Source organism: Vitis riparia, chromosome 13, assembly GCF_004353265.1.
Source record: "Vitis riparia cultivar Riparia Gloire de Montpellier isolate 1030 chromosome 13, EGFV_Vit.rip_1.0, whole genome shotgun sequence".
In the NCBI taxonomy this organism is placed as follows: domain Eukaryota; kingdom Viridiplantae; phylum Streptophyta; class Magnoliopsida; order Vitales; family Vitaceae; genus Vitis; species Vitis riparia.
Genome location: NC_048443.1, coordinates 4,069,558 through 4,124,810, shown reverse-complemented (window position 1 = coordinate 4,124,810; position 55,253 = coordinate 4,069,558). Strand labels below are relative to the sequence as shown.

The 55,253-nt window shown below is 31.6% G+C and overlaps 5 protein-coding genes and 1 pseudogene across 5 annotated transcripts; all 6 read left to right on the top strand.

The window, feature by feature from the left end:
• The first annotated feature begins 7,867 nt into the window (after positions 1-7,867).
• On the top strand, positions 7,868-10,027 carry LOC117929328 (annotated as a pseudogene).
• Positions 10,028-17,962: 7,935 nt separating this feature from the next.
• Positions 17,963-20,111, top strand: LOC117929340 (sugar transport protein 8-like). Its single transcript, XM_034849627.1, has 4 exons — positions 17,963-18,080; positions 18,342-18,661; positions 18,924-19,550; positions 19,656-20,111. The coding sequence occupies exons 1-4, from the start codon at positions 17,963-17,965 to the stop codon at positions 20,109-20,111; spliced, it is 1,521 nt and encodes a 506-aa protein (XP_034705518.1).
• A 2,443-nt stretch (positions 20,112-22,554) lies between these two features.
• Positions 22,555-23,193, top strand: LOC117927932. Its single transcript, XM_034847663.1, has 2 exons — positions 22,555-22,867; positions 23,180-23,193. Exons 1-2 carry the CDS (start codon positions 22,555-22,557, stop codon positions 23,191-23,193), a joined length of 327 nt encoding a protein of 108 aa, XP_034703554.1.
• A 3,381-nt stretch (positions 23,194-26,574) lies between these two features.
• Positions 26,575-26,913, top strand: LOC117927931 (protein MEN-8-like). The gene has a single exon (XM_034847661.1). The coding sequence runs from the start codon at positions 26,575-26,577 to the stop codon at positions 26,911-26,913; it is 339 nt and encodes a 112-aa protein (XP_034703552.1).
• Positions 26,914-39,825: 12,912 nt separating this feature from the next.
• LOC117927929 lies at positions 39,826-40,316 on the top strand. Its single transcript, XM_034847659.1, has 2 exons — positions 39,826-40,147; positions 40,291-40,316. The coding sequence occupies exons 1-2, from the start codon at positions 39,826-39,828 to the stop codon at positions 40,314-40,316; spliced, it is 348 nt and encodes a 115-aa protein (XP_034703550.1).
• A 1,952-nt stretch (positions 40,317-42,268) lies between these two features.
• On the top strand, positions 42,269-43,129 carry LOC117927581. The gene is made up of 2 exons (XM_034847175.1): positions 42,269-42,581; positions 42,973-43,129. The coding sequence occupies exons 1-2, from the start codon at positions 42,275-42,277 to the stop codon at positions 42,996-42,998; spliced, it is 333 nt and encodes a 110-aa protein (XP_034703066.1). The 5' UTR covers positions 42,269-42,274; the 3' UTR covers positions 42,999-43,129.
• The last annotated feature ends 12,124 nt before the right edge of the window (positions 43,130-55,253 follow it).

Genomic DNA, 55,253 nt, shown 5'->3' with positions numbered 1-55,253 from the left:
AAATAAAATTTTTAAAATATTATAACTTAATGGGCCCACTTTTAGAATAATGATAGGATATAAAGAACTCATTGTTTCCATATACCCACAATCCAAAAAAATCTCGTTCCATATCCTTAACCATAATTTTCTTTTACCTCTTCTCATATTTATAGTTAACCCAAAATTGCTCTTCTCTATTTTGTGGATTCTTAGGTAACCCAAAATCTCTTAGATCTATCATTTTTTTTTTAATTAATGTCAAAATCTTTATTAGCACAATTGATTTTTATTTATTTATTTTATATATTTGTAATGTGTATTGTATAAATAATGTTTTTTATTGACTTGTAGGAAAGTAAAAATTAGGTTTAACATTCCACTATATCTTCTATTTCATTGTAAAACCCATAAACCCCGAAATGAATGAAAATATGAAAAATAAAATAAATGAATGATTTTTTTAATATCCTTTATACTTAGAATAAGGGATTAACATTTTACCATATCAAATTTTCTTTTGATCTTATAAGAAATTTCCTTTAATGAGACTTTTTGTTTGTTTTCTAGGAATATTATAGTATATTGTGATGAGGATATGTATAAGTGATATTTGAAAAATAATTTTTTAGAAAATTATTCTCGAAATTGTCATCTCTCAGAAAAGGAAAAATGAAATAGTTTCCATATCATGTTAGAGTTGGTTTGAAATGTTGGAATTAACAATGATAAATTAATTTTATTTTTCTATTTATTAATGTAAATGAATTGTTTTTTAAAATTTAAATAGGAATGAAAATTTTTATAATAATAAAAATGATCAAATCTTATATTTTGATTTTTTTTATTCTTTTACATGGTATTATGGTTAATATCTCATCTTGTTCTATTCATTTTGTTTTTTCAATTCCTTCCATAAAACCCTTCATTTTTTATTTTTTTAAGAAGATGTTTTATAGTTTTCTTTTGATTTTCTATGAAATTTCCTTTAATCAAACTGTTTGTTTATTTTCTATGTTTATTTTCTAAGAATGTTATAGTATGTTGTGATGAAGATATTGGTTGGTCATATTTTAAAAATAATTTTTGAGAAAATTATTCTCAATATTGTTATCTCTCGCAAAAAGATCCTAAAAATATGTTTTATTTTTACATTCTTTTCTTATTGTTTTTATATGCATTGACCAAATTTTGGAGTAATTTGAGATTGATGATAAAATTTTCCTTAAAAAATGTTAAGAGAAAAATTAGAATGAAAAAGAATTAAAGAATATTTCATAAAAATTATTGATTTTTCAGTCATAACTCCTATTTATTTTTTCTAATTAAAATAATTAATAAAAAATTTGGATATGAAAAATATGCTCAAATAAAAATAATAAAAAATTAAAAACATCAAAGGAAAAGATATTCAATATTTTAAATTTTTTACTTTTAATATTCTTTAGATCAATAAATTATCAAACATTTTTTTCAAAAAAAAAAAAAAGAAGAAAGAAAAATTAAGAAAATGAAGAGTTTTATGGAAGGGATTGGAAAAAATTTTGTAACAAAAGAATTTTATGAAAATTTCCTAACCTTGAAAGGAAAATTTTATCATCAATCTCAAATTACTCCAAAGTTTGGTTAATGCATACAAAAACAATAAGAAAAGAAGACAAAAATAAAACATATTTTAAGAATCCTTTTGATGGAGATGACAATATTGAGAATAATTTTCTCAAAAATTATTTTCTAAATATGACCAACCAATATCTTCATCACAACATACTATAATATTCTTTGAAAATAAACAAAGAGTTTGATTAAAGGAAATTTCATAGAAAATCAAAAGAAAATTATAAAACATCTTCTTCTTCTTCAAAAAAAAAAAGTTTTATGGAAGGAAAATTTATATAATAAAAGGATTTTATAGAAATTTTCTAACCTTGAAAGGGAAATTTCATCATCAATCTCAAATTACTCTAAATTTTGCTCAATGCATATAAAAACAATAAAAAAAAAGGTAAAAAAAAAACATACTTTAAGAATAGAAAAAATATGAATAGAACAAGATGAGATATTAACCATAATACCATGTAAAAGAATTTAAAAAAAAAATCAAAATATAAGATTTGATCATTTTTATAATTATAAAAATTTTCATTCCTATTTAAATTTTTAAAAACAATTCATTTACATTAATAAATAAAAAATAAAATTAATTTCTCATTATTAATTCCAACATTACATGGAAACTATTTCATTTTTCTTTCTGTGGGAGATGACAATATTGAGAATAATTTTCTAAAATATTAATTTTCAAATATCACTGATACATATCCTCATTGCAATATACTATAATATTCCTAAAAAACAAACATAAAGTCCCATTAAAGGAAATTTCTTGTAAGATCAAAAGAAAATTTCATACAGTAAAATGTTTATCCCTCATTCTGAGTATGAAAGATATTAAAAAATCATTCATTTATCTTATTTTTATTCATTTTGGGTTTTATGGACTTAACGATGAAATAGAAGATATGGTGGAATGTTAAACCTAAATTTTACTTTCCTACAACTCAAAAAAAAAAAAAAAATACTATTTACACAATCCACATTACAGATATACCAAATCAATGAATGTAAATCAATTGTGCTAATAAAGATGTTAGTATTAATAAAAAAAAATGAAAATAATAGATCTAAGAAATTTTGGGTTACCTGAGAGTCCACGAAGTAGAGAAAAGTAGTTGTGTGTTAACTGTGGGTGTGAGAAGAGGTAGAAGAAAAATTATGGTTAAGGTTATGGAATGAGATTTTTTTTTGGATTGTGGGTATGTGGAAACAATGAGTTTTTTTTTTTTTTATATATATATACTATCATTATTCTCAAAGTAGGCCCATTAAATTATAATATTTTAAAATTTTTATTTTATATGGTGTCACTTTTCGAAAACTGACACTATAAACTTAAAATTAATATCATCTATCCTGATTGAAAATTTTTACATGATGTGTCACCTTTATGAATTTTAAGTCATATGGTGTCATTATTTTAAAAGTGACACCATGAATTATTTTTGTAGTAGTGGAGGGGGTACAAATTTCAGAAAAAGAATCAAATTTCTTCAATAATACACCCATGACGTTAAGAAAAAGGGAGTGATTGGGCTAGGAAAAAAGACATTAGAGAGTTGTGAGAAAGAAAGCAAAAAGAAAAAAATAAAGAAAAAGAAAAAGGAAACAAAAAGAAAAATCAAGGAGAGGGTGTTTGAAGGAGAAAAAAGAAGGGTTGGCTATTTTATCAACTAGAGGAAGGGATGCACCTTACTTAAAGGCTAGTCAACATGATTTCGGAGGAGTTGTTACAAGTATGGTTGTCGTAAGTTTCTAGTTCATTTTGATTACCATGCATTCCTTTTCTCTCTCTCTCTCTCTCTCTCCTTTTTTTTTTTTTTTTTTTTGCTAATCTTTTGATTCTGTTTGTTATTTAGTGTGGACATTAAGGGTCACAGGAAGGTTTCGCTAAAACTTGTTGTTTGCATGTTTGCTCTATTTTTTTTTTTTCCTTTTTCTTATTTTGATATCTTTGAACTTGATGCGCAAGAATCATGCTTTTGCCGATTGTTTCTTTCACTTGTTTCTGACCATTTGATTAAAACATAAAAGGGACCTGATTTAGTAGTTTGTTTGCTTGCTTAGCACTTCTTGGGTTATACTCTGTTTTCTGTTTTTTTTTTCTCTCTCTATTTGTGGAGGCCATGGGGTCAGAATTTAAAATCCATTAGGGGGATCATGTTATTGCATAGAGTTTGAGGAGACTTAGGGATGTTGGAGAATTTGAGATGGGAGAGGACATCTTTTGGTGAGCATTTTTTTGGAGACGAATAACATTGAGACTTTAGGGAAAAGGGGCTACCAAATAATGAAAGACACGACTTGAGGACTTTGGAGATTAAGATGACTCTCTAGATGATGGCATGGAAGGAAGAAAGGGAGGATCTTAAGGTTTTGACTTATGGCTACATGGAGGTACTTGAGAAGAGCACCAGATTATTGTTAGAAACTTCTAGCACACACCATTAGTAGCCACTTTTTCCACTTAGTGGAGAGCTTAATGAAGAAGAAAACTCATGGTTGAATTGTAGGTTGTTAATGGGGGCTCAAAAGGTTTAATTTAAATGCAAGTTTTTGGCCATGGAGATGAGATGAATTTGTGGCATTAACAATTCAAATATGGTGGCTGCATCATGGAGGATATATGATTGAATAAAGTGAATGCAATATGGAACTTTTGTGGCTGAAAATTTATGGAGAATGAAGCTTAAAGATTGCTGAATTTTATTGGCTACAAGTATGGAATTTCATGATGGAGGCACGACTATGGATGGAGAAAATATATATATATTTTTTATTCGCTGAAAGTTGAGTTCGATTCTTCCAATTATGCTTGCTGAATTTTTTTTTATGGTTCTTAGTGGATTCTTGGAGGCAGAATTTCGGTGGAAAATTAAGGGGAAATTGTGGCTCCATAAATGAAGATTCTTGTGGATGAAAATTAAGGAAGTTGTGGTTGCATAATGGAGAATTCTTGTAATTGTTTAAAGTGGATATAATATGGGAAGTTTAACGGATGAAAGTTGCCGCCACCCAATGGTTCTCTGGTGGCTGAATTTTTTATTGCAAAATCAATGGAAATGCAGCCATGAATTGAGACTACAAGTGGATTATGGCTGCATGCGTGCGTCCATGATTCCATAGCTGAAAATTCAGTGTGGTTCAAGTGGAATTGTGGCCGCATGTGGGCGTGATTCCATGGCTGAAAGTTATTTATAATTCAAGAGGAAAAGTGGTTATATATGTGTGTACTCTAGTTGCTGAAATTTGAAGTGAGTTAATCAATGCACGTGGCTTGAGTTTGGCAACGTGAAGACAACAACAATATCAAAAAAATTTGAGGTAAGTTTCAAAAGTTGTTAATTTTAAATTTTAGTTTTTAGATTCATCCTATTTGACTTATGTGTGGCTTTAGGAATTTATTTGATTCCATGTCATTTTTTCCATATCTTGAGTTTGATAACTTTGATTCTAAATTGGTCCAATTTTAGATCATATTTTTTTCTAGAGTTTACTAGTTTGAGTGAACTCATGTTATCATATTCATATTTTTTTAAAGCTTATTCACTTTAGTTTTGATTCATCATATTTAGTCTGTGTTTTTTTTAAAAAAAAAAAATTTGTTGATTAGTTTTGTTAACCTCACATCATTATTTTCATGTTCTAGGTTCGTTTGGTTTTGGATCCATTGTATTTAGTTTGCATGTTTTCTTGAATTTTAATTGATTAGTTTAGATGATCTCATGTTATTACTTTCATGTTCTAGGCTTGTTAACTTTAATTCGCTATTTATCATATTTTAGTTTACATTTTTTTGGGTTTTGGTAAATTAATCTAATAGATCCCATGATACCAAGTTTACGTGTTTGAGCTCAGTAATTTTTTATTAGATCCTATCTAGTTTACTTGCTTTTGGAATTTTGGTTATTATTTTGATTGATCCCATGATATTTAATTTGTAGTTTGAGTTAAAAAAAATAATTGTTTTGAATCGAATCTTATTTATTTGTTTTAACATTTTTTTATTCAGTAATTCAAATAGAATATTTGTTTGAGTTGTAATCCTTTTAAAATTATCTAATTGGTTTTTTTGGATTGAGTAAAAATCATTTTTTCTTTTAATAAAAATAAATTTCCTTCCATCATCAATGAGGCTTCTTGATTCCAAATGAAAGGTAGCAAAAAAGGTGATCCAAGTTGATTTTCTCTTGTTCTCAAAACTATTTGAAGTTATAAATAAAAAAATGTCTATTTTGTATCAATGTTTTGGATTTATTGATTCACATGGTTCCTTTTGCTTTCCTAAAATCATTTTTCAAAGGAATTTATATCATTTAAAATCTTTTAAAGAAATCCATTCTAGGTTTTTAGGACCAAGATCTCACTTTCTTTTAAAAATATGCAACTTAGTTTTATCCAAGTTGTACTCTTTTTTCTTGGTTTTCCAAAAAAAAAAATTTCTTAACATGTGTTTGAACTTGTGGTCCCAAGCTAATGAGAATACACAAGTTAAACTTATGGATATTGAATGGGGACTTGATGAAACCCTAACATAAAAGAATGTTTTCAAAACTCATCTTTCCTGTCACTTTTGCTATTTGTTGTAATCATAACCATTAATTTTTTCTACAAATTATATACAAGATATATGTGATAATTGATGATGCTACTCTGATAATTTTTGCTATGTTATTTAGACACTAAGCATGCTAGGATTTATTTCTTTTATTATTTATTACTATAATTTTTATCTAATCCTCCATGTCTTATGGAAGCGCATTGTAAGTTATCAATGTTATTCAGGTACGCTTCTTACCTTCACATCTTAATTCCATAAATTATGTTTTGCTTTATGTATTACTTTGAATGTAATTGTCAACATGTTTTGCATATATTTTTCTTATTGCTTGTTTCACTTGCCAGGTATGATTAAGAGACTAGGGTAAAATACAAGTTCCGTGTCTTATTTTTTTAACTAACCATTGATGTCTTTTGATAGCGCATAAGTTGCGGTTCGAGTACTCATACTATCATTTCTTTATGATTGTGCTTTGAATTCTTGTTTGACATGCTAGTAATAGTAGAATTTTGAAATCACCTTACTAATTGCTAGATTTCCCCAAACTAAGCTAGTAGAGACCTCGTTAAGGCTTATAGAGGTGTTATCTCTTTAGTGGTACCTTCCTAATAGGTAACCTGATCCTCAGACCAAGACGTGGGTTTTTTGTAGACAAGTTTTCCAAAAATCAGGGGTCATTTTAGGGGTTTTTTCTTACTTGATTTTCTTTTTAAAAATAAATAAAAGTAAATGGCGACTTCAAGTTTTTACAAAATTAAAATTTTTAACCTTAATCATAAGTAGGTCTCGCCAGTCTAGTGGGGACGCTCATAGAAAATGCGGCTCCACAATTACACTCGCACGGATTTTGAAGAAGAGTTGAAGGCACACACATAGTTTGTAAATGAAAATTGATTATTGGAAGATGAATACAGTGGATAAAAAGGAGTCAATGGTCCTCGTTTTCTTGAAAAGCCTTTTCAATAATTTCAATTATGGTTTTTACGAGTGGGAAATTAGAACTAATCTTAGAAATTGCAAGTAACATCATTGAATGGTTGTAGAAGATGTGAAGCTAAATGGTATTGGATACGGTTGATGTTAATTTATGAAACATGGGTATATATTTTTGTCTGAAAGAAATGTGGATAAACATTTGAGACATTTATAAATCAGTTATTGCCTAACATAAAAATCTAAGTGACCAAAAACAAGAGATTTGGAGTTTTGAATGTCTAAATTTAGAAAGGATGTTTCTCTATTTTTTTTTTTTTTTTTTTTTAACTTTATTGATTGAAAGATGTGTAGGATTTTGGTTGTAGAGGGGAAATTTCTTGAAGTAAAATAAGGGGACTTAAAATTAAAGCATCGACCCATCCAACCTAATATTTTCCACACTCCTTAATTAAATCGCCAACAACCTATTTAAAGAAAAACTACTTTGTAACTTTTATTTTGCCACATAAAGATCTTCAAAATTCTCTCTGGTCCCAACTCACAACTTTCGTGTCAGCATTACCTGTCTAATTTATCCAGAGAGTCTTTTCACAATTTTAGAAAAATCTCAAATTAGTGAAATGCTTGACTATAAAATTCACACTTCTGGATTTGTAATCTCGCTCATTCAATTTTCCCACTCTCTTTGTATCTCTTTGCCGTGAGTTGAACTTCGTGTCTTTTGGTTTTTCCTTTTATGTTGTGTGATTGAGTTTATTATTGAAAAAGGCAAAGATGACAAAGATCGAAAAGGTTGGTAGCTTTGAATCGAAAATCACCGTATATGTGGTAGTTTGTTGGGTTCTAGCGGCCTGTGGAGGTCTGATGTTCGGCTACGACATCGGAATTTCAGGTGCAAAATGCTTGCATGTGTTAAGTAATTCATTATTCCGATTTTATTTTATTTTTATGAGCTTTCTCTTGGTAATCTAAAGCGTGCCTTCGAAGATGATGGTATAATCCAATTCCAATCCTTGGACGTTTCTCAATTTGTCAGCATGATCCTACAATGAATAAGTCGTTCAAACCACTGGATCACAGTAGCGATTTTTAAATCATTGAAGACGTAATCCAGCAGCTTACGTTTAAATCATTGTTGTCATTGGTGTGGCAGGTGGAGTGACGGCCATGGATGACTTCCTCATCAAGTTCTTTCCGGCCGTTTATCAAAGAAAGCTTCGTGCGAAGGAAGACAACTACTGCAAGTATGACAATCAATACCTTCAGCTTTTCACATCTTCACTCTATCTTGCTGCTCTCGTTTCCAGCTTTGCTGCCTCAAAGATGTGCTCCAAATTGGGTCGAAAGCCCACGATTTTCGTGGCATCTGCCTTTTTCTTGTGTGGCAGTCTCTTGAGCGCGGCCGCTCAACGAATTTGGATGATCATCCTTGCCAGGGTTCTTCTAGGTGTTGGGTTGGGTTTGGCAATGAGGTATTAATGTTGCACCAGTTACAACAGTTTTTATCATCATCCTTCTCTTTTTCGCATTAAAATCATCAATTTTTCGGGCACTACTGCTTTAAATTGTCGTAACTTTCGAACCATGAGTCGAAATTACAAACTATTTTTTTTGTTGGATTCATATGGTCGAGATTTTCGGAAACTGACACTATCATCAAGTCCTACGCCTTGCTTTGAAGGTATGAAACACCAGCGTCGACGGCTAATTATAACTAATTACATCAACATCTTGAAAATTTTGTAGGCTGTTCCTCTATTTTTGTCGGAGATTGCACCAGTCCAGCATCGAGGAGCTGTAAACATTCTCTTCCAACTCTTCATTACAATAGGGATTTTGTTCGCAAATTTGGTAAACTATGGCGCGTCCAAGATTCATCCATGGGGATGGAGACTGTCTTTAGGCCTTGCATCCCTTCCGGCTGCCTTCCTATTTGTAGGCTCTGTGGTCATCATTGAAACACCGGCGAGCCTGGTCGAGCGTAATCAAGAATCTCAAGGGCTATCGACGCTTAAGAAGATAAGGGGAGTAGAAGATGTTGATGCGGAGTTTGAACAGATTAAAATGGCTTGCGAGGCAGCACGAGAGGTCAAGGATCCATTCAAGAGACTCATGAAGCGCTCTAGCATGCCCCCACTAATCATTGGCGTTATGATGCAAGTGTTTCAGCAGTTTACGGGGATCAATGCTATCATGTTTTATGCACCGGTTTTGTTTCAGACCGTCGGGTTTAAGAATGACGCATCTTTGTTGTCCTCTGTCATCACCGGACTTGTGAATGTTTTCAGCACGTTGGTCTCGATCTATGGTGTTGACAGGGTCGGGAGGAGGAAACTGCTTCTCCAAGCTTGCGTCCAGATGTTCATAAGCCAGGTGATGTATTGAATTGGCATAACCCTGCTTTTTCTTAAGTTTTCCAAGTAGCCTGTGCACATATTGGTATTGACCGTGGATCATTTGCAATGCTATATGATGCAGACTGCAATTGGAGCAATCCTACTAGTTCATTTGAAAGGTTCGAACTCTCTGGACGAAGGACTAGCAGGGCTTGTGGTGGTGCTAGTGTGTTTGTTTGTTATGTCCTTTGCATGGTCATGGGGTCCTCTTGGTTGGTTGATACCCAGCGAAACTTTTCCTCTGGAGATAAGAACTTCCGGGTTTGCATGTGCAGTGAGCTCCAACATGCTCTTCACCTTCATCATTGCTCAGGCATTCTTGTCGATGATGTGCCACATGCGTGCCTTCATATTTTTCTTCTTTGCTGCTTGGATAGTGGCCATGGGGTTGTTCGTGTTATTCCTTTTGCCCGAGACAAAGAATGTGCCGATTGATGCCATGGTTGAGAGGGTGTGGAAGCAGCACCCGGTCTGGAAGAGATTCATGGATGATTATGATGGTAAAGAAGACGTAAAAAATGTTGGGATGATCATATGACGATTGCACAGAAAAATATTTTCTTTTTCGCCACAAATGTGGGAGGATCGACTACTCCAAATGAAAGTTTTTGTTCTCATGCATGGGTAGAGCCCTTTATCAATCTGAATGTAAATGATTGTATATACAGTGTTGGAACCATCACTACTACAAAAATAATGTATTGTGTCACTTTTTATGGTGTCACTTTTAAAATAATGATATCATATGGCTTAAAATCCATAAAGGTGAGACATCATATAAAAATTTTCAATTAGGATACATAATATTAATTTTAAGTTTATAGTGTTAGTTTTCGAAAAGTGATACCATATATAATAAAAAATTTAAAATATTATAACTTAATGGGCCCACTTTGAGAATAATGATATTATATAAAAAACTTATTGTTTCCATATACCCACAATCCAAAAAAATCTCGTTCTATAACCTTAACCATAATTTTCTTTTACCTCTTCTCATACTCATAGTTAACACAAAATTGTCCTTCCCTATTTCGTGGACTCTTAGGTAACCCAAAATCTCTTAAATCTATCATTTTCATTTTATTTTTTAGTAATTTCAAAATCTTTATTAGCACAATTGATTTATATTCATTTATTTGGTATATCTGTAATGTGGATTGTATAAATAATTTTTTTTTATTGTATTGTAGGAAAGTAAAATTTAAGTTTAACATTCCATCATATCTTTTGTTTCATAGTTAAACCCATAAACCCCAAAATGAATGAAAATAAGATAAATGAATGATTTTTTTTAATATCCTTTATACTTAGAATAAGGGATAAACATTTTACCGTATGAAATTTTCTTTTGATCTTATAAGAAATTTCCTTTAATGAGACTTTTTGTTTGTTTTCAATAAATATTATAGTATATTGTGATGAGGATATGTATAAGTGATATTTGAAAAATAATTTTTTAGAAAATTATTCTTGATATTGTCATCTCTCACAAAAGGAAAAATAAAATAGTTTCCATATCATGTTAGAGTTGGTTTGAAATGTTGGAATTAACAATGATAAATTAAATTTATTTTTTTATTTATTAATGTAAATGAATTGTTTTTAAAAATTTATATAGGAATGAAAAATTTTATAATCATAAAAATGATCAAATCTTATATTTTGATTTTTTTTTTTTTTTAATTCTTTTACATGGTATTATGGTTAATATCTTATCTTGTTCTATTCATATTTTTTCTATTCTTAAATATGTTTTTTGTCTTTTGTTTTTACCTTCTTTCCTTATTGTTTTTATACACATTGACCAAAATTTAGAGTAATTTGAGATTGATGATAAAATTTCCCTTTTAAGGTTAGAAAATTTCTATAAATCCTTTTATTACATAAATTTTTTCAATTCCTTCCATAAAACTCTTCATTTTTTTTTTCTTTTTAAGAAGATGTTTTATAATTTTCTTTTGATTTTCTATGAAATTTCCTTTAATCAAACTATTTGTTTATTTGCTATGTTTATTTTCTAATAATGTTATAGTATGTTGTGATGAAGATATTGGTTGGTCATATTTGGAAAATGATTTTTGAGAAAATTATTTTCAATATTGTTATCTCCCGCAAAATGATTCTAAAAATATGTTTTATTTTTACCTTCTTTTCTTATTGTTTTTATATGCATTGACCAAATTTTGGAGTAATTTGAGATTGATGATAAAATTTTCCTTAAAAAATGTTAAGAGAAAAATTAGAATGAAAAAGAATTAAAGAATATTTCATAAAAATTATTGATTTTTCAGTCATAACTCCTATTTATTTTTTCTAATTAAAATAATTAATAAAAAATTTGGATATGAAAATATGTTCAAATAAAAATAATAAAAAATTAAAAACATCGAAGGAAAAGATATTCAATATTTTAAATTTTTTACTTGTATTATTCTTTAGATTAATAAATTATCAAACATCTTTTTCAAAAAAACAAAAAAGAAAAATGAAGAAAATGAAGAGTTTTATGGAAGGGATTGGAAATTTTTTTACAATGAACGATTTTATGAAAATTTCCTAACCTTGAAAGGAAAATTTCATCATCAATCTTAAATTACTCCAAAGTTTGATCAATGCATATAAAAACAATAAGAAAAGAAGACAAAAATAAAAGTATTTTTAGAATCCTTTTGAGAGAGATGACAATATTGAGAATAATTTTCTCAAAAATTATTTTCCAAATATGATCAACCAATATCTTCATCACAACATACTATAATATTCTTAGAAAATAAACAAACAGTTTGATTAAAGGAAATTTCATAGAAAATCAAAAGAAAATTATAAAAACATCTTCTTCAAATAAAATAAAAAAAGTTTTATGGAAGGAAAATTTATATAATAAAAGGATTTTATAGAAATTTTCTAACCTTGAAAGGGAAATTTCATCATCAATCTCAAATTACTCTAAATTTTGCTCAACACATATAAAAACAATAAAAAAAAGGTAAAAACAAAAAACAAAAAACATACTTTAAAAATAGAAAAAATATGAATAGAACAAGATGAGATATTAACCATAATACCATGTAAAAGAATATAAAAAAAAAATCAAAATATAAGATTTGATCATTTTTATAATTATAAAAATTATCATTCCTATTTAAAATTTTAAAATCAATTCATTTACATTAATAAATAAAAATAAAATTAATTTTTCATTGTTAATTCCAACATTCTAAACCAACTCCAACATTATATGGAAACTATTTCATTTTTACTTTTGTGGGAGATGACAATATTGAGAATAATTTTCTAAAAAATTATTTTTCAAATATCACCGATAGATATCCTCATCACAATATACTATAATATTCCTAAAAAATAAACAGAAAGTCTCATTAAAGGAAATTTCTTGTAAGATCAAAAGAAAATTTTATACTGTAAAATGTTTATCCCTCATTCTGAGTATGAAATATATTAAAAAATCATTCATTTATCTTATTTTCATTCATTTTGGGGTTTATGAACTTAACAATGAAACAGAAGATATTGTGGAATGTTAAACCTAATTTTTACTTTCCTATAACTCAATAAAAAAAAACTATTTACACAATCCACATTACAGATATACCAAATCAATGAATGTAAATCGATAGTGCTAATAAAGATTTTGGTGTTAATAGAAAAAGATGAAAATAATAGATCTAAGAGATTTTGGGTTACCTGAGAGTTCACGAAGTATAAGAGAGCAGTTGTGTGTTAACTATGAGTGTGAGAAGAAGTAGAAGAAAATTATGGTTAGGGTTATGAAATGAGATTTGTTTTGGATTGTGGGTATGTGGAAACAATGAGTTTTTTTTTATATACTATCATTATTCTCAAAGTGGGCCCATTAAGTTATAATATTTTAAAATTTTTATTTTATATGGTGTCACATTTCGAAAACTGACACTGTAAACTTAAAATTAATATCATCTATCCTAACTGAAAATTTTTACATGATGTGTCACCTTTATGAATTTTAAGTCATATGGTGTCATTATTTTAAAAGTGACACCATAAATTATTTTTGTAGTAGTGCAAGGGGTACAAATTTCAGAAAAAGAATAACGCTTTTGCCCACTGTTTCTTTCACTTGTTTTTGGCCATTTGATTAAAACATAAAAAAGGACCTGATTTAGTAGTTTGTTTGCTTGCTCAGCACTTCTTAGGTTATACTTTGTTTTCTATTTTCTGTTTTTGTTTTTCTCTCTCTATTCGTGGAGGCCATGGGGTTAGAATTTAAAATCCATTAGGGAGGACCATGTTATTGCATGGAGTTCGACGAGACTTAGGGATGTTGGAGAATTTGAGATGGGAGAGGACATCTTTTGGTGAGCATTTTTTTTGGAGACGAATAACATTGGGACTTTAGGGAAAAGGGGCTACCAAATAATGAAAGACACGACTTGAGGACTTTGGGGATTAAGATGACTCTCTAGATGATGGCATGGAAGGAAGAAAGGGAGGATCTTAAGGTTTTGACTAATGGCTACGTGGAGGTACTTGAGATGAGTACCAGATTATTGTTAGAAACTTCTAGCACACAACATTAGTAGCCACTTTTTCCACTTAGTGGAGAGCTTAATGAAGAAGAAAACTCATTGTTGAATTGCAGGTTGTTAATGGGGGCTTGAAAGGTTTAATTTAAATGCAAGTTTGTGGCCATGGAGATGAGATGAATTTGTGGCATTAACAATTCAAATATGGTGGCTGCATCATGGAGGATATATGATTGAATAAAGTGAATGCAATATGGAACTTTTGTGGTTGAAAATTTATGGAGAATTAAGTTTAAAGATTGCTGAATTTTATTGGCTGCAAGTAAGGAATTTCATGATGGAGGCACGACTATGGATGCAGAAAATATATATATTTTTTTATTCACTGAAAGTGGAGTTCCATTCTTCCAATTGTGCTTGCTGAATTTTTTATCGTTGTTAGTGGATTCTTGGAGGCAGAATTTCGGTCGAAAATTAAGGGGAAATTGTGGCTCCATAAATGAAGATTCTTGTGGATGAAAATTAAGGAAGTTGTGGTTGCATAATGGAGAATTCTTGTAATTGTTTAAAGTGGATATAATATGGGAAGTTTAATAGATGAAAGTGGCCGCCATCCAATGGTTCTCTGGTGGCTGAATTTTTTATTGCAAAATCAATAGAAATGCAGCCATGAATTGAGACTACAAGTGGATTATGGCTGCATGCATGCGTCCATGATTCCATAGCTGAAAATTCAGTGTGGTTCAAGTGGAATTGTGGCTGCATGTGTGCGTGATTCCATGGCTGAAAGTTATTTATAATTCAAGAGGAAAAGTGGTTATATATGTGTATAATCTAGTTGTTGAATTTAAAGTGAGTTAATCGATGCACATGGCTTGAGTTTGGCAACGTGAAGACAACATCAATTTCAACAAAATTTGAGGTAAGTTTCAAAAGTTGTTAAATTTTAATTTTAGTTTTTAGATTCATCCTATTTGACTTATATGTGGCTTTAGTATTTTATTTGATTTCATTATCATTGATTCCATGTTATTTTGTCCATATATTGAGTTTGTTCACTTTGATTCTTAATTGGTCCAATTTTAGATCATATTTTTTTTAGAGTTTACTAGTTTTAGTGAACTCGTGTTATTATATTCATATTTTTTTAAGCTTATTAACTTTAGTTTTGATTCATCATATTTAGTCTGTGTTTTTTTTTTTTTTTTTTTTAATTTTGTTGATTAGTTTTGTTAAACTCATGTCAATATTTTCATGTTCTAAGTTCGTTTGGTTTTGGATCCATTGTATTTAGTTTGCATGTTTACTAGAATTTTAATTGATTAGTTTAGATGATCTCATGTTATGGCTTTCATGTTCCAGGCTTGTTAACTTTAATTTGCTATTTATCATATTTCAGTTTACAGTTTTTTGGGTTTTCCTAAATTAATCTAATAGATCCCATGATACTAAGTTTATGTGTTCCTCTCTTAGTTTACTTGCTTTTGGAATTTTGGTTATTATTTTGATTGATCCCATGATATTTAATTTGTAGTTTGAGTTAAAAAAAATAATTGTTTTGAATCGAATCTTATTTATTTGTTTTAACATTTTCTTGATTCAATAATTCAAATAGAATATTTGTTTGAGTTGTAATCCTTTTAAAATTATCTAATTGGTTTTTTTGGATTGAGTAAAAATCTTTTTTTCTTTTTGTAAAAATAAATTTCCTTCCATCATCAATGAGGCTCCTTGATTCCAAATGAAAGGTAGCAAAAAAAGTGATCCAAGTTGATTTTCTCTTGTTCTCAAAACCATTTGAAGTTATAAATAAAAAAATGTCCATTTTGTATCAATGTTTTGGATTTATTGATTCACATGGTTCCTTTCGCTTTCCTAAAATCATTTTTCAAAAGAATTTAGATCATTTAAAAACTTTTAAAGAAATCCATTCTAGATTTTTAGGACCAAGATCTCACTTTCTTTTAAAAATATGCAACTTAGTTTTATCCAAGTTGCACTCTTTTTTCTTGGTTTTCCAAAAACTTTTTTTTTTTCTTAACATATGTTTGAACTTGTGGTCCCAAGCTAATGAGAATACACAAGTTAAATTTATGGATATTGAATGGGGACTTGATGGAACCCCAACATAAAAGAATCTTTGCAAAACTCATCTTTGCTGCCATTTTTGCTATTTGTTGTAATCATAACCATTAATTTTCTCTAGAAATTATGTACAAGATGTATGTGATAATTAATGATTCTATATACTCTGATCATTTTTGTTATGCTATTTAGACACCAAGCATGCTAGGATTTATTTCTTTTATTATTTATTACTATAATTTTTATCTAATCCTCCATGTCTTATGGAAGCGCATTATAAGTTATCAATGTTATTTAGGTACGCTTCTTACCTTCACATCTTAATTCCATAAATTATGTTTTGATTTATGTACGATCAGAGTGATTTTTTATTAGATCCTATGTCATTATCATTGATCCCATAAATTATGTTTTGCTTTATGTACGATCGTTATGTATTACTTTGAATGTGATTGTCAACATGTTTAACACATCTTTTTTTTTTATTGTTTGTTTGACTTGCCATGTATGATTAAGAGACTAGGGTAAATTACATGTTTCGTATCTTATTTTTTTAACTAACCATTGATGTCTTATGATAGCGCTTAAGTTGCGTTTTTACTCATACTATTATTTCTTTATGATTGTGCTTTGAATTCTTGTTTGACATGATAGTGATAGTAGAATTTTGAAATCACCTTAGGCCATCTAAGTATCCATGATCAACTTACTAATTGCCAGATTTCCCCCAACTAAGCTAGAAGAGACCTCGTTAGGGCATACAAAGGTGCTACCTCTTTGAAGGTACCTTTTTAATAGGTAACCTGATCTTCGGACCAAGACCTAGGTTTTTTAGAGACAAGTTTTCCAAAAATCAGGGGTCATTTTAGGGGTTTTGTTCTTACTTGATTTCCTTTTTAAAAATAAATAAAAGTAAGTGATGACTTCAAGTTTTTACAAAAATAAAATTTTTAACCTTAATCATAAGCAGGTCTCGCCAGTCTAGTGGGGACGCTCATAGAAAATGCGGCAACGCAATTACACTTGCACAGATTTTGATGAAGAGTTGAAGGCACATACATAGTTTGGAAATGAAAATTGATTATTGGAAGATGAATACGGTGGATAAAAAGGAGTCAATGGTCCTGGTTTTCTTGAAAGGCCTTTTCAATAATTTCAATTATGGTTTTTACAAGTGGGAAATTAGAACTAATCTTAGAAATTGCAAGTAATATCATAGAATGGTTTTGTAGAAGATTTGAAGGTAAATGGTATTGGATAAGGTTGATGTTAATTTATGAAATGTGGATAAACATTCGAGACATTTATAAATCAGTTATTGCCTAACATAAATATCTAAGTGACCAAAAACAAGAGAATTGGAGTTTTGAATGTCTAAATTTGGAAAGGATGTTTCTCTAATTTTTATTTATTTTTACTTCATTGATTGTAAGATGTGTAGGATTTTGGTTGTAGAGGGGAAATTTCTTGAAGTAAAATAAGGGGACTTAAAATTAAAGCATCAACCCATCCAACCTAATATTTTCCACACTCCTTAATTAAATCGCCAACAACCTATTTAAAGAAAAACTACTTTGTAACTTTTATTTTGCCACATAAAGATCTTCAAAATCCCCTCTGGTCCCAACTCACAACTTTCGTGTCGGCATTACCTGTCTAATTTATCCAGAGAGTCTTTTCACAATTTTAGAAAAATCTCAAATTAGTGAAATGCTTGACTATAAAATTCACACTTCTGGATTTGTAATCTCGCTCATTAAATTTTCCCTCTCTTTGTATCTCTTTACCGTGAGTTGAACTTCGTGTCTTTTGGTTTTTCCTTTTATGTGGTGTGATTGAGTTTATTATTGAAAAAGGCAAAGATGACAAAGATCGAAAAGGTTGGTAGCTTTGAATCGAAAATCACCGTTTATGTGGTAGTTTGTTGGGTTCTAGCGGCCTGTGGAGGCCTGATGTTCGGCTACGACATCGGAATTTCAGGTGCAAAATGCTTGCATGTGTTAAGTAATTCATTATTCCGATTTTATTTTATTTTTATGAACTTTCTCTTGGTAATCTAAAGCGTGCCTTCGAAGATGATGGTATAATCCAATTCCAATCCTTGGACGTTTCTCAATTTGTCAGCATGATCCTACAATGAATAAGTCGTTCAAACCACTGGATCACAGTAGCGATTTTTAAATCATTGAAGACGTAATCCAGCAGCTTACGTTTAAATCATTGTTGTCATTGGTGTGGCAGGTGGAGTGACGGCCATGGATGACTTCCTCATCAAGTTCTTTCCGGCCGTTTATCAAAGAAAGCTTCGTGCGAAGGAAGACAACTACTGCAAGTATGACAATCAATACCTTCAGCTTTTCACATCTTCACTCTATCTTGCTGCTCTCGTTTCCAGCTTTGCTGCCTCAAAGATGTGCTCCAAATTGGGTCGAAAGCCCACGATTTTCGTGGCATCTGCCTTTTTCTTGTGTGGCAGTCTCTTGAGCGCGGCCGCTCAACGAATTTGGATGATCATCCTTGCCAGGGTTCTTCTAGGTGTTGGGGTTGGGTTTGGCAATGAGGTATTAATGTTGCACCAGTTACAACAGTTTTTATCATCATCCTTCTCTTTTTCGCATTAAAATCATCAATTTTTCGGGCACTACTGCTTTAAATTGTCGTAACTTTCGAACCATGAGTCGAAATTACAAACTATTTTTTTTGTTGGATTCATATGGTCGAGATTTTCGGTCATCAAGTCCTACGCCTTGCTTTGAAGGTATGAAACACCAGCGTCGACGGCTAATTATAACTAATTACATCAACATCTTGAAAATTTTGTAGGCTGTTCCTCTATTTTTGTCGGAGATTGCACCAGTCCAGCATCGAGGAGCTGTAAACATTCTCTTCCAACTCTTCATTACAATAGGGATTTTGTTCGCAAATTTGGTAAACTATGGCGCGTCCAAGATTCATCCATGGGGATGGAGACTGTCTTTAGGCCTTGCATCCCTTCCGGCTGCCTTCCTATTTGTAGGCTCTGTGGTCATCATTGAAACACCGGCGAGCCTGGTCGAGCGTAATCAAGAATCTCAAGGGCTATCGACGCTTAAGAAGATAAGGGGAGTAGAAGATGTTGATGCGGAGTTTGAACAGATTAAAATGGCTTGCGAGGCAGCACGAGAGGTCAAGGATCCATTCAAGAGACTCATGAAGCGCTCTAGCATGCCCCCACTAATCATTGGCGTTATGATGCAAGTGTTTCAGCAGTTTACGGGGATCAATGCTATCATGTTTTATGCACCGGTTTTGTTTCAGACCGTCGGGTTTAAGAATGACGCATCTTTGTTGTCCTCTGTCATCACCGGACTTGTGAATGTTTTCAGCACGTTGGTCTCGATCTATGGTGTTGACAGGGTCGGGAGGAGGAAACTGCTTCTCCAAGCTTGCGTCCAGATGTTCATAAGTCAGGTGATGTATTGAATTGGCATAACCCTGCTTTTTCTTAACTTTTCCAAGTAGCCTGTTCACATATTGGTATTGACCGTGGATCATTTGCAATGCTATATGATGCAGACTGCAATTGGAGCAATCCTACTTGTTCACTTGAAAGGTTCGAACTCTCTGGACGAAGGACTAGCAGGGCTTGTGGTGGTGCTAGTGTGTTTGTTTGTTATGTCCTTTGCATGGTCATGGGGTCCTCTTGGTTGGTTGATACCCAGCGAAACTTTTCCTCTGGAGATAAGAACTTCCGGGTTTGCATGTGCAGTGAGCTCCAACATGCTCTTCACCTTCATCATTGCTCAGGCATTCTTGTCGATGATGTGCCACATGCGTGCCTTCATATTTTTCTTCTTTGCTGCTTGGATAGTGGTCATGGGGTTGTTCGTGTTATTCCTGTTGCCCGAGACAAAGAATGTGCCGATTGATGCCATGGTTGAGAGGGTGTGGAAGCAGCACCCGGTCTGGAAGAGATTCATGGATGATTATGATGGTAAAGAAGGCGTAAAAAATGTTGGGATGATCATATGATGATGGGATCTGACTTGTGCCACTCTATTTGGCCTCTTTTTGAAGAAGAAAAAATAAAAACTTGTGTGCCGTAACAAGAGGAGATGCAAATCTTCGTGCACTTGGAATAATTTGTGGAGTTGCTCATGCCATCGGCTTAAGTTAAAATGCATTAAGCATAACAGCATCCCCCTTAGCAATAATGTGTTTTGTTATGACAACTAAATGACATGAAGAACATTACTCAGCTTCATCTCCGAATTTGTAATCTTCTATTGGACATTCTAAAATAATCAAGAGAAATTGAAAAATAATGTCAAACCCTTTGACCCAAAATTAAAAATAGAAAGGAAAACAAAAAGGCAAAACCTTTTGTGTTCCTAATTCCGAAGTCCTTTTAAATTAGATTTAACAACAGTTTTTATCATCATCCTTCTCCTTTTCGCATCAAAATCATCAATTTTTCGTGCACTGCTGCTTTAAATTGTCATAACTTTCAAACCGTAAGTCAAAATTATGAACCCTTTTTTTTGGTTGGATTCGTATGGTCGAGTTCAAGCTAACTTTTGGGCTATTTTTGGCATTGTTTCAGGGGTAAAGTTGCATAATATGTTTTGTGAGTTGCTTTCTTCTCTTTTAGTTTTTTTGCAACAAATAGTTCTGCTGAGAATGATGATTCTAGCTATTACGTTGGAAGTAATAGGTTACAAAATGCTTTTTCCTAGGATGTAGCAACCTTGTATGCGTATTTTCTTCCACGGCGTGCTGTAGCAAATAAATCTGAACTAGGTAGAACAGTAGTGGCTCATCAAAGAGCGCAATGAATTGTTTCGGGTGCTAGTGCTGGTTGGTTTGGCTGATGGAAGTGCAGCAGTACAGTACAGGATCAATTACTGACATGAAAGAGCACAAGTCCTAAAATATAGAAACTAAATCAATCACTCCTACTAAAAATATTCTAATTATCTTTTAGAAACCAAATCAAAATCTACTTTTTGGAAACTCCCCAAAATCAAGTTTACTTTCAAACAGACATAAAAATAATGATGTCCTTCTCAAACATCAACATTTATCCTTACATCATCTAAGTGGAGCATGCTTGCCAACATTCTTATCTAAGAGTAACGGAGGTGAATGTTTCTTCCATGTTGAAGAACTTAAGACAAGGCAGTTAAGCATTTCTATTTGACAAGGAGATCAATTTATATACCCAAAATTGGAGAATAAGTATATGCTTGGGTTAGTGAATGACTTGGAAAATCCTCTAAGTTTCACTTTATACGCATGGAAAATTCTTTCTAATGGGATTAATATGAGAGTTATAGATCAACTATTCATTACAAGGATGTAACCTTTTTTGGGACTTCCTTTCCCCTACACCCTCTCATTTTGGTCGTAAAGAGTGGAAACTTAATTCAAAAGCTATAAATCCACATGCCACGGCAAGGGAAACTTTTGGACAAGTTACAAATGGAAGATTCAAAATTTCACTCGTTTTTAGTGTTCATCATTCTTAACAAATATGAGAGTCTAGTATTTATTGGTGGTTATTCCATAGTATCCTTAATATATGATAAGAAATTATCAGGCTGGTGTTAGATAGAAGACAAAGTTGATAATATGGTCTTTCTCATTGCAGACCTTTGTGGATGCAATAAGAAAAACGGTAAGGCTTAATTCATATAGTTTACTGTATTCAAATAAAATTTACTGACCATTATTCATATATATTGACCCTGGCTTTATTTTTCCTAAATATATGCTATATTGAAGCCCCACAAAGAGGTAAATTTTAATTCCATAAAAAAATGTTCTAACATGCATGTTATTCTATTCAACATTTTTGTTCCTCATGGACTTGTTCACAAAATTTTAAGATGTTAGAAACTTGAAAAGTCCTAGACTCCTCCACTTCAAATAATTGCATAGTACATTATTTCTCTTTAATTCCAAGTTTAGAGAGTTCAAAGAGAGCAAATATTCCTAGCTTTTGCATATGGAAGCATATTTAGGAGAGTTTTTACAAAGAGGGAATTGTTCATAATTTTAGATTGAGTGTGAGATTACATTAGCTAAAATTTAGACATCTGTTTGGACAAAACAAGATTGATAATATATGATGCGTCCCCATATTAATTAGGTGACTATCTAACTTAATAAGACATCAAAATGCTATCTCCGAAATAGGAGATTTTCATATGTTCATCTCATCTTTATAGATGGTATAATTTTTTCCCTTCACACAATCTAAAATGCTATTTATCTAGAGAACTATTTAAAGGGTTTCACCTACCCTGCTGACCAAATATTTATCTTCATAATTTTCTTTAGTTGGACACAGAAACTGACTTCAATCCTTCCTAACATACAATGCATACAGTCCCAAAAACCCTATATAAATCCCCATGCAGCTCACAAAAAAAACCACACCATTTGATAGAAAAAACAAACACACATTAGAGAAATGGCAGTTTGCAAGATCGGTTTCTTGACTTGGGTTCTCTTTGTCATTGTTGGAATCTTGATCTCCGGTGGCAACTTTGTGTCCAGCCAAGGTCAATGCGACTTTCAGGCCCTGCAGGTGTGCTGGGATTACGTTAAGAAGGAAGGTGACATGATTCCACCATCTCCAGAATGCTGTAACGCCATCAAGAACTCGGACGTGCAATGCATCTGCCAGCATTTGCCTCCCGCGGTGTGTCCTCTTATTAGCATGAAGAAGGTGGCCTATGTCGCGGAATACTGCAAAAAACCACTTAGCGGACAGAAATGTGGATGTAAGATATATAAATGAAGTTAATATTGAATTCTTTGTTACAAAACACTCTACGGACTTTTTCAACCATACTGTTTCCATATAGAGTTAATTTTATTCATTTCCTTTGAGGTTTTGATTAAATATATTTAATTAAAAATTTGTTATAAAAAACAACAATGCCATTTGGATTTGTATTTTGAATCCACACAATCTCGGGTTCTAAAGTACTTCGATGCATGGATCCATTATATATACACTCAATTTAGAGAATGCGAAATAGGTTTATTTATAAACATAATTTGATTAATGTGTTTGTTGTATGTATTTTCAGCTTGCCCACTCTGAGAAGCTTTGGAGATCCAAGAGAGAGAAGAACTTTTGATGCAGAGCTACTATAGTAAATAAATTTGTGTAGCTTTCACCTTGACCTTGTGGGAGTGAAAAGTTGTCTCTAGTTTCGAAATGTTTTTAATAAAGCTAGATGATATTATAAAGATAGAAAATTCCATTCGCTTTAATCCCAATGAGTGAAAAATATTTTGTAACAGATGATATGATCAAAGCTATAAATGTAGATATTATTATGGTAGGAAAAACTTTTGAATGCTTGTTAGACCTTAGAACTCAATAAAAATAGCATTTTAGAAGAAAATTCTTGTGATATAAATGTACATTGAGTAATATCTTGTCTAATTTATGGTGATAAAGGAAGATTTACAAGTTTTCATTTATCTATCTCATACGTAAGTCTTAAGATATGGTGACTCTTTGAAAATGTTTTCTAAATTTTTTTCTTTTAATTTTTCCCTTGTGAGGTGCACCAAACACCACAACCTAAACAAGTTATAGAAAATAGTAAAGAAAAATGATAAAAACAGCATCATATTTAATCCATAAAAGTATTATTTTTAAATAATTACTTAATTTATAAGATAAGTTTTAATTTCTAACTTGTAAAAATCATAATTGAAATTACTAAAAATATTTCTTAAGGAGATCAAGGCCACTAATCCTTTTTATTTACTATATCCATTTTTCAATAATCCTTTTTCAATTCCAAAATCACACTTTCAACTCTTCTTCAAAGTCAATATGTGTAGGGGTTTTACCTATAAATTCCTAAGATTTGGTCTAATCTCCTTATTTTCATAAAATATAATTGTAAGGTAAAACTATTTGTAAAGGTCTCAAAGACCTAAATGTAACTGTTAAGGAAATAAGAGTGATGATATAGTTATTATTCGACATTGTATAAGAGAGTTAGCTCCTTTTAAATCATGGAAATACTAGTGAGAGGAAAAAAAAAAGAAAGGGATTGAAATTCCATCTTAGGTTTTATGTTGAAAGGTATGAAGAAATATTGAATATAATGAAAATTATCTAAAATATTTTAGAATTCAAATCTCTTATTCTTCAACTTATTTTTTCGATTTTCATTCACTTTTTTCTTTCTTTTTATTGTTTCTTCTTTGCATTCTTTCTCCACTACTTTCCCTTATCAACATATATCTTCTTGCTTTTCAAACTCTAATGTTCCTATTCTAGTTTTTTTTTTTTTTTCTCAACTTGTATGCGCATTTGAACATCTATAAACTCCAATTCGGAAGTCTTTAGGAACTAGGAGTACAAAAGGTTTTTGCTTTTTATATTTATTTATCCTTATTTTTTATTTTTAAAAAATATGATTATATTAAAATAAATATAATTTTAAAATATTGTAATTAATTATTTTTATAAGAACTAAGTTTTTGTTTTATATATATAATTAGGGTAGCACAGGACAAAACAAAGCAATACTCAAACCTATCCTAAACCCTACCTATGATTAAAGGAAAAAAAAAAAAAAACCTCAAACTTGCCTCAAAATCATTTATACTTCTTCTAAACTGATTATATTAGGATAGATACCACAAAAATATTCACTCTATGTTTATCCCCAAAGATAGTTTTTAACATCCCTATGTAATGCCTTTTTAAAATAGCTCTTTTTGTGCTCAATTTTAGGACTGACCCATAAAAAGAATCAAGTTTTTATAAATTGTTTTTGTCCAAAATCCAAAACAAATTGATTTTGGCATTCTCAAGCATAAGATTTTTTTTAATAGAATTTTTATTTTGAGGATGATATCTCATTAACCTATAAGCTAAAAATGAGAAGAAAAATATTTCTCATCACTCGAGAGAAATTTGCTTCCAATTTTTCATTTTTGGAAAGTAGAAATTTCCAAAAATGAATGTGTCACTGGGACTTAGACAGTGTATTAGTAGAAATTAGTTCATTAACATTGAGAATCATTTGAAAACTATAAGTTTATACATCATTATAGTAAGGAATCCTTGGCTTAGCTCTCCCTTAAAAATTTTCAATATAAATAAAGGAAAAAAACTTTAAAAAGTTTTTTCTTTATTAGAAGAGAAATACAACTGTTCACTGTGGAAATCAATGTATGTGGCTTTTACCCTTGTAAACTTTATAAGATAAGGACAGGTTGGGTAGAAAACTAGCGTAGGCCTGTAAGGTAATGGGCATTATAGCCTCTTCGGAGGGGATTTTCATTTTTAAATTTTCCATTTAAAAAATTAAAAGCATTTTCTAATGCTTAGAATTGTTTTTCTTATAAGAATTAAACATCTAATATAATTTTAAAAAGTATTTCTAAAAATCTAAATAATTTGTTTTTATTAGCATTCAAAATTAAACATTTGTAATGCTTGGATGCTTGGACTCACTTATAATATACTTCTAAGGCATTATTAATTAAAGACATTCTTGTTTATGTTTAAATATTAATTGATTCTTCCTAACATTTCTAATAAAAGTACATAGCACTAAAAAAAAAAAAGAAGCACAACATGCTTTTTACCATAAGAACTCTCAAATTGGGACTAAATAGGACTAACACATCTCTCACTCTATTTATAAGTTAATATTAAATTAAATTGTCTCATATTCAGGTTTTATATGTTAATAATAAGCTTTTCATTAAAAAATTTATAAATAAATTTTACTCCTATTTTTAAATTAAAATTTTAAATCATCTAATACTTAGAGTGCGTTTAATAGTTATTTTAGAAAATATTTTTAGTATTTTTAATGCTTGAAAAATAAAATTTTAAATGTTAAAAAAATTATAAACACTTCCTAAAATTACTACCAAACATACTCTTAAAGTGTGTTTGTCAGTGTTTTGACTCAAAGTGTTTTCAGTGGAAATATTTTATTTTGAAGTTTTTTTTTAAGAAAATCACCTATCAAGTATTTATCTAGAAAATACCATAAGTGATTTTTTATCGCTATAAGTGATTTTTTAGATTTTTTTAGAAGTGTTTTCTAAAATTTGCCAAACACCTATTTTTTTGTGCTTAAAAACATTTTTTAAACTAAAAACACTTTCTAAAATCACTATAAAATGTACTCTTATATATTTAGGTTTTCAAATCATCTCAAAATTAATAGTTATAAATAAACCACCAATAATTTGATTTAATGAACTTCAACCATATAATCACATCCGATCATAGACTCTCTTAGTTAAGATTTTTTTTTCAAGACACAAAATATGCAAACTTTCCATCTCCATACTCTATTAAAAAGGTTTTCACCTATCACTCTGACCAGATATCTAACTTAATAATGTCTCAAGGTGTCCCTAAACCCTATATAAACCCCATGCAGCTCACACTAAAATTCCATACCATTTGAGAGAAAAACTAGAGATAACAGAAATGCCAGCTACCAACGTTAGCTACATGACTTGGGTTCTTGTCGCCGCAATGTTATTTTCCGGTAGTGACATTGTCTCCGGCCAATGCCAAGGCAGCATTCAGGACCTAAAGATATGTGTCCCATATTTTCAAAAGAAAGGACCAAAAATTCCTCCATCTCAGGCATGCTGTGATGCTATCAAGGGTGTCGACATTCTATGCGTTTGCCACCACCTGCCTCCGGATATCGGCGAGCTGATCAGCATTGAAAAGGTGGTCTTTGTCTTACAAGTCTGCAGAGAACCTCTTGCACCCGGGACCAAATGTGGAAGTAAGAATATAAAAGCTCTTTTATCTTAAGTTACTTCTCTTTTTAGCCTATTAAGTATGTAAAAGCTCTTTTATCTAATGTTACTTATTTCCATTAGCATAAATGAGAATTTAAAATATATATTAATTGTTATAACAGTAATTTAAATGATATATTGAAAATCGATATATTTTAAATTTTTTTATATATTTTTATCGTCACCATTTTTTAAGAAATTATTCTATCTCATGAGTAATTTTGCTCTTTGCAAAAGATGATATGTTTCTTAAAGTATATATTGTTTAATATAATTAATTTATTAAAAGAGATGAAATGATGTGAAATTTGTAAATCTAATCTTTCTCATGTTTGAACTTGAAAAATAACTTCTTCTTCTTTTTTACATAAATGTCTTCCAATATTTCGGTTATTGATTTGTAAGTTTTGAAATAGAACATTATTTTTAGAAGAAAAAAGTAAAGGTATTTTTATCAAAAATAGATATTTTTTAGGTAAAAAAAAAATGAAGGATTAAATTTATAACTTGGAAATTATTTCATCATTTTAATCAAATAACCGTTTCATTTATTATAAAAAGTAAGTTAAAGGATATATTGAAAATCCATATTTTTCTTTTTTTCTTTTTTAATATTTTTTCATCATCATCATTTTTTAAGAAATTATTCAAACTCAGGGGTAATTATGCTCTTTGTAGAATATGATATGTTTTTTAATCTTTATGAAGATGCTACTCCACATAATATATATTTTTACTATAATTGTCTGATCATTATGGTTGTCGTTATTGAAAAATTAATGGACCAGAATCCAACCACATGAAGAAAAATGTTAAATAGAATTTCTAAAAGCTCTTCATATATTTAATAAACAAAAATGATTGTGCTAATATTTTTTACTCTAAATAATGTGAAATATTGGGTCTAGCTTTTTAGCTTTATTTGCTAAATATGTCTCTTGTTTTACCTTTCTTTCTTTTCTTTTTTCTTTTATTTTTATTTATTATTTTTTTTTTCAGATTATACAGTTCCACCAAACATATTGCCAGCTTAGGAGAGGAGAAGTTGTGATGCAGAGCTGCAAGCTGCTAGAAATAGTAAATAAATTTGTGTATCTGCCGCCTTGACCTTGTATGAGTGCAAAGTTGTTTTTAGTGGGAATAATTTCAATGTTATAAATCTGCATCTTATTACGAGGACCCTTCTTTTGTCTCTCTCTCTCTCTCTCTCTTTTTATAGTCTTCTTCATGAAGTTGTTTCTAATGAGAATTTCTCTCTCATTCTTTTTGTAGTCTTCTTCATGAATTTGTTTCTAATGAGAATTTTTTTCATTCTTCGAGACTATTTATTTCATGAAAAGTTTGTGTAAAAAAAATAAAAATAAAAAGAGAAATAAAAATAAGAATAAAGAAAAATAAAGGTAAGTTTAAATCATTTTCCAATGAAAGGTTTTAAAAGTTTAAGCTTTATTATATTTGATTTTACCCTCCTTCATTTTTTGTGGTGAATGGATTAATGAACCAATTTGAGTCTTCATTTTATTAGCTGTTTTTTTTTTCCTACTATTTTTCAAAATTCAATAGGAGTCCAATGGGATGAGAGACAAATACATATTAATAGTTCTGATACTATATTAAACAAGTACATATTAATAGTTCATTATCTAAAAACGTAAGTTTTTATTCGATTATATGATTTTAGAACTCCTTTCTTTTAGTTATTCTTCTATGATCTATTTATATTTAATTCATATATTATTATTTATATCTATCAAAATGGAAATCCTAAACTAGATTTCATGTATATATATATGTATTAAAAAAAATTTCTTCTTATAGCAACAAAAATGAGATAGAGCATAAAAGAGATTACAAAAAGTGATGGTTTAATAACTGCCTCAAACTCCTTCCCCAAGCTTGGAGATATATTCACTATGTCTAAACTTCCTTTACTAATGTTCTTCATGTTCTTATACATTGGAATGCTAAGGTTATGATAGACCTTTACAACTTACAAAATATTCTTCCAAGACTTGGATTTACTCTCTCACAAAGACAATGGAAAGTTTTAAAACCAAAGCAAGAGCTAGTTATAATCAATGAGGTATAAGAAAGAAAGGTGTTGGACCCTACAAGTGCAATCAATGTACATACAATTATGGTAATAATTATATTTGAATGAGTAAAACTCACACAATAGGATCACTAATGATTTTCAAGTAGGCCTAAGAGGTTATAAATGAAGTTCAAGAGTCTTTTATATCAAGTTTGTGTTGAAGAAAAAAATCAAGTATGCAAGCAATGGTATATGAGCTGTGTTTCTTATTTTTTTCTTGAAGGTTATACAGTTGTATATATACACAAATGTGTGGAGACTTTTTACAAGCAAACAACTAAATTAATGGAGCAATATCAGTCATATCGGTAGCTAGCTAGTTAATTTTCCTTTCCAGTGTCAGATTGGTTTCTTCCAACTGTAGGTGATTTATTTCCTTGTAAGATGTGTGGCAGCAGTTTGGTTCTTGATGGGTGACTAATATTCTTCGTTGCCATTTGCAGATTGTTTACTTTCCATGTAAACATCTGATTGATTATTGCCCTCCCTTCACGGAATTAATCAAGCCCGGCCCCCTCAAGCTAGCAAGTAGAATGGGATAAACTCCTATCTTGAAACGAAAGTTGATGAATTGAAAATGTGGTAGAGATTTGGTGAAGACATCAACAATTTTCAAGGGTGAGGGCATGTATTTTATAATGAGAGCTCCAATAGTGATATTCTCTCGTACAAAGTGGTAATCAAGCTCTATATGCTTGGTGAATGCCGAGAACGCAAGATTCGTGGACATGTGTAGGGCGCTAATATTGTCACATAGGAGCTGAGGAGGTCGATTGAGGGGAATGTTGATATTGTGTAGTAGGTACAAAATCCATGTTAATTCAGTTGTTGTAGTCATGGCTCTGTATTCAGCCTCAACACTAGATCAGGCCACTGTAGGCTGCATTTTAGAGGACCAAGAAATGCAATTGGCACCTAAAAATATGTAAAAACCAGAAGTGATACGTCTTGTTTCAATACAACCAGCCCAATTAACATCGCAAAAACCAAACAAAGTGAAAATACTTTGGGCGAGTGGTCAAAAACCATAGACCATGGTCCGTTTTAAATAGTGGAGAATGCGCTTAATAGAGGTAGGACTTTGAAAATTTTAATAGACCTTGTTAACAACATGAGTGATGTTGGGTCTGGTGAAAGCGAGATACTACAATCCTCCAATTAACTATGCTTCTGTACTCAGTAGCATCAACAAGCATAGTATTGGAACTGAATTGGTTTTGCTTACAAGAGATTGGAGTGGCCATTTTGGAGCAGTCAAGCATTTTGTCACGATTCAACACATCCTTTGTGTACTTATTTTGGGATAAAAATATACCACCAGCAAAGGACCCAATTTCAACTCCAAGAAACTAGTGAAGTGAACCAAGGGCTTTCAATGCAAATTCCGTGTCGAGCTTGTTGATAAAAGTTTGTATGAGATGACAGTTGTTGCCTATCATAATAACATCATTGACATACACTAAGAGCAATATGATTTTTACATTGTGTCTATAAATAAATAGAGATGTGTTAGCCTTGCTAAATGAAAATCCCAAATGAAACAAATATTTGGACAACCGATCAAACCAAGCACATGGTGATTATTTCAACCCATAAAGAGTTCTATTGAGCTAGCAAACATGGGAAGCATAAGTTGGATCAATGAAACCTAGAAGTTGTTCCATGTAAACTGTTTCCTTGAGAAAGCCATGAAGAAATGTGTTCTTGATGTCAAGTTGCTTCATTGTCCAATTTAAAGTGACTGCAATTGAGAGAGTAAGTCTAATGGCTGTAGGTTTTACCACAGGGCTGAAAATCTCATAAAAATCCATTCTTGGCATTTTGGCAAAGCCCTTGGCAACAAGTCAAGCCTTGAGCCTATCTACACTTCCATTCTCTCTCTACTTGGTATGAAATACCCATTTTGAGCCAACAATATTTGTAACAAGAGGATGAGGGACTAAATTGTTAGGGTTTAAGGGTATGGAAACAAATAACTAGCCCAAAAGACACAAACAAAGTACAGAATTAACAAAAATAAAAACTTATCGGCGGAGGAGTGACAAACATTGTCTTTGAAATAGATCCACCCTTTTTGAAGACGAACTCAGTACACTGGGGTACTAGTGGTCTACTTCTAGGATTCAACAGTCAAATCTCGCCTTATGTGCATTATGTAAGCGAGATGTGTATAGGTCGGGTTTTGAAAAAAAATCATCCATATAGATGTATGAAAATACTCCCTAAAAAATTCTCTGAAAATTTGATATTCTTATATAGAGAGTGAGGGGTGACCTGCTTTTATAGGCTACTAACATAGTCCCAACAGGAATCTACTTGTAATCAGAACAAGACTCAAAGTGAAAGAGGATTCTACTTATAAAAGGAATGAGACTCCACTAGCACAATCCCAATACGACTCTTCCCAAAAATATAACACTAATAAAATAAAATAAAAATAATTCTCAATAGGACTCTTCCCAAAAATATAAGACTAATAGAATAAAATAAAATAAAAATAACTCCTAATAGGACTCTTCCTAAAAATAAAAATAAAAATTATTTACACTCTTCTTACAATTCCCCATAGAGTGTAAACGTAATTTTTTATTTTTTATTTTTTTTTGAGGAAAAAAGAATCCAATGCATCAGTACTGGTGCCCAAAGACTATGAACCAATTTTAGGACAAATAAGTATTGAATCACAAAACACGGTGAAAATAAATTTATATGAACTATTGTTTCTTGATGTAACTCAAGGGACTTTTATCCACATTGGTTTTCTCAGCTTCACTACGAGCTGTACAATACGGGTTGATACAAATAGGTCATGTGCCTTGCCTAGATATTCATGAGAGCTCTAGAGAACCTGTCTAAGTTCTCATAAGAAGCGGCCCCACTTCCACTCTCATATAGGTGAATCCATCAAGTATGTTCTGCATTTAAACATATCATCCATAAGGAATATGGTATTCATTAAGAGTAAACACTCAACCTTAGTCAATGCAGAATACGCTCTATTTACACCATAGGGATGGACTCTCATACAATTAGAGTTGATAGAGCACCTCAAGTCAACAAATGATTTGTTATTACCCATATGAACCTACTTCATGGAATTTCCATTCTAATAGGTTGGGTTACCACCACTCTTAACTTCTGTAATAGGCATAAGCCCTATCCCCTTCGATGTTTCTTCCACTAGTTTCTTATTTAGGGTTTGGTCAAAGGATCAACCAAATTCAGCTTTGACCTCACAAATTCTAGGGATATAACCCTTGTTTCAAGCAGTTGCCGCACAATATTGTGCCTTAGGCGTATATGCCTATTCTTCCCATTAAATATTTCTCTGGACCTTAGCAATTGCAGCTTGGCTATCACAATGCATAGACACAAATAGGGCTAGTCTCATCCATAAAGGAATATCTGCTAAGAGGTTTCTAAGCCACTCAACCTCAAAACTTGAATTTTCTAAGGTAATAAACTCAGCCTCCATAGTAGACCGAGTGATGCAAGTTTGCTTGGCAGACTTCTAAGAAACTACACTTCCACCAAAGAAGAAAACATATCCACTAGTGGATTTCATCTCATTTGAATCTGAGATCCAATTTGCATCATTAAATCCTTCAATGACACTTGGAAATCCACTAAAGCACAAACCATAGTTAATGATGCCTCTCGAATACTTAAAGACTCAACGAACAGCAGTCTAATGGTCCTGATTAGGACTTTGGGTGTACCGACTCAATCTACCTACTATATAAGCAATGTCAGGTCTGGTACAGTTCATTAAGTACATTAGGATCTCTATGATCTGAGCATACTCTATTTAGGCAACACTATGTTCTCTATTTTTCTTCAGTTGTGAGCTAGGATCATAAGGAGTTGACACCGGTTTACAATCAAAGTGTTCAAACTTCCTTAGGATCTTTTCAACATAGTGCTCTTAAGAAAGTTTAAGCCCATTAGGTGTTCTAGTTATTTTAATTCCTAGAATCACCTCTACCTCTCTTAGGTCTTTCATATCAAACTTAGAACCTAGGAATTTCTTGATCTCACACACAACCTCTAAGCTAGTTCCAAAGATCAGCATGTCATCAACATTAAGGCAAATGACTACACATGTGTTATCCTCATACTTGTTGTAGATACACTTATCAGCATCATTAATGGAATATCCATTAGTTACTAATACATTATCAAACTTGTTGTGCCACTATTTGGGAGCTTGTTTTAACCCATATAGTGATTTAACCAATTCACACACCTTTTTCTCCTTCCCTAGAACTACACAACTCTCAGGTTGTTCCATATAAATTTCCTCTTCCAAATCCCCAATCAAGAATGCGGTCTTGACATCCATTTTGTGTATCACTAAATTATGAATGGATCGATGCTATTCTAGTCACAAGGGCAAAGGTGTCAAAGTAATCTACATTATTCCTTTGTTTAAAGCCTTTGGCAACTAAATGAGCTTTATACTTCTCTATGGACCCATCTTGCTTTAACTTTCTTTTAAAGATCCACTTACAACCAATAGTCTTTGCACCAAGAGGTAAATCTACTAACTCCCATGTATGGCTATACATGATTGATTCTATTTCACTATTAATGGCCTCCTTCCAGAATGGCGCATGAGGAGAAGTTATAGTTTCTTTGTAGGATCTAAGGTCCTCATCTATTAGGAAGGTGTAGAAACCATCTCCAAAGTTTGTCTTTTTCCTATCTCTTTTACTCTTTCTAAGTTCAAATTCAGAAGGTTCAATAGACTTGTCTCTACTTGTTTTCTGAACTTGTTGTTCACCATTTAGTTTCATAAGAAAGATGTTTTCAAAGAAATCTGCATTCTTTGTTTCTATTATAGTATTGACATCTACAAGACTGTTTTCTGACTTAGTAACAAGAAACCTATATGTCGCACTATTCTCAGCATAGCCAATGAACATTGCATCAAAGGTTTTAGGACCTAGTTTTTCGTTTTTTAGGTTCAGGGAGAAGAACTTTAGCTAAACACCCCCACACTTTCAGGTATGCTATATAAGGTGCATAACCCTTCCACAACTCATAAGGAGTTTTACCAGTTTTCTATAAGGTATTCTATTTTGAATATGACATACGGATAGGATAGCTTCCCCTCACAAGTTCAAGAGTGCTCTTGAACTTACCAACATTACATTCATCATTTCTTTTAAGGTCCTATTTTTCCTTTCTGCTACTCCATTAGACTCAAGGGAATAAGGATGAGTAGTTTCATGAATGATCCCATGATCTTCTAAAAAAGAATTAAAGGGGTTGGACTCATACTCTCCTCATTTATCAGTTCTAAGCCTTTTAATTTTCTTCGTTGATTTTCCACTTCATTTTTGTACTTGATGAAAGCATATCTTGTTTCATCTTTATTTCTCAAAAGATATACCCTTGTATACCTTGAGTAGTCATCTATGAAAGTTATGTAGAATCGTTTACCACCTCTAGTCATTATATTTTTTAGGTCTCCTAAGTCACTGTGTATTAAACTTAGTATATCTGATTCTCTTTCAACTGATTTGCAAGATTTCTTTGTGGTTTTAGATTCTACACAAGATTCACATTTTCTATGGTTCTCTAAGGACAGTTTAAGGATTAAACTCAATTCAACCATTTTCTTCATATATGAAAAGTTCACATGTCCTAGTCTACTATGCCAAATATCACAAGAAACAACTATGTAAGCAGAAGAAGAAGATGCATTATTATTGATAATATCAAAAACATTCAACATAAATAAACCCTTATTACAATAGCCCTTTCCTACAAATGCATCATTCTTGGTTGAAACTTTTTATTAAAGTCAAACAAGATCCTCACTCCTGGTTTTTCAAGCAAGGATACCGACACCAAGTTCCAAAGGATATCTAGCACATGAAGAACATCATAGAGGGCAAGCACTTTTCCAGAGGTTAGCTTGAGGAGAACTTTCCTTTTGCCAATCACTGGAGTAGATCTAGAATCACCCATGAACACTTGTTCATCTCCTTCCTTTACAATGGTATAGGAAGTAAATGTACTTTTATTCCCACATATGTGCCTGGTAGTCCTAGAGTCTACCACTTAGTCCTTCATATTGGTGAGCATGCTCATCTTAGAGGAGATTACTATTGTGATCACCTCTGCCTCTGCCAGATTTGCCTTTGAATTGGACTTCTCAGTTCTCTTCCTATGGCAACATTGAGCTACATGGTGTCCAAACTTGCCACAAACAAAGCAATTACCCCGTTTTTAATAGTTGAGTTCTGGACCTTGTTTGATGCATTAGGCTTGGTCCTAGAGTTTTGTTTCCTAGACCTATTGTTTTTGGGTTTAGATTTTTCTTCTACTACATTAGCCTTAGAAGACAATTCCTTAGTTTTCTCAATATTGTCCTTATTTCGGTTTTGTTCCTCAATCCTAATATGGATTATGACATCCTCTAGGGACATCTATTTCATTTTATGTTTCATGTTATTTTTATAGTCTTTCCAAGACTCTAGAATAGTCTCTACTAAATAACCAACCACAAAAGGTTCGGGTAATTTAATGTCTTCAATAGCTAAGTCATTAATCAACAAGTGGTAGTCATGGATTTGAGATGATACATCTCTATCCTTGATCATTTGGAAATTTCTAAAATTCCCTATGGCATATTTCTGAGTTCCTGCATCTTCTAAAATATTTTTTTTATTCATTGCATCCCAAATTTCTTTTGCAACTTTAAATTGACAATAAATATCAAAAAGTTTATTAAAAAGGGTACTCAGAATAACATGCCTAATTTGTTTATTTCCAGTTTCCCAGGTTGGTAACAGATGAGAACCATCTTCTAGTTTTGGGTCAGTCAAATGTGTCCCAAGTTCACTACATCAATTTCAGGGAAAACTCTTTCTTGCCATCTCTTAAAGAATGTCCCATTGGAGTGATCAATTTTAAAGGTGTCAGGACGGGTGTGAACTAGGGAAGCTTCCATTTGGATATATTTCAAGATTGTTGGGGTTTAAGGGTATGGAAACAAATTACTAGCCCAAAAGATACAAACAAAGTACATAATTAATAAGAAGAAAAACTTATCGGCTAAGGCGTGACAAACACTGTCCTTGAAATAAATCCATCCTTCTCAAAGATGAACTCGGTGCACTAGGGTACTAGTGGTCTACCTCCGGGATTGAACAACCATATCTCACCTTGGATGCACTCTGTAAGCGAGATGTGTACAACTCAACTTTTGAAAAAATTCCTCCAGATAGATGTATGAAAATACTCCTTGAAAAACTCTCTGAAAAATTCTCTAAAGAATTGGAATTTTTTTATAAAGAGTGAGGGGTAACCTGCTTTTATAAGCCACTAACACAGTCCCAACGGGAATCTACTTGTAATCAGAACAAGACTCAAAGTGGAAGAGTATTTTACTTATAAAAGGAATTAGACTCCACTAGCACAATCCCAATAGGACTCTTTCCAAAAATATAATACTAATAGAATAAAATAAAATAAAAATAATTCCCAATAGGACTCTTCCCAAAAATAAAAATAAAAATTATTTACACTCTTCCTACATAAACTCCATGTGTTGTTTTGATGTAAAGCCAAAACCTCTTCTTGCATTACAGCATACCATTTTGGAGACTTTAGAGTCGTCTTCAAGGTTTTTGGTTCCGAAATTATGGATGTGTTGAGAGTCAACTTTGAAGCTAAGGAAGGATTCTAATGTAACCTTCTTCTTCTTGTGATCATGGGTTGAACGTTTGTTTCATCAAGGTGCAAGGAGTGTGAAGATTTTGTTGCCAAATGGTGTTTCAACCTGTTGGGATGAGCTTCCTACTGCAAAATTTGATAACTGAAGATCAACAAATAGTCTTCCTTCTAAGCCTTGTGGATCATGAACTTCAACATTGGCAGGTGAGAAATTTTTGCGTTCATGATTTGAATATGGTTGTGGAGTGTTGCCCTTAGTTGGTATTGATTCTTAACAGCAATCAGAATAAGTTGGCTGTGAGGCACTAGGAACTGCTACAGTGTTTGTTGAATTTTTCTGTGGTTGCGTCTCAAAATGCTTCTTCTAAAACCATCCTTTTTCATTAGAAATGTTGTCAAAGTGAGTGATTCCTGCAATTGGAAGTGGTATTAGAAGGTAGATTGGTAGGGAAAGGAAACTCCTTTTCATCAAAGACTAAATATCTTAATATGTAAACTCTATTTGTTTCCAGCTGCAAGCACTTATACTCTTTGTGCAAAGAACTATAACCAATGAATACACATGGAAATGTTATTTGAATTAATAAAAGGAAGTTTACAGAGTTTCCCCATTTAACAACTAGTACAAATGGAGGGTTTGCTTACCTAGCTAGAGGTTCCAATGACATTCTTTGTAATGAGTATTTTCAAAAGTTTGGAATAAGGGTGCCCCATCCTCTAGTGCCAAGCTGGATTTGATTGCACTAAAGACTTCATGATCTACTTCTTGAAGTGCATATAGGTGTCCTTTCCTATGCCCCTTTACAACTATTCTTTGTTGTTGGTCCTTAATCACAAAACCAGATTATGTGAATTCAAAGACACAATGATTATCAGATGTAAGTAGATTACAGACAATTAATTCTTTTTCAGTTTTGGAACCACCACTACATCTTTCAATTTCAGTGTTCCATGGGTAGATAAAGTATGTGATATTGATAATTTGTTTCCATCTCCAACATATATAACATCTAATCCACTATATGTTTTTGCATTGTGAAGCTTACCCGTGTCATTTATCATGTGTGGTTGCTCCAGAATCAACATAGAAATTTTGATCATTAGTCTCATTGATGTTTAGTGTTGCTAAGGCTTGTGGAGCATCTTCTTCTTGGAAAGCATAATTGTTCTTATTCCAGCAATTTATGGTAAAATGGTTAGCCTTTCCATAGAATTGGCAATGAATAAACCTTCAGAATTTTTCTTGTTATGCTATTGAGGGTTTGTGTTCGTATTGCTCCAATGACTGCTATTGTTGCTCGACTGATGATTGTTATACCCCCAGTGGTTCTTACTTGGCTTCTAGGTTGAATTTCCACTTTGATTGGTATGCCTTCCTGTGAAGTTGAAGATTCCTCTGCCTCTAAATTGTTGTATTCCTCCGCGATTTCTTCTACGTCCTCTTTATACAACAAAAGCTTGTGCCCGATTTACAAATTGTTTTTCTTCCTCCTGTTGAAACGGGAACCATTGTTCATGGCTTTGCAAGGAAAAAACAAATTGATTAGAAGTAGAGTAAGGAGGTTTTGTAAGCTAGCATTGCTAGGCGAAAGTCTTGGTATTTAAGTCCAAGACTTCCAGCTAATTGAAAAACTTTGTCAACATCTGCCATTGGTTTATTTATGGCTGCCAAATTGTCACAGACTGACTTAAATCTCCTAACATATTCTTCAATGGACAAGGATCCTTTGTTCAAAGACGATAGATTGTCTTTTAGGTGTATTTCCTTCTCTTTGGTGTTAGGCAACAAATGTTCTTCAAGTGAAAACCACACTTGATGAGCTGTATCCACTCCAACAATCATCCCGATTACTTCTTCAATCACTATTCCAAGTAGCCAAGAAGAGAGTAGCCCATCATCGTTGATCCAGGCAACATGTTGAGGATTCCAAAGCTTTTCTCCATTTTCACCATATTTTTCTTCTTCAAGCTTCTTAGCATCTGTGAGGTGGTATGCTATTTCGAAGACTTCTAATCAAAGGTAAAACTCGTGAACGCCAAAGAAGAAAAGTTAGAAATGTTTAACTTGATTAATACGAGGCTGGTGCACTGGTGAAAAGATTGGATAGCAAGATTGGCCGGAGTCATCTTGGCCGGCCATTTTTGACGGGATTTGACTGCTTTCAATTGGCTCTGATAGCATGTTGAGGAAAACAATCAAGTAAGCAAGCAATGGTATAAATTTTGTTCCTTAATTTTTTATGTGAGAAAAAATGGAAGACACCTGGTAGGGTAAGGGGTTATAGATACAAGAAATGGAGAAACATGATATGTTTTAGAAACCTAATAGTTCTATATAGTTTTTATACTCTCTAGTATTTTCTATGATATAGTGGAATGATTCTCTCTCACTCGTGGATATAAATATGGCTTCCTGAATTACGTCAAAACCTCGTATATATTTGTATGGATATCTTTGTACTCTTAATTAAACTAATATTGTTTGCATTAAAACTTCAAGCAACCACAAAGAGAAAAACTACCATCTTGAAAATCCCATCATCAAAGATTTTGCCCTCAAATTGTACACAATGTTTTGAAGATTAAAAAAAATGCTACTAAATTCTTAGAATTTAGATTTTGTCAGATTCTTATTAATTTTCGAGACATGCCTTGGGTTATTCGGGAGTGTTGAAAAGGCAGTTTTCAATATCCAACTAATTTCAAAATGTCGAAGTGTTTAATAAAAATTTCCTTATTTTGTATTTTGTAAATAGTCTTATTGCTTTGTATGTACACTTTTTTTTTTTTTTTTAATCTTATCTCATTTCTTTTGTATTTGAAGCTCAATGTATTCGTATCATTATTCAATATTTCATGTTTTAGCATACACTTAAATGGACCAAATTACATATTTGGTATAATATCCATTTAGTACCATGATATTTTTCTTTGTTTCGATACCAAAAAGATCTTAAATTCAATGGGCCCAAAACTTCCACCACCTTTTTCCTCAAGGGGCGTAATAAAAACTGCTTCATGGAATGCATGACAAGTGCAGAAAACGTTAACTTTGAATGCAAACTGTCCCCCCAAAATCTCTATATAAACAGTCACCCAACCCATGCCAAAACCACCGCTTCATAGAAAAAACCACAGAGAGAAATGGCAGTTTTCAAAGTCAGTTTCATGACTCTGGCTCTCTTCATTGTGGCCGGAATCTTATTTTCGGGTATCAATGTTGTCTCCGGCCAAGGTTGCAGAGGAGACTTCAGGAATCTGGCAGCACAATGCATGCCATATGTTCAAAAGCCCGGTCCGAAAACTCCACCCTCTAAGGGATGCTGCAATGCTGTCAGGACGGTGGACGTTCCATGCGCCTGCCAGCACCTGCCTCCAGGGGTCGGCGGCACTGTCAGCCTGGAGAAAGTAGCCTTTGTCTTGCGAGTCTGCGGCAAACCCCTTAAGCCCGGAACCAAATGTGGAAGTAAGTATATACAAAATATCCTGCAGCACATTTTCATTACCAATTTGACAAGAAAATTTTGAAGTAGAAGTACTAATCCCATATTTTATGCATGTGAAATGGACATATTTTTGGACATTGATTTTTTTCTATGTAACTTGCAGGTTACACGGTGCCACCAGCAGTTTGAGAAGAAAACAAGTGAAAATGCAGAGATACATATAAGCTAGTACACTAGTAAATAAATTTGTGTAGTTTCCTCTTTCATCTTATGTCACTAGAGACTTGATCTGGGGGGAATGTTCTGAAAGCTCATAAATCTACATGTTAGTAAAGAATCCTTTGGCTCTCTTGGTTTGATTTTGTATGAGTTTCTCAAAATCAAATGAGTGTTTGGATACAAGGATTGATCATGATCCCCCAAGACTCAAGACTTGTTAACAAATGATCATGAGGATATCACATCTCAGTCCTATTGGTAATAAAATTTTCTATGGACACAATCCAAACATACTTTTTGTTCCTTCAAAACTCTAATGAAATGCCCACAAAATTCTTGTAAATCTTCACGACTTTCTCCATTTTTGGCACAGCATGTGACTTGCCCTTTTCAGAAGGTACCAAATTAAAGTGTCCTCATTCCATTCATGGCACATGCACATAAAAGGAAACGTACAATGCAGAGTGTGACGAAAAGTCATATAATCCTCACACCAAAAAAGACACTTTTAGAAGAAGAGTAAAGGCAGTTACATTGGTTTCATCACTTTGGCTTCCCTTGTTGTTGCCTGCAATTCACACCAAAATGCAGTTCACACAAATTGTTTTTTAAAAATATTTTTGATTCCCCGGTGCAAGTTATTTTAAAAATATTTTTCAAAAAAGTTAAAATTAAAGGCTTTATCAGATAAGTTCTTTTTAAAAATAATTTTTTATTTTGATTTTGTAAAAAACACAAATTGTAAATTCAATTTATATAATGTAAACTATATTTAATTTTTATCTTATTAAAAATAAAAACAAATGTTAATTTACAAATAAATTTAAAATAAATATTTTTAATAAAATATGAATATTAATAATATAATAAATCATATGTTGTAATTTTTTTTATAAATATTATAAAAATATAGATATTAAAATTAATTGATTTATTTTGTTAAAAAATGAATAATAATAACTCAAAATTAATAATTTCTAATACTATTTAAATGATTTTATAAATATTATAAAAATATGGATATTAACATCTTATAATAGCATAATTAATTTATTTTTTAAAAAATAAATAATAATTATTCAAAATTAATCATTTATGAAATTATTCCATTTTAAATGAATGTAAAAACAACTAAAATTTAATTTTTTTAAGATATAATGAGCCAAAATTTTCATTATATGCATAGAATTAATTATTGATGAACTATGAAGATGACATTCTAGATTATTTTAGTTAATCTATAATTAATTAATCAATTTTTTTAATTTCAAATTATTCTTAAAAATTACAAGATTTATTAAAGAATTTAAAATAGTAATTATGTCTATTATTTTTTATATTCATTATACATATATTTTTGAGTTTTAAATTAATTTTTAAAATTATTACATTTATTAATAAATTCAATACAAAGTCTCACTTGATTTGAAATTCATTTTCTCTAATAAAAAAATCATAATAATATTTATCTATTTTACTTTGTTTTTAAATCACATGCCCAAATAGGTTTTTATTATTTAGCACAGAAAAAAAATTATCTCAATGATTTTTTTAAATGAAAATAAACAGTTATTTCCAAATAAATACAATTAATGTGAGATTTTTTAAAATAAAAATTATTTTAAATCATATGTACGAATATTATTAACATTTAACATTTATCTATTTCTTTGTTTCATTTTTTATTCCTATTTTTGCTACTATAACATTACACTCCTATGTGCATAATTGGAATTACTAAATTCATTTCTATACTAGGAGAATAACAATGGAAACAAAATATCTTTCTTTTTCCTTATTCCCATGTACCAAACACGGCCTGTGGGAATGCTAACTGTCCTCCAAAATCTCTATATAAACAGTCATCCAACCCATACCAAAACCACCGGTTCATAGAAAAAACCACTGAGAGAATGGCAGTTTTCAAAATGAGTTTCATGACTCTGGCTTTCTTCATAGGGGCCGGAATCTTATTTTCCCTTAACAATGTTGATTCCGACCAAGTTTGCAAAGGAGACTTTGGGAGTCTGGTAGAACAATGCTTGCAATATGTTCAAAAGCCCGGTCCGAAAACTCCACCCTCTGAGGGATGCTGCAACGCTATCAACACAGTGGACATTCCATGCGTCTGCCAGCACCTGCCTCCAGGCGTTGGCGACATTGTCAGCCTGGAGAAAGTAGCTTTTGTCGTGCGAGCCTGCGGCAAACCTCTTGAGCCTGGAACCAAATGTGGAAGTAAGTATATACAAATACAAAATCTCCTGCAGTAAAGACATTCATTTTCTACCAAACTCAGTATTACAAATAGTATAGTTTTTATCTTAAAAGAAAATTCTGTTTTTTAGGAAAGAAAATAAATTTTCAAAAATTTGTTTGGAAGGAATCTTACTAAAGTTTTCCCTTTTTCTGTGGGGTTCAAAATGAAGACCTGTTTTGATTTTCATTACCAATTTGGCAAGAAAAATTTGAAGTAGAAGTACTAAAACCAAATTTTATGGTGAGGCCCATAGAGTCTTGTTTGGATCAATGGATCCACTACTTACTCTTTTAAGTAATGCAAGTGAAATTAATGGACAATTTTTCGAGACTCGTTTGCTTAATGTCTCTTGTTGTATGCAACTTTCAGATTACACCGTGCCACCAGCAGTTTGAGAAGAAGACAAGGGAAAATGCAGAGTTATACTAGCAAATAAATTTGTGTAGTTTCCTCTTTCATCTTTCTCGCTAGAGACTTGATCTAGCGGGAACGTTCTGAAAGCTCATAAATCTACATGTTAGTAAAGAATCCTTTGGCTCTCTTGCTTTGATCTTGTATGAGTTTCTCAAAATCAAATGAGATCTGTTTGGATTAGACCAAGGATGTCATATCTCAGTCCTGTTGGTAATAAAACTTTCTTTCTTACAATCCAAACATACTTTTTGTTCCTTCAAAACTCTAATAACATGCCCACAAAATTCTTGTAAATCTTCACGACTTTTTCCATTTTTGGCAGAACATGTGACTTGGCCTTTTTCAGAGGGCCGGGTACCAAATTAAAGTGTCCTCATTCCATTCATGGCACATGCACATAAAAAGCAAAGGCACCATGCAAAGTGTCCCCTAAAACCCTATATAATCTCCATGCAGTTCACACCAAAAGCATACCATTTGAGAGAAAACACACACACACACATTGGTTTCATCACTTTGCCTTTTCTTGTTGTCGGGATCTTATTCTCCAGTAGCACCATGGTCGCCAGCCAATGTGACTATCAGGCCCTGAAGTCCCTGCATTTGCCAGCACATAACTCCGGCCATGGAAAACCTAATCAGAATGGATAAGGTGATCTATGTCTTGAAGTTCTGCCGCAAACCTCTTATGCCAGGCACCAAATGTGGAAGTAAGAACAAACAAATTTCTCGATAGTTTTTGACAAAACATAATATATATATATATATATATATATAGATAGATAGATAGATAGATAGATAGATAGATAGATAAGAAGATAGATATTTCCAGGTTTCACAGTTCCTCCACAAGTTTAGAAGACGCCAAGTGAAAAAGAAGGGTTGTGAGCTATTATCATATATGGTAAATAAATACTTGACTTCCACTTCGATCTTGTAGGAGTGGAAACTTGTTTCTACTGGAAATGATATGAATTAAAGGTCATGAATCTAGATGCTGCTGTAAAAGTCTCCTTGGGATTTCTCCCTTGCTTTCATCTTTTCAAATGATGCTTACTTTAGAATGAATTCCAATCTATAAATCTTTCTTTATTTTAAGGCAATAGATAGTTGTTTGAAATTTTGGAGTGAAAATAAAGAGGAAATATACAAGAAAAGAAAAATATACGAGATAAATTATTGTTTGGTTGTCCATGAAAAAGTTGTTGGGATAGTTTCTTTTCCTTATAGTTTCAAGGAACCAAACAAAAAGTTAATGTTTGAATAGTTTTAAAATTCATAACCTTCATTGGTTTAATGCAAAATTTTGTAATTTGGATGTTAGTAAATTTATGAGAAGCAAGATCTATCTTTTCTTACTCTTTTTATTAATACTAAATATAACAATATTGTTTCAAAGGAGCTACGTTGGGTAAAATAAACATTATACGTATTAGTTATCTTTATTCAAAAATATATTAATAGAAATTAGTTAGTCGATGATACAATATATATATATATATATAGAGAGAGAGAGAGAGAGCATGAAATAAGTGTCTAATAAATCAATTTAGAGAGAGAGAGAGCATGAAATAAGTGTCTGATAAATCAATTTATTTTCATATAGATTCACATTAGTTTAAAAAACAATATTCACAAGTTTAGGTAAATTAAATTTTCTTTTATCCATTCCATGTTTTTCTTGTGATCCAGATAGTAACAAATTTTAATTTTGTTTATCAAGAAATCATAATTGATGGTAACCAAATAGAAAATAAAAAATGAAAAATAATGGCCATTCTTACACTTAAGTACTGAACATCCAAATCAAAATTATAATTATATTATCATGAACCACCTTAGTGTTCTTGGTTCACCATATGACAAGAGGTAAATCATAAATTGAAAAACACAACTAAGGAATTAATTCACATTTAAAAGATTATTTAAGATTTGCACAATCTCAAGTCATTTATGCCCCAGATGTTGATTAGTCCTTTGAAAATGATTAATTCTCAATAAAAGTGTCTTTTTGTTGTTATTGCTTTTATTAATAACACTTCTATCATGAATGCGTTTTATAGATAATCAATTCATATTTTAATATAAATAAAAAATGGTTTTTATAGTGGTTTCCAACAATATATTCATAAAAATAAAAATAAAAAATCTTTTTTCGAAATAAATACCAACCAAGTGTTGATTCAAAAATATCTTAGATTTTCAAAACATGATTTTTAAAATTTCAAATGTTTATTTTTTTTTATAAGGGAAATAGTTTCAAACATTAAAAAACATTTCTACCCTCCTAGAATCAATATCAAACAAACTCTTATCTTTTAATTATATATGTCTGATTTCATTCATAAATTAGCATAAAAATTACTAATTTTCAAATTATAAAATACTTATAGGAACTAAAAAAATTCTTCAAATTCTTCACACTGATAAAAATATTAGTGGTATACGAGACAAATTTTTTTATTGGATAAAGCTATCTTGTCTTTACTTTTTTTTTGTTTTTCATTCAACTATTTGTAGAGTTCATCGTACAAGTTGACATAGAAAAAATGTTATTAGTTCCTAAATGGGCTCCAGGCATGACACTGTTATCATAAAACATCATACATTAACTTTTCTACATTTTCATAATGTAGGATCCAAAATGGTTACCAGGCAAGTTAATCAATTTGTTTTTATACTTGTTTCTTTCCACTAAGTTTGTGTTTTTATGTCAAGTTAGTAGTCAATCAATCATGTAATTGGTATGCAGATCAAGTATGCAGTTGATATGCCAAGTTGATCATAGTCATAAGTGGTGGTCACTGTAGTACTCTCCCATATGGACATCTTTTGCTCGAGGAAATTAATATGGCAAGGGGTTCTACTTCTTACCATTGATGAGAAACTCTTATTTGCTATAATTTACAATCTTCCTCTTGAGTCTTCTTACTATCAATCTTCTTGGATAGATCTTTTTAATTCTATTCTTTTAAAGTTGTCTGGATTTTGAGCCTTCATATTTAAATAAATAATTTCTTGTTGAATTCCATACTAATATGATCTTGAATTAATCTTGGATTGTTTTAAGATTAATTGGAACTTTCTTTAATTTAATTTAGATTCATTGGTTTAGATTTAGAAGTCATAATCTTTGTTTTGAATTAATATTGATTCTTTGTTTTAGCTTGAAAGGTTAGAGCTTTATTTAGTGTATTTTTTATTCTTCATTATGTTAGTTTGAACAGTCATAGATTTGAAAGTTTAATTCATTGTATTATTTTAGTAAGTTCAAATTTTATTTACTTGGTTTTGATTCATCTTGTTTAGTTTAAATGTTTTTATAATTTTAGTTCATTAGATTAATTGCTTCTATGTGATAAAGTTCATTTTTTTAATCCTATCTTGATTTAGTTTTAATTCATCTTAGTTAGTTTAGAATTTTTTTTATAATTTTAGTTAATTAGATTAATTGATTCCATGTGATAACATTTCTTTTTTAAAAAAAAAAAATTATTTAGTTTAATTCATTTTAGTTAGTTTAGATGTTTTTATAATTTCATATTAATTGATTCCATGTGATAAGGTTCTTTTTTAAAAAAATTGTTTTGATCTAGTTTGATTTGTTTTAGTTACTTAAGATGCTTTAATAATTTTAGTTCATTAGATGAATCAATTCCATGTGATAAGGTTCCTTTTCTAAAATTTGTTTTGATTTAGTTTAATTCATTTTAGTTAGTTTATAAGTTTTTTATAATTTTAGATTAATTGATTCCATGCGGTAAAGTTCTTTTTTTCTTAATTTGTCTTGATCTAGTTTCATTCATTTTGTTTAGTTTAGGTACTTTTTTAAGTTTAGTTCATTAGATTAATTGATGTCGTGTGATAAAGCTCTTATTTTAAAATTTGTTTTGATTTAGTTTACTTCATTTTATTTAGTTTAGAAGTTTTTATTTTGTTTGATTCCATATTATGATATTTTAATTTTAAATTGTTAAACTTTAGTTTTTGATTCATTTTATTTAGCTTGAGTTTTTTTTTTTGGAATTTTAGTTTATTAATTTGATTGATCTCATTTCATGATATTCATGTTTTAGAAAATAGTTCATTTTAGTCTTTGATCCATCCTATTTGGTTTATATGCTTTTCAAAATTCTAGTTAATTGATCCCATATTATTATTTTCATGTTTTATGTTTGTTACTTCCAATTCTTGATTGATCGTAGTTTCGTTCATGTGCTATTCAAAATTTTAGTTAATTCTTATATTGTTTTGCCCATGTCATGTGTTTGATTGGAATTCTACGTCTTCGTGTCACTCTATTCGCATGTTTTGGTGTTTGGTTGGTTTTATGTTAGTTCTTTCTTGACCTTATCTTAGTTTATATGTTTTTTTAGAATCCTAGTGGATAGTTCATGAAATGATGACTTGTTAGTTTATTTAATCTAAAATGCTTTACTTGTTGCTTTAGCAATCCTTCGTTTAATTTGATTTTTCTAAGGCATTTGAAAAATCATGAGGATCAGTCTTTACTCTCACCATATGGTTGGTTGTCAAAAATTTCACTTTGCGATTTTGTTTTTCTCATAGTTTGCTTTCTTTGTGGTCCTTGTGTTTTGTTGTTTAAAAATGCATGCAACTCTTTCCTTTTAGAAATAAAGAAAATCTTTTCTCAAAAGACCCCTTTGAAAACCTATTTCAAAAATTCACTTAGAGCCCTTAGGTTCAAAAATCTTTGTCTTACAAAACATGCAACCATGTTTTGATCGATTTGCACATTTCTTTGATTTTCAATAAAATTTTGTTTTGAGTAAAACATAAATCCAAACTTGTAGTCCCAAATGGATGGGATAATTCTCAACTTTGACAAGTTTATCAATTCTCATGCAAGGTTGGGATTGTGTAGGCTAGGTTTGTATATATCAATTGGGAATTTGGTGAGGCCCCGACATAAAAATCATATTTTTTAAATTTTTTATTGCCAACCTATTCGGTTTACTGTGCATCTGAATTAAAATTTTGATTTGGCTCACTTGGAATACCTAACTATAAAATTTTTCTAGTGGTTTTATATATTTTAAACTCCTTTAACTTAATTTTAGAAGTTTGTTTGAGTTTAAAAAAACACTTTTCAAATAAAAGTTACGAATTAATCTTTTATCATGTCCCAGTTTTGCCCGATTTTGGATAGCCGAACAACTTTTGTGTTTTTTAAATTATTAGACGACTTTGAAAATTTGTTTTACTATTTTTTTCTAGATTCTAGACTTCCTGAAATTGATTTTAGACACAAAATATTGAAAAATGTTTTTTCAATTGAAAGATATAATTTTCCCTTATCTCATCCACTACACTACCCCAATTTTGAACAAGGGGCACTTTTCTTGTTTTTAAATTTGATTCATGTGCCTTTTGGCCTTGACAATATTTTTCTTGTAAATTAGACATTCTAAACATATTTTATGATTTTTTTTTTTATTGATTTTATCACACTTCTATATTGGTTAAAAAAATTAGTTTAAGCATGCTATTGAATTTTGTCATGTTTTGGACCTTTCTATAAATTTTTTGGTCACTTGGGTGTTAATATAGACATATAAGAGATGTTCCTTCAAAGTTTTTATGATTAAATTCTCATTCTAGATATTTTTTATGATTTTTTTTTTTTTTTGTAAAGCTTTATGTTCTGACTACATGCTAAAATTTTTACATAGTGTTTTACTTATTATTTCATCTATGTTAGTTGACATATCTTGTTATGACTTTAGCTTTTTTTTTCTATAATATATACATAATGAGGATTTTGTCTAATTTTTTCCATGATGAAATAGTGCTTCTAGATATTTATTTAGGATTTTTCATGTGGATGCACTGTTCTGACCACTTGCCGCATGCTTGCATGCTTTGACTTAAGAGTTAATTTTGGTATTTCTAGTTCTCTTGTGCCTTACTTTAGCTTCAATAATGAATTGTATTGCAAGCCCTAGGTGATAGTTGTTATTTTATTGAATTCATGTCATCTCATTTGAGCTCTATATAAGCATCATCTATATTAGAGTTTGGTATCATTTCATTTATCACTATATTTGCCCTAACCTATTTAGTCTTATGGAAGCATCTTGTAGTTATTTATGCTATCCAAGTATGTTTCCCACCTATTTTATCTTTATAATTGTTTAAATATGCAAACCTTGTTTGTGAATTATCTAATGTATGAATTTGCCTTTATATCATCTTGTATACTTTGATCATTGCTTGGTTTTCTTGAATGGATAGAATGCATGTTGTATATTGTACTATTTGTCAAACTAACCTTGATATTTCCATAAAAGCGCTTTGGGATGCAGCTCAAGTATGCTTATATTTTTCTCTCATGTCATTGATTGCTTTGGTATGATCTTTTGGATGTGTATAGCATGTTGTTTGACTTTAGATATACCTTTGATATCCTTAGTATCCTTGATTTATTGATTAATTATCATGCTTATCTTAACCTAGTCAGTCGTGACCTATTTTCAGGGCTTAAAGGGGTACTACCTTTATGGTACCTTCTTGATAGGTAGTTTGGCCTCTGAACCTAGACTTGAGTTTTTAAAGACATGTTTTTCCAAAAATAAAGAGTCATTTTTTAGGGTTTTATTTATTATTGTATTTTCCCTTTTAAAAATAAGTAGTGATTCCAATTTATAAAAATCAGTTTTTCACTAAGAAAATGAGTCTCGTCATCGAGTGGGAACACCCATGAAAAATGCAGGTCCATATTAGGATAGTTTGCATGCACCCTACGAGATCCAAGGATAGGGAATAGAGAAATCCAAATATTCCTAGCAATTGAGGCTATCAACTAGCCCAACCACCATCTCACCTACCACCTCTCCCTTGGCCTCTAATTGACTACATCCTAACAATGGTGGTTATGATAGGTGGTCTCGTGGATGGGCTTGATGATGTAGATGACTTATGGATTGAACATATTCAATGTTCCTCTCCAATTACATGCAAAATATCAGTAGCAATCTGATGAATGTCACCTAATGCAACTGAAGTAACCCTATCAAATCTACTAGGAAGATGATTTTCTATTAATTATAATTTGAGAAACCATTTCTAAGTCAAAAAATCTTACCAGCAACTGAGTGGTTGCTATTGTACTATGGTACCTCATTTAATCCCTATGGAGAGAGGGTATGATCAAACGTCGTGTAATATGTCAGTACCACTCCATATATGGATCATAGAACTCCCTAGTACTAGTCATAGGTGGTTTCATTGCAATACGTTCCACACAACTAGCCCATAAGGTAATATACTATGCATGGGATACTTTACGCATCCTTGCATGCCCACGGAATGCTTTATCAAACAAGATGTGGGTATCTCTTGTTAAAGGCCAAACTGTGACAATACTCACTTCAAGTGATGCCACTCAATAATGTTAGAGCAAATAAAAGGTGACATCGTCTACCAAATCTCTTGATTTGCTAAAGAAATCACTAGAAGATGGGCAACCAAGTCTCCCATGTAAGACACCCACAAAACCTTTAAATATTAACATTCGACATCAATAATCTTAATGCTTATATGGTTAACAATAACACAATACATTTTATATGTACCTGGTCATGGGTCTATGCATCTAATTGGTCTTAATAAAATGTCAACACACATGATGGCTTATGAGCCCATGATAAAAGTGTTCTACACCTACATCCCAATAAATCAGATGACAAAGCCTTATCTTAATATTGCCTCATCCTGTAATCTCTAGTCCTCATCTAATAATCCGTGGTGTACCCCAATAGAACCCTTGGTTAGTAAATCATAGGCTACATCATGATCTAAATGTTGAGCTTCTGAAGGGGCTAGTGATTGACCAAAATCAGGTCGACCCACGTGGAGTCTCTACCAAGACCATAACTGGATAAAATATAACATTAATAATGTTACTTAAATTATAAACTTGAAGCAACTAGCTAGAAATTGTTATCTAATGTGAACAATTAGATACCTACAATAGTGTAACACATCTAGCAATATCGATGGCACCTCCAAACTCACCCAACACTACTCCTTATATAGGTATGCTAGGACTACACTTCCCCAACTATACATAGTGTCTTAGTTAAGTCTCTAAGTAGTAAAAAATAATACATATGAACATGTGTACCCTTCTTGTCTATAAATAATGTTAAACCAAGTAATGCTAGTATGAAAGCTCGTGCATGTCATTCTAATGTGTGCATCATTTGAATATATCAGTGGATGAGAGAATTGATGACATAGCCATCGTGTCAATATTGTTGACCTTCTAATCTCATATGCAAGTGGGGTCACACCTAAAAGCTCACAACATAACAGTAACCAATCTAAGTCACATGTGCCAATGATGGGAGGCATGTGAATATGAAGTCCTAAGATGACAACATCTTGTGACCTAATGGTCATCTCCCCAACAGATAAGTGAAATGTGTGTCTTAGAACGTCATTTCTCAATAAGACTAGTAATCAGTCTCAATCTAGTGTAATGCGTCCAATACGATATACAACATAAAATCCAAATCGAATAACATAAAGGCAAATGTGAGGATCCATCTCCCACTGTATTATAAACCTAGATATATGTTGTCGACAAGTCAAGACTGAAGTAAACTGCAAAATACAAATAAATCAATTAAATAATAAACTTCAATTTTTGTCATTTTTTAAAGAGATATTATGTGTTTCCATGTACATGTCTGGTTAAAGTCAACTAAATGAGACTTGTGTATAGACCTATCTAATGGATCTAAATCAAAACTATGTATAATATGAAATTTAAAAAAAAATAAAAATTATTTTAAATCTTATTGACAATCTATTTCTTTTTTCATTTTTTATTCCCATTTTTACTTAATATTGAAATGGAAATAAATTATCGGTTCAACCTTAATTCCTATATGCATCCAAATTCAATAAAGATGTAAACAAAATATGGAATCTCATTCCTCATTCTAGATACCAAACAAATGCAAACTGTCTCCCGAAATCTCTATATAAATCCAACCCATATCAAAATCACCGCTTCATAGAAAAAGCCATAGAGAGAAATGGCAGTTTTCAAAATCAGTTTCATGACTCTGGCTCTCTTCATTGCGGCCAGAATCTTATTTTTCGGTAACAATGTTGTCTCCAGCCAAGATTGCAAAGGAGACTTGAGGAGTCTGGCAGCACAATGCATGCAATATCTTCAAAAGCCCGGTCCCAAAACTCCACCCTCTATGGGATGCTGCAATGTTGTCCAGATAGTAGACGTTCCATGCGTCTGCCAGACTTTTATTCAAAATTAACAGAAACGAAGCACGATGGCTTTTAGCCAATTCACAAATATCACAATGGAAACCAGAAATATCACTCTTTGCAAACAAACTAGGAAACAATTTTTTTAAATAACCAAATGAAGCATGTCCTAGACGTCGATGCTACAACCAAATTTCAGACTTTTTCTTCTCTCCCTCAGATCCATCTGTCATCAAGGCTTGTTGCAACTTATTTGAATCATTTGACTGCAAGTCCAAGTAATAGAGTTTTCCCTACTTAATACCACAACCAATCGTCTGTCTTGTTTGGATGTCCTTAATAACTCAAAATTCGGGCCAAAAAATGACAATACAAGATAAGGCTGCAGTGATTTGAGAAACTAACAAAAGATTGTAATCTAAAGATGAAACAACTAAAACAGAATCCAAATTTAAAGTATCAGCAAGAGTTAAGGATCCTTCCCCAATGACTAGTGTTGTGTTACCATTAGTTGTAAAAACAATTTTTTGTGAGGAAGGTCTAAGGGGTGAAACCTGTCTAGAATCAAAAGTCATATGATCTGTAGCACCAGAATCAATTATCCATGCTCTATTAATAACAAGTGTAGAAGTATTTAAAAACTTACCACCATAATCTGTAGCGGCTACCAATGCAGAGGCTTTCTCAGCAACATTAGCCTCTGTTTTTATTTCGGCAACAGTTGCAGTCGAGGTTTTCTTGGAATCCTTCTTCCGTTGATCATGATTATTATCATTAATAACAAAGTGGTGATAGCCTAAACATGATCTAAAAGTCCATGGTTCAAACCCTCGGTTCCTCATTGTTTTCCTAGTCATACCAAGAGTCGTTGCTTTGAAATTGTGGGATATCCAGACTGGTGGGATCAGTCTTATTGCAGTGAGTGCATTTGAAGGTTGACTTATCAATATTAGGGCTTGTCTTAGGATGGTTGATCGCTATCAGACTACCATAGCGACAAAATATCCAGGATTTCAGTTCCATGGCTCTGATACCATCTTCAAATTTATAAATGGTAGTTTTTTCATTCATTCTTTCATTTGTTCATGTACTGAGTATATATAGAGGGTAATCACCATTCTAAGAATGGGAAAGAATGATACAATGAAAGAATGATATAAGGAAAGAACAACTAATATCCTAATATCTCAACTTTCCTAATATCTCAACATTGAATGATATAAGGAAAGAATGATACAAGGAAAACATTCCTAATATCTCAACAGAACCTACCTCCAGGCATCGGCAACACTATCAGCCTGGAGAAAGTAGCCTTTGTCTTGCAAGCCTACAGCAAACCTCTTGAGCCCGGAACCAAATGTGGAAGTAAGGATATACAAACACAAAATCTCCTACAGCACAGACATTCTTCATTTTTCTACCAAACTCAATATTACAAATAGTTTTAGTCTGTATCTCAAAAGAAAATTCTCCTTTTATTTTTAGAAAAGAAACTGGATAATTCACCACAACATCTTATTTCTGAAATAAGAAAATAACTTTTCAAAAAATTTGTTTGGAAGGACTCTTACTAAAGTTTTCCATTTTTGTTTGTGTGGGGTTCAAAATGAAGAACTGTTTTGACTCCCATTACGTAGAAGTTCTAAAACCAAATTTCATGGTGAGGCCTGCAGAGTCTTGTTTGGATCAATGGATCCACTACTTACTCTGTCAAGTAATGCAAGTGAAATAAACAATTTTTCGAGACTCAGTTGCTTAATGTCTCTTGTTGTATGCAACTCAGGTTACACCGTGCCACCAGCAATTTGAGCAGAAGACGAGGGAAAATGCAGAGCTATATATAAGCTAGTATACTAGCATATAAATTTCTTTAGTTTCCTCTTTCATCTTGATGATCACTAGAAACTTAATCTAACCGGAATGTTCTGAAAGCTCATAAATCTACATGTTAGTATGAGTTCTCAAAATCAAATGAGATCTGTTTGGATCAGACTTACTTGTTGACATATGTGGATGTGGCTTCTCAGTCCTATTGGTAATAAAATTTTCTTTTCATACAATCCAAACATACTTTTTGTTCCTTTAAAACCCTAATAAAATGCCCACAAAATTCTTGTAAATCTTCACATGACTATTTCCATTTTTGGCAAAGCATGTGACTTGGCCCTTTTCAGAGGGTACCAAATTAAACTGTCCTCATTCGATTCATGGCACATGCACATAAAAAGAAACGTACAATGCAGAGTGTGAAGAGAAATCATATAATCCCATGCAATTCACACCAATACCACAATAATTTGAGAGAGAAAAAAGACAGTCTTAGAAGAAGAGTAATGGCAGTTACATTGGTTTCATCGCTTTGGCTTCCCTTGTTCTTGTCGGAATCTTATTTTCCGATAAGCAAATATTGGATTCAAAAATCTTACATGTCATTGGAATTTAGTCAACATATGCAAATTGAATTTTCTTTGTATCGGCTCTGTTAAACTCGACTTTTGAAATTTTGATGAATCAATTTTAGAACAATAATTGATCTTTGAAGTAACAGAAAAATAAAGTTCAGATTGTTAATGTAACGAGATGTATTTATTGTATATTTTGGCAATGATTAGGCAAATTAATTTGACTCAAAATTTAGTTCTTAGCATGAGGAATTCACATCTGACTTCCATGGTTAATAACATTTTCTTCTCCAAAAATCCAAACATTCATGTTTTTTCCCTTTCAAAAACCTAACAAAACGCTTCATATGTATACCTTCCTAATCCTCTTAATTTTGGCACAAAAAATGACTTAAGCCCTTTTGAAAAGGCTCCAAAAGTGCCCTCATGTAGTCCATGAAACATAGGCATAAAAAGCAAAGGCACCATGCAAAGTGCCCCCTAAAACCCTATATAATCCCCATGCAGTTCACACCAAAACACACACACACACACACACACACGAGAGTGATGATAGTTACCAACATTGGTCTCATTACT

What these genes read in the sequence shown, in the direction of transcription:
- LOC117929340 (XM_034849627.1), top strand. Translation starts at nt 17,963, where the DNA reads ATGACAAAGATCGAAAAGGTTGGTAGCTTTGAATCGAAAATCACCGTT. An exon ending in CTACGACATCGGAATTTCAG is followed by an intron (nt 18,081 to 18,341) that starts GTGCAAAATGCT and finishes TTGGTGTGGCAG; the next exon opens with GTGGAGTGACGGCCATGGAT. An exon ending in TCCAGATGTTCATAAGTCAG is followed by an intron (nt 19,551 to 19,655) that starts GTGATGTATTGA and finishes TATATGATGCAG; the next exon opens with ACTGCAATTGGAGCAATCCT.
- LOC117927932 (XM_034847663.1), top strand. Translation starts at nt 22,555, where the DNA reads ATGGCAGTTTGCAAGATCGGTTTCTTGACTTGGGTTCTCTTTGTCATT.
- LOC117927931 (XM_034847661.1), top strand. Translation starts at nt 26,575, where the DNA reads ATGCCAGCTACCAACGTTAGCTACATGACTTGGGTTCTTGTCGCCGCA.
- LOC117927929 (XM_034847659.1), top strand. Translation starts at nt 39,826, where the DNA reads ATGGCAGTTTTCAAAGTCAGTTTCATGACTCTGGCTCTCTTCATTGTG. An exon ending in GCCCGGAACCAAATGTGGAA is followed by an intron (nt 40,148 to 40,290) that starts GTAAGTATATAC and finishes TGTAACTTGCAG; the next exon opens with GTTACACGGTGCCACCAGCA.
- LOC117927581 (XM_034847175.1), top strand. Translation starts at nt 42,275, where the DNA reads ATGAGTTTCATGACTCTGGCTTTCTTCATAGGGGCCGGAATCTTATTT. An exon ending in GCCTGGAACCAAATGTGGAA is followed by an intron (nt 42,582 to 42,972) that starts GTAAGTATATAC and finishes TGCAACTTTCAG; the next exon opens with ATTACACCGTGCCACCAGCA.